Consider the following 67,673-nt stretch of genomic DNA (forward strand, 5'->3'; position numbering starts at 1 on the left):
AATTTAGTCAGGGCCTCCTTAATGGTTCTATTCATCCTCTCTACCTGTCCTGAACTTTGGGGTCGGTAAGAACAATGTAATTTCCAATCAAACCCCAATTGTCTGGCCAATCCCTGACTTACCTGGGTGACAAAGGCAGGCACATTGTCTGACCCAATTACTGTTGGTACTCCAAACCTGGGTAGAATCTCTTCCAGTATCTTCTTGGCCATCACAATCACAGTCTCTTTTTTGGTGGGAAATGCCTCAATCCATCCTGAGAAAGTGTTTATAAACACTAGGAGATATTTGTTACCATATCTGGCTGGTCTTACTTCAGTGAAATCAACCTCCCAATATGAACCAGGTCGGTCTCCCCGCAGCCTGGTTCCTTTTACCTCTTGGTGGTGACCAGCGTTTGTGAAAGCGCATGCTTTACACTCTGGTACTAGCTTGTGAGCTAGTTTCTTCAGCTTTGGAATCTTATACTGAGACTGGGCCACTATCTCCATCATCTTTTCGGGTCCCAGGTGGGTCCACTGATGAAGCCCAGATAGATAATGTAGGCTTTCTTCCTGTGATAGGGGCACTGGCTTAGCCCATGGCAGTTTAATAGGGTCAGGGACCTTGAGCCTGAGTTTGACGGCTAAAATCATGGGTCCCTGAGCATCCTTCTTTGCTTCAATGTCAGCCATCTGATTTCCTTTAGCAACGAAGTCAGTTCCTTTCTGATGGCCAGGACAATGGATTATAGCCACCTTTTTTGGAAGGTAGATTGCCTCTAAAAGGTTTAAAATCTCTTCTTTATTCTTAATGTCTTTACCTGCTGAGGTTAATAACCCTCTCTGTCGGTAGATAGCACCGTGTACATGAGCAGTAGCAAACGCATATCTACTGTCAGTATAGATGTTTACTTGTTGTCCCTCTGCCAGTTTTAGGGCTTGTGTTAGAGCCACTAGTTCTGCTTTCTGTGCTGAGGTTCCTTCTGGCAGAGCAGAGGCCCACACTGTCTTTTTCCCATCTACCACTGCTGCCCCCGATTTTCGCTTACCCTCAACCACGAAGCTGCTCCCATCAGTGAACCAGGTCTTCACCCTGGCCAGGGCTTATCAGTCAAGTCCGGTCTGCTGGATGTTTCTTACGCCAGTATTTCTTCACACTGGTGGATCACAGAGCTTTCAACCTCGGGTAGCAGGGTGGCAGGGTTTAGGATGGCTGATGGGGCGAAGGTGATACGCTCAGTCAAGAGGAGACTCTGGTAATGTGCCATTCTGGCATTTGTCATCCAGCATTTGGGAGGTTGTCTGACTATGCTCTCCAAAGCATGGGGGGCCACTATTGACAGTTTTTGGCCCAAGGTTAATTTATCAGCATCTCTCACTAGTAGAGCCATAGCTGCTATGGCCCTTAGACAGGCAGGCCAACCACTGGCTACCGGGTCTAACTTCTTCGAGAGATACGCCACTGGGCGCTTCCATGGTCCCAGAGTCTGAGTCAAGACTCCCCTAGCGACCCCCTTCCTCTCATCTATATAGAGGGTGAAAGGCTTGGTCAAGTCTGGTAAGGCCAAGGCTGGGGCTTCCAGCAGAGCCTTTTTCAAAGCATCAAAGGCTTTTTGATGTTTCTCTGTCCAGACAAACTCCCCTTGTTCTTTAGTCAAGGAGTATAATGGTGCTGCCAGGGTGGCAAAACCTGGGATCCACAGTCTGCAGAACCCAGCTGTCCCAAGAAATTCTCTTACTTGACGAGGGGTGATTGGGGTCGGGATCTGCATAACGGTCTGCTTTCTGGCTTCAGTCAGCCAGCGCTGTCCATCTTTCAGGGTGTAGCCCAGGTAGGTCACCTTGGTCCTGCACAGCTGGGCCTTTTTCATAGATGCACGATACCCCAACTTACCCAACTCAGTCAGAAGGTGTTCTGTACCTCTCTCACAGTCTCGGGCATTCTCAGCGGCAATCAGAAGGTCATCTACATAAATTAAAAGAGTCACCTGAGGATGGTTAGCCCTGAAAGGGGCTAGGTCCCGGTGGAGTGCTTCATCAAACAGGGTGGGAGAGTTTTTGAATCCTTGGGGCAGCCTTGTCCAGGTCAATTGTCCTGCTCTGCCATTCTCCGGGTCTCTCCACTGGAAGGCGAACATAGGTTGACTCTGGGGATGAAGTCTCAGGGAGAAGAACACATCTTTGAGGTCTAAAACTGAGTACCAAGTCCTGTCCGGGGGGCAAAGAACTGAGCAAATTATAGGGGTTCGGCACTGTAGGGTGAATATCTAGTACCCGTTTGTTAACTTCTCAAAGATCCTGAAGGGGTCGGTAGTCACCAGTGCCTGGTTTCTTTACTGGCAACAGGGGTGTATTCCATGAGGATTTGCAGGGGACTAGAATCCCTTGTTGTAGTCGTCTCTCAATATGGGGACGTATTCCCATCCTGGCTTCTTTGCTCATTGGATACTGTTTAACCCCGATGGGAGTAGCTCTGGCCTTGAGCTCGATGACTATCGGGGGTACATTCTTGGCCATACCCATCCCCCCAGTCTCTGCCCATGCTTCAGTGAATCGGGACCAAGGTCCCATCTCTAATTCTGATGAAGGGTGCTTCTGATTACCAGATTGAAATAGTCTATATTCATCTTCTGTTTTTAGGGAGAGGGTTAACACTGGGGATGTGGTTGAGCCCCATGGTACAGCCGGCCCCTGGGAAGTGAAACTTATCTGTGCCTTTAACTTGGTTAAGAGGTCCCTGCCCAGCAAGGGGGTAGGGCATTCATGTATCACCAGGAAAGAATGAGACACCTGTCCTTTTCCTAAGTCTACAGTTCTCAAGGTGGTCCAAGGATATGAATCCTGTCCAGTGGCTCCGATAACTATGGTTCGTTTGTCTCTCAGCTTCCCCAGGGGTTTCTTGAGCACGGAATATTCAGCTCCCATGTCGACAAGAAAATCCATGGGGGTCCCCTCCACTCTCAAGGTTACCCTAGGCTCGGGGAGGGGGGCCAAGCCTCGACCCCCCAAGTTTTCATTTTCACCAAGGGCCAGAATCTTGGGTCCTCTTCTTTTAGGACACTCTCTGGCCCAATGACCTTTTTCCTTGCAATAGGCACACTGGTCTTTGTCTAGCATTTGGCTGGCTCTTCCGGGTCTCCTTGGCTCCTGCCTCCAGTATTCACCCAGGTTCCCTTTCTGTCTAGTTTCTCTGGTTCCCTGGCGCCTGCCCTCATCTATAACTGTGGCCAGAATTCTAGTCAATTTTTTCTCCTGCCTTCTCTGTCTTTTATCCTCTTCCTCACTTCTTTCTTTCTTCTCTCTCTCTCTGCCTTTTCTTCTTCAGTCTCCCTCTTATGGCACACTTTCTCTGCCTCCTTCACTACATCCCTAATTGTATAATCCTGTAATCCTTCAATACACTGTAACTTCTTCCTAATATCTGGAGCAGATTGCCCAATGAAAGCCATAATAACAGAAGCCTTCTGTCCCTCCCAGGCAAGGTCAAAGGGAGTGTATCTGCGATATGCCTCCATGAGACGCTCTAAAAAGCCTGAAGGGGCTTCTGTGGGTCCCTGCATAACCTCTCTTACCTTGGCCAAATTAGTGGGGCATCTTGCTGCCCCCCGGAGGCCCGCCACAAGAGCCAGGTGGTAGATGGACAGTCGCTCCCTACCTGCAGCTGAGTTATGGTCCCATTGTGGTCGGTTGAGGGGAAAAGCCTCATCAATCTCTGCTGGAGCTTGCAGAAGTTGACCTGTAGCATTCCGAATATTCTTCCGAGCTTCTAAGAAAATTCTTTCTCTCTCTTCTGTTGTGAAGAGGGTTTGGAGGAGCTGCTGGCAATCATCCCAGGTGGGCTGGTGTGAGTACATCACAGACTCCACCAGCCCAGTCAGGGATGCGGGGTTTTCTGAAAAAGGAGGATGGTTAATTTTCCAGTTATACAGATCAGAGGATGAAAAAGGCCAATATTGTAGGAACTGCACAGCATTGGGCTCACTGGGGGCCAGGCCCGTGGCTCGGAGAGGCAGAGAAATGGTGGAATCCGGTGCTTCAGGGCTCAAACCTCTCCGACTCCGAGTGCCAGCCGGTGGCCCCCCTTCTCCTGCTCCCTGGGATTCTGGGCTCCGAACCAGTGCCAGGGGAGCCTGTGGTGAAGGTGGTTGCTGGTAGGGGGGAGGCGGCGGGCTGGGCCATTCAGGTGGTTCCTTGATCTCGGGATAGATTCTAGGTGGGGCTGGAGGCTCAGTTTCTGAGACTGGTTTTGGTTTTTGCCTTGGCTCTGAACTGCAGAGAGCCAGGGCTCGGGAGCCTGGCTTCTTTTTTATCCATGGTTTCACCCAAAGAGGGGGGCTCTGGACCAGGTCCTGCCAGACCACGATGTACAGCTGTTGATCAGGATGTGACCCTGGTCCTTCCTGGAAAACAATCGCTTTAACTGCAGAAATAATAGACAAGTGGAAGGTCCCTTCAGGAGGCCATCCCACATCAAAGGATGGCCATTCTGAGGTGCAAAAAGTCTGCCACGGCCCCTTCTTGATACCAACTGATAGAGTATGGGCTCTCGTCCTCATTTCTGCCCAATGGTCTAATGTCAGACTTAAAGGAGTTACCACAGACTGAGCCTGCCCCATTGTAACTAGCAACACAAAGCACAGACAAAACAGACACACACAAAGATTAACAAAAATCCGTCTCAAACGCGTAGACCAACACCAGATCAAAAAACAGATGGCCGGGAAGTCTCTTGCGTCCTCCCTTCCAGGAGGACCACCGTGCCTTCCTCGGCCTCCAAATGGGCACCCACCAGGCGTCCCTGGGGCACCCCCTCACCTAGGACGTCTCCCAGGGCAGCAGCGACCCTTGTTAGCACATCTGCTGGTCACCCATTCGCCTCCTGCTGAGACAGAAACGGTTTGCTGTCTTTTACAAGACAGAAACGACTGCCAAACCAAACCACAAGTGCACTTTCCAGAAACCAGAACAGAACAGCTCGGACAGACGGATACACAAGACAGGAAAAGAACCGCGGTGTTCCCTCACCTCCCAGTTGGGGTTCTCGTGGAGTAGGGTGGTCACAGATCCCAGACGAGCCCCCACATGAAGGCCCCCAAATTAAGACCCCCAAATTAGGGAGACCCTTACTCAAGCCTCGGGATATTGTGGCCACCCAAGAACTCTTGCAAGACACCGTACCTGGATGCAAACGGCAGAGGAAAATAGGCCAGTGGTCAAACCCCAAGCTCTCTTGAAAGAGCAAGCAAGGTTTGGCACTGAGTGATGGGTACGGGGTCTTTTAAAGAGCAAAACCACAAACCAGGGGAGTGGGGAGGGGGCGAGAGGTTGCCAAGGATACATAACATGAGAATAGTGATACATTCCAAAGAAACCCACCCTAAAAGGTTAATGGCCATGGAAATTACCCAGTACAATCATTTTCTCAAAAATGTGGTTTCACCAAGTCACTGCCCTACCTTGTCATTTATCAACTATTTATTCTCACTAGCTCCAGCTGTAAAGTCACAGCTCTGTCATTGTGTTTTTACCACCTGAATGACTTTCACTCCTTACAGCCAGTTCCTGGAACTGGCCTGGCTTGACTGGCCTGGCTTGTTTCAGAGAAAATTTTCCATGTCCCTAAAAGAACTTAAAAGGCATCTATATATGTATATATCCTATACAATTATTTTTATAATTTTTCATTCTTCAGGACCACCAGGCAGGTCTTCCTGAGTCCCATCTCCTGACCCACATGGCAAGCCTGGGGTGTGAGGAGACACATTTCAGGCAGGGCTGGAGATTGAAAGCTGGTGTGTGTGCCTCAGCTGCTGTTAATGTTTCTTGATAGATGAAGGGATGTTTTCTATCTAAGACTGCACATCTGTTTATTTCTTAACAGCTTCCTGGAAAAGCAAAACAGGTTCTCCTGATAGCGAGTAGGACAAGGATGAAATAATTCCATGCACTAACTATCAAACTTTTAGTAGCGTGATGTTGCCTGTGCCCAGCTGCCCTTGAGGGTGGGAGGTGAGGTGGCAAGGAAGTCAACAACACAGACTCCAGGAGTAAGTGAGAAACTGCAGCAAGCTCCTTAAAACCCTCTACCTGAGCTGCATTGGTCCCAAGAAAGCATGTCTTCTGAACAGCAGTTCCTGATTGGCTGGCATTGTCTGCACCAGCAATCCTTGGTCTCTCAGGCAGTCCTCAATTAGGTCCTCCTGCAGGAGATGCTTTTGTGGCTTTGCAGGCTCTGGCATTTACATAGAGGTGGCCCTGCTGTTCCTGCTACAGTGTGATATGCTACTTTTAAAAGGATCATTAACTTTCTGTGCTTACTATTTGCCCATCTCTCTGTTGCTGGTTGGGTTACTACTTGTGGCTCTGACTACCTCCATCTTGTCTCCTGCACATACCAGATTAGTTATTAAGGGAACACTGGATTCCAGACCCGTCCTTCATGGATGCTTTGCTTTTCAGTTTGTTGTTGTTGTTCAATCCGCATTGCAGCCTCACTGCAGAGTCCTCCGCGAAGCACCTTTGTAAACAATATCATGGACAAAACTGGTCAGGGGCTGTGCAGCTACTATGCTACTCTAATTGGTCAGGAGACTGTCCACCTACTCCTGTGTCCTTTTGTGGTCCAGGATGGCACCACACTAGTGAGAGCAAACCGCCTGTGCATCTATGACACCTTGTGGACTCCTAAGATGCCTCATTCAGTGAAGTGTTTGTTATGGAAGCACGGGACATCAATTTGGATCTGCAGTAAAAAGCTGGGCACAGCAGTGTGTGTGCCTGTAATCCCAAGGCTGGGGTGGGGTCAGAGACAGGAAGGCCCCTGAGGCTCACTAGTCAGCTAGTATAGCAAAGCAGTGAGTTCCTGACTCTGTAAGAGACACTGTCTCAAAAAAAAAAAAAAAAAAAAAATAGAGGAAGACACCTAATGTCAACTACTGACCTCAGCAAATATATGCATTTGCAGGTGAGCACTTAGGCGCGCACACACACACACACACACACACACACACACACACACACACGGGCATCTCTCTCTCTTCCTCTCACAGGCTCCCTTCCCCTCCCCTTCTCTTCTCTTCTCTTCTCTTCTCTTCTCTTCTCTTCTCTTCTCTTCTCTCTGTGTCTGTCTCTCTCTCTCTCTCTCTCTCTCTCTCTCTCTCTCTCTCTCCCCCAATATAATACAGAGGAGAAACACATTGAAAAGAACACTCACCTTTATCCTGATGTTTTGTAGATTCAATTAGGGGCTGAAGGGAACAAAAGGCTTAAGCAAGTATTAGAGGCAGCCTGGCTCCTGCTGTTCCCCTCAGTCCTGTCTCAGCAGTGCCACAGAACTGACCAGAGTTCAATGCATTCCCACTTTGCTTCAGACCAGAGACTTCCCTGGCCTTAGTGGAATTAAAGAACCTGCTGACAGTGAACTTCATCCCAGTCCTGGTGTGGTCTCTGGGCGAGTTCTCTACCTGAGCCTGGAGAAGGGTGGCCATGCCTACTCATCAGATGAATAGAGACAGAGTTCACTGAAGTTGAAACAAAGTAACAGCGCTTCAGCTTGGGAAAAAGAAAGAAAAGGACCCAGGAAATTATCTTTTGATAGGTAGCTAAGTATTCCCATACCTCTGGTTCAACTTTTCTACAAAGTGACTAGTGAATATCAGTAATGTAGATTTAATATTAAATTCTCTTAGTTCTTAGTTCTTGAACAGACTTCTCTCTATCTCTTTTTGTTTCCTTCACTAGTTAGTTTTTTATATTTATGCTTAATGCAATATCAGGGGAATGGACATTTATTCAAATGAAATAGATTAAAATGTATATAGATATACTAGATAGATCCTGTATTTTCTTCTTTAGGCATTGATGAAAGAATTCAAAAATTCAACCCACCCCATCTGTATATGTGGAAATTCTTCCTAGGTAAGAAATGCTTTTTTTTTTTTTTTTTTTTTTTTGACATCTTGCCATAACAATTTCACAGAGCCAGTTTGATATACTTAACCATTGCAAGCTTGCCCAGTTTGGTGTATTCCACAGTGCCTAGCTGAATTCCAAAAGTGTGTAGCAACTGTCAGAATCCTGTTTTCATGTCTTCAGCCATTCCAAGAACAAGACTTTTCTGGGAGGCAATTGACCTCACGAGTACCTTTGAAAGGATGTCTGTCCTTCTAACTCACGAAGAATAAGAGAAGTGGAGAGTTTCGTTGTGATGAATTGACACGTGGGTGAATAGGGACCCAACCCACCACATGGCAAAGTTACAGATTGTTTTAGTCAAACCCCCAAAGTGACATAAAATAAAATCATAAAAAAGATGTCTCGAAGTTATGGACGTTTTACCATGAGGCATCACCGTAGAAAAGGAGTAGGTCACATGGGTTGACAACATTTGTTCAGCAGATACATGTAGATTCTTACTATCTCATACAATCTCCAATGTCACAAGATAAGACATTTGGAGACATTCTCTGTACAAATGACATTTGGTTGTTACTGACATTGAACAACAGCCCAAACTGTCTACGATCCTGGAAGCTTTCCACTCAGCCTCCTTGCTGTGGTTTATCTTAAGAGCCCCATGTTTCAGGACTAGGCAAAAAAGGCTAAGGGGATTTGTATTCTCTCCACACAGGAGCTAATAGTGAAATAAAACAAGGGAACTTCAATAAGGAATAAGATCCAGAGTCCTGAACTTCCTGTTTACAGAGGAAAGTGTCCCACACCATCTTAGCCATAATAAAGTAAAAGGAAAATATGAATCAAATAGAAAACTGAGAAAAAGAAAAGATTACAGAAGCAAAGACCTAAAGCAATGTAATCAAATGAATGTCCTTTATTTTTATATCATCTTATTTCTCCATTGAGAAGAGGAAAGGTGGCCCATCACATCCGTCTTGAGAATTCCTCTATTTTCTTGTTTCCAGGTGGGCTTGGTCCTATTTGTTGGGCTGTTACTGTCTCTGTGTTTTTTTTTTTCTCAAAGAAAGAATGGGCTGTCTTCTCAGCCACACATTTTGTCAAAAAAGGAAATGTGCCATGTGAATTCTGGACAGATGCTAAAAAATGTCAGACAATCCATAGTTAGCACTCTTAGAATGAGTGCATATCAACTGGTAAAGCACATGTGACCAAGGCTGATGACCTTAGCGGGACATGCGCGGTCTACACAGTGGAAGGAGTGAAGCTACCTCTGCAAGTTGTCCTCTGACCGCCACATGTGCACCATGGCATAGCATTCTCTCAATAAATAAATAAATAGTCAACAAATAAAGGGAAATGGGCTACTATCAAATGGACACCTAAAATCCCAAATTATTTCCACATTTTAACATACTTTCACATGCCACAGCAGGCCCTTATTAAAATTTCATTTCTGTTACATGATGAAATTGAGATGTGAATACCATCTGCTAAACTCTGAGTGTTTAAGTGGATCACTTGAAAATTAAATTTCAAACCAAGCCAGGCAGTGGTGGCGCATGCCTTTAATCCCAGCACTTGGGAGGCAGAGGCAGGCAGATTTCTGAGTTTGAGGCCAGCCTGGTCTACAGAGTGAGTTCTAGGATACCCAGGGCTATACAGAGAAACCCTGTCTCAAATAGAAAAAGAAATCAAACCAAGTTTTTATGCAAACACCTAAAACAACTTGTAGAATTGTATGTTATAACACAAGTTGATGAGCTGTTTGTACATTTTGAATGGATAATAGTGAAATTGGCTCATTGACCTTTGGAACAATTCCATGATCTTCAGTGAGGAACCTTTACCTGTCATGACATATGTAGGTGACACATGCTCGTTTGGGCTCTTCACAGAGATGGAACCAAGTGGTCTGTTCATTGTGGTGGTCAGTTATATTTGTCAACATGACACAATCTATACCACCTGAGGAGGGTCTCCGTGAGGAATTGTTAGATTCCTGGGTGTACCTTTGAGACATTTTCTTAACAGGGGTAACTGCAGTAGGAAGACCAGCCCTGAATGTGGGCAAGGCCGTTTCCTGGACTAGGGTCTGGCCTGAACAAAAGCCAGGATGGGCTTGGCACACATGCATCTACTGATGCTTTGTTCTTCAACTGCAGACATAACGGGACCAGAAATGGGTATATGCTGTAGAGTCCCCATAATACATTAGCTGAAATTCATTGGCATGCATTCATTTGAGCATCGTGTCCCCTGGCTGGCCTGGAACTCGCTGCATAGTCCTGAGCTGGCCTCAGATTCACTCACTGCCTTCTCTGCCCCCCAAGAGCAGGTGATATGCGATTCTAGAACTTGTTTATATGTATATAACATTGTTCTCTTCAGAGACACCAGAAGAGGGCATCAGACCCCATTGCAGATGGTTGTGAGTCACCATGTGGTTGCTGGCAATTAAACTCAGGATCTCTGGACAGTCAGTGCTCTTAACCACTGAGTCATCTCTCCAGCCTGATTCTTGAACTTTTTAACACATATATCTTATGTCCCCATCATTGACCTACAAACAGTTTTACAGGTCCCGAATATGTCTGCCATCAAGAGACAATCAAGAAAAGTAAGAAAAAAGAATCGAAGAGAAAAGAAAAGAAAAGAAAAGAAAAGAAAAGAAAAGAAAAGAAAAGGAGAACCCCAGGCTGATTCACATAGCAGGTGCAAGGTTCCACCCACCACCCATGCCACCAGAAAAGAATAAGAACAATGATGAGGTAATAGAGATAAAAAAAAATAAAGACAAAGTCCCAAAGAACTTTGCAGGATAGAGACAGCAAACTAACAAGGAGGACATGACAAACATCCATGCTGTGTCGGAAGGCAGCCAGGTTTTCCTTTCCACCTGGGAAGAGGATCTGGTTGTAGAACTGGATTTGAGGTTTTGTTATCCACAATAAAAAGAATGGTACAGCCAACGAAAATCTAAGGACTAAATAAACATGGTGTGTGTGTGTGTGTGTGTGTGAGAGAGAGAGAGAGAGAGAGAGAGAGAGAGAGAGAGAGAGAGAAAACAAGAGCTAGAAAGGGAGAGCAGGAGAACAAGAAAGAGCAGGAGAACAAGAGAGTGCGAGATTGAGAGCACAAGAGTGAGAGAATGTGAAAGAGCTAGAGAGAGTTTATGTGCAGAGAGCAAGGCCCATGGGCTGTGAGGTGCCGGGCAGTTATGATGTCCACACAGGATTTGTCTCTCGAGTGTGCACTCTTTATCCACAGAAACACTTCCTGTTGTATTGTGCTGTTTGGGTGGAAATGCTACTGCAGTTTCAGTCTTTCCCGGTGAGCAGAAGCTTGCAGGCTGGGAGGATGGTCCTCGGGTCTGTTGTAAAAGTAGCTTTTATTCTCTTGTAATAGTTGCCTCCAAGGCTTGCTGCCTCTGTCTGCTACCCTAGGCCTAGTCCTGGAACTTCTAGCCTAAGTACAATCTAATCTAGGCCTAAAGTGTTTTCAGCCTCTGAGACTTACTGTGAGTAAGCTCACCCTTTCTTGTTTTTTTCTGAGCTCTGGCTCAAACTCCTCTCCAAGCTGAGTGATTCAATCTGGCTTCTCTCTCAGCCTCTGACTTTTTTCTCTTTTTGGCCTCAAACTACCTCTAGCAATCTATTCTGATCTTCTGGCTTCTTCTCATTTTCTCGCTTAGTCTGTCTTCACCTGTGTCTAGCTTGTTCTTTTTTTAACCGATGTCTGTAAAACTCACTCAATAAAACTGTCTCCTTCTTCTTTTTCTGTGTTCTTGTAAGTAGCCTCTTTTTCCTTTCTTTTCTTGTGGGAGTTAGAAATATCCTATTCTGTCAAATCTTTCTCTGATTCATCACTTTGTCTGCCACTCAATTAGACATTGCTTTCAAACATGGGTGCTTCCTTCTATAAACTAACTGTACCTTCACTGTTTAGGATTAAAGGTGTGTACTAAGAGCATATCTGTATGCCAGCCAGAGGGATTAAAGTTGTGTGCTGAGGACTGAAGCTCACTACAACTAGAGACAGTTTTTTTTTTTTTTTTTTTTCAGTAAATAACACAATCACTGGATAGTCTTTGATCATGTGGCTGACTGAGTGCCACACTTTATTGTAACTGCTCAACACAGCAAGTATCAAAATTCACAGTTCAGAGTGCAGCCTGGTGTGGCAGTACAAGCTTGGAGAAGCTAAGGTAGTAAGTTGTAAGGACCGTGAGTTTGGGGGCAACCTGGACAACAGAGCAACTCACTGGTTCTGGGCCATAAAGATCCTGCTCAAACATACAAACATACAAACAAACAAACATACAAACATACAAACAAGCAGTGGCAGCAGCAACAAACACAAACTTTTAAAAACTTGGAGTACAATTTCTAAAAAGTATACGTGGTTACCACATCATCTTAAAACTGGGAAATAGCTGTGTCAGCCATCCACAAGCCAGGGACTGTCTGTGTTATGGGTTTGCTTCTGTCATAAGGATGTGTTTTTCACAAAGTATGAAAGCCAGTAAGATGGTTATTACTCCTAAAAAGTTTTAACACGGGAGATGGCATGAATAATGATGAAATTTATGACAAATCCTTTACCTTTAAGGCCATAGAGAAAGAATCTGCCTCCACAGTGCTGGGGTTAAAGGTGTGCACAACCATTCCTAGCATATGAGAAGTAATTTAATAAAAAAGGGAATAAATGAGGAAGATGTCACATAGGTCAGGTATGTTTCTGACTTCCATCATTTTCAGCTTACTGTGAGTTTACAAGAATGGATGTAAGTTCATTATAACTTGACAACTGTCTGTAAATAAAAACATACCCACATTGGTCTGGAAGAAGGACCAGTGGTTAAGACCCCTGGCTGCTCTTCCTGAGGATCTGAGTTTGATTCCCAGCACCAACATGGTGGCTCACAGCTTTCTCTAATTTAAGTTCTAGGGGATTTAACACCCCCTTCTGAGTTCAGTGGGTACTACACACACATGGTGCACTTGCATGCATATGGACAAACATCCAAATAAATAAAAATAAAAAGAGAGAATGAACCTTTAAACAAAGGGAATGAGAGCACACTGTAAAGTCAGGGCTGCCAAGAGACGGCAGACAATTTTCAGAGCAGTTCACTGAGGGAGGAATCTTTCCTGGGAAAGGTCTGAAGCAAGTGCTGGTTGGGATAAGTTTATCTTGAATAAACTCCAATGAAAGCTGAGGCAGAATGGAGGTCTTCTATTATGAGCTAAATCAATTCTAAGGACACAAGATTTCCAAATTGGTCCCCAAAACAGGGCAGCCCAACCTCTGACCTCTGGCCCACTGTAGTAGGATGTCTTGCTGTGGGGAGAGCTGTTTATGTTACAGTTAGTCACGGGAGACAAGAGAGATGGGGGCTGTGATTTTATTCTTTGGGTAGGAACCCCGGGGTTTAAACTTAAACCATCAAATGGCCTCATCAAGATTCACCTTAGAGACCATATTTCTGCAGCAAGAGCTTTGGGAACCTCAGGAATTTAGCATAGTGTCTCAAGTTAAACTCTTTTTGATATTCTCTCAGTAAATATCGTTACTTGTGGCCAAGTAAGGAAAACAACATTTTCTGGAAAATTCATAGAATATTACACACCTATTAGAAATAGTTACTATGTCAGGGAAATACTTTTTATAGGGTTTCTTTAAATTAAAAAAAAAAATTATTTATTTTATATATGTGAGTGTCCTGTCTGTCTGTACATCTGCAGGCCAGAAGAGGGAATTGGATCTCATTATAAATGGTGTGAGTCACCATGCGGTTGCTGGGAATTAAACTCAGGGCCTCTGGAAGAAGAGCCAGTGTTTTTTAACCTCTGAGGCATCTCTCCAGCCCCACAAGAACTTTAATTACAAAGAGTTCAAGGGGTTTAAAGAAGATGCAAAGAAACATGTCAATGAAATTAAGAAAACAGAACTAAAGGAGAATAAATTCCTAAGTGATGCCAGAGAGAACACAAACCAGGCTGAAGGAAATGATGAACACAGGCCTGGGCTTGAGAATGGGACTCCATGAGGAGATAGAAACACTGTGGACTCAATCTGAGACAGACAGGGAGAGTCCAGTAACTCAGCTAGAACCCGCAAGAACCCTGATGCATAGACGATCAGGACTCAAAGTTAAAGCAAGATCTAGAGCAAATAATTAAGGAACATGGAAGAAAAAACATAAGAAAGGAAGACCCGGGAAATGAGGGAACCCATGGACAAACCAAACCTTGGAATTACAGGTCCAGGTGAGGGAGAAAAACCCCTAGTCAGTGGCACAGACCTTCAGCAGGGTCATAGAATAAAACTTGCCTAGACTAATGAGAAGCACTTACAAGAAGCACACAGAACACCAAATAGACAAGGTCAGAAATGACATGCTACAGCATGTGTACACACCTACATCACACACACACACACACACACACACACACACACACACACACACACATGAAATTAATAATAATAATAATAATAATAATAATAATAATAATAATAATAAAAAACTGGATGTCAGTTCCTAAACAATCTTTTTTGTTTTGTTTTGTTTTTGTTTTTCCAGACAAGGTTTGTCTGTGTAGCCCTGGCTGTCCTAGAACTCACTCTGTAGACCAGGCTGGCCTTGAACTCAGAAATCTGTCTGCCTCTGCCTTCCAAGTGCCAGGATTAAACGCTTGCGCCACCACTGCCTGGCTGGAAGCAGTCTCATAGCTTTTATTTTCAAGTTTACGGCACAGATCCTTGGTACCTCACCATCACAACTGAGGAAGTCTCTTGACAAACTTCTATTCAGTAGTTATTCCAAGAAACTGAGAGGGCTCACTTTATGGTACTGTCTTCCTACCAAACCAGAAAATGTAGGCTTCTGATTGATTTTAAAAGCTCTCAGTCATGGCTGGAGAGATGGCTCCATGGTAAAGAGCACTTGCTGTTCTGCCTGAGGACCTGGGCTCTATTCCCAGCCCACCACCATCTGTAACTCTAGTTCCAGGGAGTCTGGAGCCCTCTCTGGCCTCTGCAGGCACCAGGCATGGAAGTCATGCACAGACATAGACGCAGGCAGTAATGCCCATACATATAAAAGTAAGTAAAATAATCAAGAGATTTTAGTCAGGTTTGGGGTACAACCATCTCCTTCATTCCAGGACAGGTGGCCACATCTAGAAGCTAAAACTGTAGAACGGGAGTGAGGGTGGAATGTGGGGGGCCGACTTGGATGTTCCTTCTGAATCTGTGCTTGAATGTTAAAAACTTCTTGAGTACTGAAATTTTACTTCAACATTGGCCTAGGGTGCGTCCTATGCTGCACACACTGCACAGTCTGACCCAGGCTAACAGTCCACGCTTGATCACTACGCCCTCTTCTTGCTCTTTTTGAGATAGAATTCGATGTTCAGGCCTAGCACCCAAACTCCCAACCTCTTGCCTCAGCCTTTCAATTATGGGAACACTCAATTATTTCTTAATTGGCCCCTTCAGACATATAAAGAAGCTATAAATCAAATTCTATTAACAACATGGGCGCTTAACAAAACATATCCTTTGTCCTCCTGACCCGTGTTTTTCCTGTTCTGTGATATTCTGTTTTATTTTCTCCCTTTTGTTAAATAAAACAAAACAAAATTAAAAAAAAAAAAAAAAAAAACACACCACAGAAACATTTACTTTCACTTTGTCTCTTCCTGTAAGCTGGCTTCTCAGAGTCCAGCACTGATGTGAGCCTGACTTAGGGCACGATGTCTGCCCAGGTCTCCGGATCTGGCTGGACCCCAAGGTAAACCCTCAATCCGAGACCCCACTCCAACCCTGCCCCAGGGAGACTCCCCCGCCCCGCCCCCCCCCTCCGTGGCTCGCCCCTGCCCCAAGGCTCATCCCCAGTCCACAGAGCCCCCTATGGCGTCCTCCCTGCTGTGTGGCCCCTCCCCAGACCCTTGGCTCGGCCCGCCCCCTTTTCCGCCCTGCTGACTGCTACTTCCTCTCCTGCCCTCTGTTGATCTCTGTTCCCAGATCACCGCCCCTGACCACAGAGGCTTGAGCACGCAGCAGAGCAGAAGCCAGAGCCTGTTGTGCCTTCCGAAGGTCAGAGCTACAACTCCTCCTGTGCAAGGAGCAGGGCCCCTGCATTATCTGACAGCGGTGAGTGTGGGAGAGCAGGATGCAGAAGAGTGCAGTGGAGGGCCAGGAAACCCACTGCAGCTTCAATTGCAAGTGTGAAATGCAAAGTAACTTGGTCACATCATGCAGTCAGTAGAGGGTCCCTGTTTGGGGCGGGTTGCCAATGTACAACTTTTGATTTCCAAATGTATGAAGGCGAACACAGTTGGTGTTGGGCAGGCAAAAATTTTACAGAGTAGCAGATATCCCATAAAAAATGCATAAGAAATTTATTAACACTGTCATTTTAAGGGAGCTGGGGGCAGTTTATTATTTTTCTTTATACCATGATATAAAATTTGTCCAGCAATCTCTAGTTCGATATACAGATATTCATCAACTTTTTATGACTTTTTCTCAGATAGTGCCGGAAAGATTTCAACAGACAGAAAAATCAATGACCAAAATCATTAGATTGCACACCTTTTAGTAGATTGTGTATCTATAATGCTTTATAATGTTTTATTTTGTTCTGTAGTACTAGAAATGTAGTCACCCGTTTTAGTTCTAGAGAGACAGAACGATTCATAGGGACACCGCTTTACTAAGCATCCTGTGTGCGGCCTATGCATTTACACATGACATCTCCTTATGGTGTCAACCCAACCTAGTGTGTCCTCTTGGATCAATGTTCATTAAGATGCAAACACATGCAGAACCTATTTCTGCACATACTATGGCTGAACATCCGTGAAGCATTTGAAAAGAGGAGAAATATCATAAGTGGAAATAAAATGCCATCTAGAGTGGAGGGCTGTGTGAGAGCCATGGATGTGAGGAAATTAGAAGGGAAAATTTGAGGGACCCTCAAAGCTGAAAGTTGCATTTTCAGGTGATTGATTTGTTTTTATTTTATGTGTCTGAATGTTTTGCTTGCATGTATGTAGGTGCACTGCTTGCATGACTGCAGTCCACAGAGGCCAGAGAGGGCACTGGCTCCTCTGGAACTGGCGTTGTAGATGTTGTCAGTCCCTGCATTATGTAGGTGCCGGGAACAGGAGCAGTGTGTGCTCTTGATTGCTGAGCCATTTCTCCAGCCCCTGAGGTTGCAGTACTGTGAGCATAACAAGAAGGGCTTGCTCAGCCCCACAGCTCAAGAATAAGGGAAACGCACTGCTCTTCAGAGAGGCTCTCACCAGTTTGCTTTTGAGGGAACCTTTTTATGCATGTGTCAATTTGGCATGTAGAGGAGACCCCAAGGAAGACTGTGCTTGAACCATGTCATAGTGTCAGCAGGAGCGCCCATGCGGGGAACTGTGGCTGCCACTTTCCTTACCCTGTGAGGTACAGACACCCTTGATGAGCAGGTCTCATTTAAAGATATGCTGAGAGTTCATATGTGATTATGTGCTTCTCGTGTTCTGTAAGTATTTGGTAAACACTTACCTTATAGCCATATTACATATATTTTGGGGGCACCATGTGACATTCAGTACATGAGGACGAGGATCAGTTCAGCACAATTTTCCTGTCACTGCAGACATTTTGTTGACTCTTTTTGATTTAAGTTTGGTCGTAGTTGAAACTGTTTGAAGTAGGAAGTCTTAGAATCAGCTCTTGAGGAAATTAATTAGAATTAAGGTGGATTACGAAAGTTAAAAAACTTGAAAAGCCTACTTTGTGTCACATACATCACACAAGCATACTCATACACGCATACATATATACACACACATGCATATATACACTGACATACACATATACACACATGCACACAGATACATACACATATACATATGCACACATACAAACACACACATATACACACACCTACACACTCTCATACATGCATACACACACATATATACCCATACACACATATGCTACATATGTATATACATACTCACACACACACATAAAATTATACCACATACACACATATACACATACATACACACATACAAACATATACACATACAGATACACTGATACAAATATCCACACACTTGCATGCACACTCACACACACACATACATACATAGTCACACATATACACACACATACATACAAACACACACACATACACAGATATATACATATACAGATACATACACGCATACATATACATACAGACATATATACACACATACACACACACACACACACACACACACACACACACACGAGCTACATTGAGACATTGGAAGCTAAAATTTCTTCTCCAAAAGATTTTTTTTGCTCACATCGCTTTAGGATGTGAACCAATAATTGATAGTTGAGATGACTGTGGCTTCACAGTTTTTCTCTTCAGGGCTGGCTATATTATTCCAGAATTAACATTAGACAAGTCACTGACTTACAGTGCACAGATTGTGGCTTTGGGTACACTCAGATGGTGCAAGAATGTTTGCATCACTTAAACCCGGAGATGATTTCCGCAGCTTCTCTTGCTCTTTTTAGTGTGTTGGAGAGGGAAGGAACATTGTGTGTGGAGGGAGATGATAAGATAACTTGTAAAGTCAGTTCTTTTCTTTCAACTTGTTGAGGCTCAATCTCTCCTGTGTTTCTGCCAGGCTGGGTACTAATTGGTCCATCATCTTCCAGGTAAATTGTGAAATGCTGTGCAGTTCCAGAGGCCCCTGAGCTAGAATTGAGTTTGAATGCCCTCTCCCCAGGACTAGCTTGTATGGTACTAGAAGGTACCATGCAATGCACTTGACAGGGAGAAGAAAGCAATCACGTGGGTGGGGGAGGGGATAGGGAGAGACCTAGGTGGTAGAGGGGACAGACAGGGGAAAGGAGGAATGTGACTAGTTATTTTTTTGGGGGGGGGGGGGAATCAGGAATGAAGCCCTGAGGGCCAACAGAAAGAATGGAAGCAGGCAACCTCAGGAGGTATGAAGTGGGAGAACCCTCTAGAATGTACCAGAGACCTGGGAGGGTAGACACTCAGGACTCAGAGGGAGGGACCTTAGATGAAATGCCCAACAGTGGGGGAAGGGAACTTGTAGAGTCCACCACCATCCAGTGGAGGGATGGGATTGTCATTCCACAGTCAAAACTCTGACCCCTCATTGTTCCTGTCTAAGAGAAGTGCAGGAAAAAAATGGAGAAGAGCCTGAGGGAAAAGAGCTCCAGTGACAGGCCCAATTGGGATGCAGCTCAAGGGGAGGCTCCAGGGCCTGGCAGTACTGATGCTATCCTGTGCTTACAGACAGGAGCCTAGCATGGCTGCCCTCTGAGAGGCCCAACAAGCAGCTGAAAGAGCCAGATGCAGATACTTACATCCAACCAATGGACAGAAACTGGGATTTCTGAGGTTGAATTAGGGAAAGGCTGGAAGAAGCTGAGGACAAGGGTGGCTTTGAGCATTTTATTAGAATCAAATCTTGAAATACTGACTGAAGACATAGAAAACCTATGTCCCCTGTTTGATGTCTGCCCATGGGATGGATTCCATGTTGGGCCAGTCACTGGACCATCTTTCCTTCCATCTCTGCTCCATTTTTGTCCCTGCAGTTCTTTTAGACAGCAAAACTTCTGGGTTAGAAATTTTGAAGGTGGGCTGGGAACTCAGTCCCTCCACTTGGGGCCCTGTCTATCTACTGGAGGTGGTCTCTTCAGGTTGCATCTTCCCACTGTTGGGCATTTTGGCTCAGGCCACACCTGTTGAGTCTCTCACCACCCAGGTCTCTGGGCATAATTTTTTTCTATTTTCCTCTCTGAGAGCAATAAATCACCACCTTGTCTTTGAAGCACTGGTAGTTTATATTTCAGTTTATTTAGTCTGCTGGGGATGCTTTCTCCTGAATTTTAAGAATTTCTCTGCAAAGTTCCAAAATTTCCATTCTTAAAAACTGTATTTATTGCTCAGCTCCTGTACTGTTTGGCTTATTTCCTTCAGTTGTCTATGTCTCTGACGTTGCTGTCCACTTTCAGTTTGACTCTTCAATGATTTGTTCAACATTTTACCTAATTAAATAATTTTTATCAGTTGCTGACCCAGTATGATCTCCTGAGGAAGTTGTGTTACCTTGTTTCTACACATTCTTGTGTTTCTTCACTGTGCATTTGTGGGAGTGTATAAGTTTTACATAGTAATGTAAGGATTTGTAAATTAAGCTTCCTTCTACTGACTGCTTAATTCCCAGCATTGGTCAAAGTGGAGAAAAGAAGCCACAGTAACAATACCAGAGCCAGGTTATAATAATAATAATAATACAACAACAATAATCATAACGGGCAAAATGAAAGTAACGGGCAAAACTAATTTAGAATAAAACACGAAGTTAGAAACTGATAAAGGTAAAAAATAGTAAAGAGAAAAGGAAAAGGAGAGGAAGAGAAAAGAACAAGAGATTGAAAATAATCTAGTTACAAAAGTTTAAAATGTGTAAAGAAAATAGATACATTGCAGGCCTGTGATCCTAACCCTGAAAGTTGAGGGAGGAGGATCAAACCTTTGAGGCAAGTCTGAGCCGTACAGGGAGAACCTGTCTTAAAGGTAACACCGGCAAGATTAAGGAAACACTAGACTGGGGTTTTTAAAAGCATTAAAACATTTAAAAATATTTAAACTAATGTAACATCAACGTAACACATAAAATTGTTACTATCTGGAAGGCAGGGAATTAGAAGAGCCTCTCTCTTGTTGCTCTCAGAGAATTTGCTAGGTCTGGGGCATCAGGTCATAGTTGGTATGTCTCCTTGCTCTCTGTTGCCACCTTACAGGTTAGTGCTGTGCACAGTACTCAGGTGCTGCACACAGTACTCAGGTGCTGTAATAACAGAGCATCATTCACATTGCTGACTTTCCTCCTTTGTGAATTTCTTTCCTTCTGCCCAGAGGATTCTGTGGCCTGTAGTCTATGTAGACACTTCAGTTTATGGGGTTTGTCTAAACAAAGTGGGGGCCTCCCAGATGCTTTGGGGGAAGTGGAGATGGCAAACAGAACTTGGCGTTCTGCAATGAGGAAGAGGAGTCCTGGGACCCGAGCTCTCTGTCTGCCTAAGATTTTCAGGTCCTATCCAGCAGCAAGCTCCATGCAGTGAGGAGGAAGCTGTGGAATCTGAGTAATCTTTGCAACTAGGGCTGGGAGATCGCAGCCCCTGTCTGCTGCACAAGCATGCAGTATGAGGCAGTTTCCGAACCCAGGGGTCTGCCAGCCACCTGCTCAGACCTCTCAGGCTCAGCAGTCATCCACAGAAGCCATGTCATTCCTGGTGGCAGGAGGCAGTGCTGCTTGTCCTCATTCCTCCACAGCCTGAACCATGAGTGTGTCTGTCGGTCACCCCCACTTCTGCTACTGTCCCTCATGGCTGCCTACAAACCAGTGTATCCAGGGCACCATGACTTCTGCTGGATGGTTTTGCATCCCCACCACAGTCAAACTCAGAACTTAGAAGCTCCTGGTTCTAGATGTCTGAGAAATGGAGAGTGTAGAACTCAGGCTGTGCCCATCTCTGTGTTTCTTTGTATTATGTAGAACAGTAAGTATCAGAGTAAGCCTTGCCACGAGGGACTCCAGTTTATAAAGCACTGGTTTGCTCTGTTTTGGAAGCAAATGCTGAAGCAAAATGACTTAGTACCTTATGTGTGCAAGTATCTAGCACAGTGAAAAATAGATTGTTAAGTAACTTATACAAATATACAATGCCTATGAACACATTAAGCCCAGAACACCTAGACACATGGATGTTTGAAGACCTTGTCAGAGAAACCAAGCTTGTATGTCTGTCCAGAGCCATGAGCACTGCAATGCCCTCTCTTGGGTCCCCACTGAGCCGTCAGCAGGCCACCTGAGATGTGCATCACCACATACAAAGGCAACAAACTTTCAGGTCCATCCTCAGGATTTCTGCTGACCATGATCACCCCTCCTTGAAATGTCCCACTTGAGCTCCCATAGGTTCAGACCCCTTAGGCCTGGTGTCAGCTCTGCTCTGAAGCAGTCTGCACCTTACTGACACTGTGCCTTGAACCAACTGTATATTTTGGCTGCCCTGTTACAGAATAGGTCAATTGGGATGTGTGTCTGTTTTTGTTTTTTGTTTTTTTGCCTTCCACAAGTTCACACATATGCTAGCATACGTGAACATCACACACACACAGACACACACACAGACACACACACAGACACACACACAGACACACACAGACACACACACAGACACACACACACACAGAGAGAGAGAGAGAGAGAGAGAGAGAGAGAGAGAGAGAGAGAGAGAGAGAGAGAGAGAGAGAAGTCTTAGTGGTGGTCATTGGTTGTCACGGCCTGAGCTGCCCCCATGCTTGGGGGTCAAAATGTCTTTGACTACTCTATCAGTATTGGAACCCGCACTGCGAAAAGCCTTGAGAACTAAATTGTTAGAGCCCGCACTACCCCAAGCTGTTCCAGTTTGCGGGTCGGGGTTCAGCAAGAGAGAGAGTGAGGATGGACGCGAAGAATGGAGACCAGACAGAGTATGATTCAATCCCGTTTATTCTGCAGTCTCTCTTCCTAGTTTAAGTCCCAAGTCCTGAGTTCCTAGTCCCTAGTTCCTAATCCCTAGTGCCTCCAAGTTCTAAGTTTCCAAGTCTCTAGTGTCTAATGTCTAATTCCAAGTTCTGCCTCCAAGTGCCCAATACTTAATAATCATTTCTTCTGTCTGCCTCTCACCTTTTATATGTCTCACTTCTAAGCCATGCCTTTAAGTCATGCCTTTAAGTCATGCCCTTAGGTCTTGTCTTTAAATCTGATCTCTAAGTCACACCCTTAAGTCTCACACACCCAAGGGAAAATTCTTGGTATCTAAAACAAGATGTTATCAGAGTGTGCTCAGCTGTTGTAGGCTATTGTAATCAAGTCTCTTGTCAGGGTATACGGCTCAAGATGGCTGCAAGGATGATAGCCACCTTCTGTCAGCTCCCCACAATTGGTGGTAATGTATTTTGCCTCTGAACTTGTACTATATCATAATATTCTTTTGAAGTAAGTAAAATCTGCCCTCTCATATGTCTCTTTCTTTCTTAATTATAGATAGCATTTATCTTCAGCTCAATATGCTCATTTATTTCTTAGGAATATGTTGTCTAAGGGGTCTGTGTACTCAGTCATGTCTGTTTCTCATCTGGGTCCTCAGGTAATCACAGAGATATGGACCGTTCATCAGGAAGGAGTCTACCTATGAAAGCCCAGTGTAAAACCATCCATGAGTGTGATGATCTGTGTTATGACTGTGCTTGTGTGGACCTTCAACTTGCTCTTGCTTTTCCTTCCACAGGAAGGAAGAATATCTCGAGATGGCCTCCAATAACGACCCCACTGTAATCCCAATGATAGACAGACATCATTGTGACCTTGCTGAAACAAACACCAGTGACCTGAAAACACTGACTGGAGAGGCTGTGTTAAGTTTTCACAACATCAGCTACCGAGAAACAGTGCAGCATGGCTTTCTACGTTGGAAAAAGACTTTGATAGAAATGCTATCGAACATCAAGTATGTCCATGAGCTAAAGACAACAGTGTATGGAATAACGTTCTCAAGAAACACAGACCTTCCTTTATAAATCAGCTGTGTGTGTGTATGTTTGCACATATGTGTGTGTATAAATGTATCTGTGTGCATGTGTGTGTATGTATGTGTATGTACATGTTTATGTGTTTTTGTGTATGTGTGTGGTGTATAAGCACACACGTGCACACACACATGCATGTCTGCAGATGTGTGGATGCTATGACACACATGAGGCACAAGGCTCTCAGAGGACAACCTTAAGCATTAGTCTTTACCTTTCCCTTGTTGGAAATGGAGTATCAGATTTTTCTCTTCTGTGTATGGCAGGATAGTAGCTTGCAAGCTTCTGGGGATTTTTCTGTCTTTGTCTCCTCTCTCCACTGGCTTTGGAGATGCTCAGTACTGCACTCAATTTTATGTAAGTTCTGGGAGTTTATTTAGGTTCTTACCTATCAAGTGCTTCCCCACCAATCCAGCCTTACCATGTTCTGCCTACAGATAGGATCAGGACCACAGTGAATTTAATGAGGTGGAGACCAAAGAACAATAGAATGGATGAATGACACAAAAAGTTTGCTCTTTGGAAATACAAACAAGTTTGACAAAGCCTTAGACACCATACCAAAAAAGAACACGATAAATGATTTTAATTCCATAAAATTAGGAATGAGAAAGTAATATCAAAGACATACTGTTAAAATCAAGGGACGATAAAGGAATATTGAAATTTAAATCCTAGAAATTTAAAAATCTAAAAGTGTTGTGTACATTTCTGTGCACACAGCCCTCCTGACACTGAACTGAAAGTCTGACCGGGTCAGTCACAGGTGATGAAATGGGAACAATGAGCAAAGTCCCGACAGCAGATAGTCAGGGCCTGATGTATCTGCTCAAAGTTCATTGACAGCTAAAAAGAGCAAAAGCAATGTGGAAACACAGTGTTCCGCAGAGAGAGCAGCCCATAACAAATCCTAAGGAGAGCAAACATATCAAGGTTTCCCCCACTCAGTCTGAACACTCTCTTTCTCCCAAGGCCAACCCTACACTGCTATTGGGCACTGGTCATTTCTGTTCCTCTATCTCCAACTTCTACCATTTCTTATGAAGAAGGACATGGACAGGGCAAAGGGCTGGCACATTATCTGAATGTGAAATGATGAAAGGGAAGGTAACTAAGCTTCTATAAGAATGTGCTCCTTCCAGTCTGAATGTTCACTACTCTGAAGCATTCAGTCAGTTTTCTGAGACTGATTCGTGTGTGCACTATATCTGTACATCAATAAGGAATATCCATGTTCTGCATGGTGTACTTCAATTCTAAACTGAGCGTAGTGTATTCTAATTTAAGTATCGAAGAAGGAAACCATCATTTTGTGGGATGTATATTTTTGTTTTCTATTTTGATTCAGGTTGTTTTTCTTGAGTGTTGATCCTGGCAAAGCTTTCTTATCCTCTGGAATTCTTTCTAATCTCTGGATTTCTACTGAAGGTGTCTTGATTTTGGTTCTAATCCATTTTAGTAGCAATGACAGAGATTCTGGTACCCTATGAATTATTGGTTTCTCATGTAGAGGTTCACTTAGTAGCAAGCAGGGTTATGAAGACACTGATCATCACACATTAGTGGGAAGCTGCATGTGACACATAAAGGCTGTGTGTACAGTGGAGTCTTAATGAGAACTGACTATCACTTCAAGGAACACTAAACTTAGATGAATTGCTTTTCAAAAAAGACAAATGGTTTAAATATTAAACAAAAGAATTTTGTGATATATGAGGCACTTTTCTGATGAGTCCTTATTAGCAGTTGACATATTTCATAAATAATAGGTCTCTATTAATATTTTCCTGTGAGTTTGTCCTTATTTTTTGTCTACTACTGCAGCCAACTTCAAGGACCATTCTCAATGTAGACCACAAGCTAATTTAACTTCTTTAAAATAGAAAAATAAACCAGTATGATTTTGTGTTTGCAGTGGGATCATGAAACCTGGCCTCAATGCCATTATGGGACCTCAAGATGGGAGCAGATCTTTGTGAGTATAACAGAAAGCATACATAAGCCCTTTGCATCCAGTTCATGTGTTTTAAAACCAATCACCTTTATGGCTGTTATTTAAGTGTTGTTATTACAGCTATTCTGGTCCTCTGTGCTGGGGATGATGTGCAGGAGGGATGTGTTCTAATATTCCACAAAGTACAGAAAGTCTTTCTGGGTCCCCTTTATGAATAGGAAGTGGCAAAGTGATTGTCATATGGTGTTGATACATACTATTCTTATTTAATGAAGTAGGTAGATAGTATTGTAATAATAATAATAATAATAATAATAATAATAATAAGTTGTTGATGTTGGTGGTGTTGGTGGTATTTTCTGAGGCTGAGAAAGCATCAATAGGCCTAATTCTCAAAATACAGCAGAACATTAACAGGATTGGGTCCCTGAGGTCAGATAGCAGGGAATGGTAGTCATGTGGATCATGTCCTATATTCAAAATTCTGGGCTGTCTTACAGCACACAACGAACATAAAGACATGTGTGTGTGTGTGTGTGTGTGTGTGTATGCACACACACTTGTGTGTGTACATGAGTGTGTGTGATTTTAGTTCAACTGTTGACTTGTTCAATACATTATGTTTCTGTATTATTTAATATGCAAATTTTTTGTTTTGAGAAGTTAAAGGATGATAGTTTTCATTGAAGGGAGAAAATAAACTCCACAATACAATTAACCTTTTGTAGGTTCTTAGATGTCTTAGCTGCAAGGAGAGATCCATGTGGATTATCAGGAGATATTCTGATAAATGGTAAACCTCGACCTGCTAATTTCAAATGTACATCTGGTTATGTACCACAAGTAAGTGTTGGTCGGTTGCAATTTTAAACCTCTTCCGCTTGGGTATGGGCAGGTGCTCAGCTTATTGACTTGTGTCTTTCCAGTTAAGTATATGACACACTCATAGACCCCACTTTTTCTGTGCTAACACTTCATAGTGACTCATTACCCTGAGTCTGACATCTGTGGCACAGTATTAGCAATTGCAGCTGTGACTTAAGTCTAAAGGACCACTCTGTCCACCTCTGTCCTTCCTTCATCTGTCTCCACTCCTTAGAATATGTCTTCTTCAAATAATTACAGGCAGCAGTCACCAAAATTCCTATCCTCTGTCTGAAGGCAAATGGGAGTCGGGGGAAGAAAACATTTGGATCAGGCTCTGAGTTTGGGATTAGTGAAATTGAAAGTTTATTTTAAGTGGAGCATTACACTGAGTGTGTTGTTTGTGTGGACTAGGTTACATTCGTTTGAGTCTCAGTGATAACTGTATCTAATTAAAACTCCATCTGCCCTTAAGAATGATGTGGTGTTGGGCACAGTGACTGTGAGAGAGAATCTAGAGTTCTCAGCCGCTCTTCGTCTTCCAATGACCATAACAAGAGATGAAAAAAGAAGACGGATTGATGAGGTGCTGGAGCTTCTGCATCTGGATAAAGAAGAACAAAAGAGCAAGGTAATGTGAGGGAAATCTTGAAAGGCTCAGAGAGAGAGAAAGAGAGAGAGAGAGAGAGAGAGAGAGAGAGAGAGACAGAGAGAGAGACAGAGAGAGACAGAGAGAGAGAGAGATCAGTGTGTGGGTGACCTGACCCTCTACATGCTGTTTTCTGTAGTTCCTGTGGTCAAAGGTGGCTGCTTTCTCTGTTAATGACTAAGTGACTGGATACTTTATGTTAAGGTGGAAATTTACTGTGAAGCCATCTTAACAATGGTTGATCCTGGAAATGGAAAGTGATCCAGCAGGGAAAAGTGCTCCTCACGTGGCCATTTCCATGTCTTCTTCACATGACCCTTAGAATTGAGAATTTGATAAGTTTTTGTTTTCTGTTTCTCTTCCCTTCCTCCAGAGCAGTGGTTCTCATCCTTCCTAAAGCTGCGACCTTCAATACAGTTCCTCATTCCTGGTGATCCAGGAGCACACAATTATTTTGTTGGTACCTCATGACTGTAATTTTGCTACTGTTGTGAACTCTAATGCAGATATCTGATATGTGACCCCTAAGGGGGCCACGGCCCACAGGTTGAGAAGCCCTGATCCAGAAGACTTTGTTTCCTTGTTTCAAATGTATTTCTGGAACTGGCCATGCTGGGAGACTGAGGACCCAGGCTCTATGCTTCACCCTACCTTAACTTTTCTTCCAGGATTGCACTTGGTCTTAGCATCTTTTCTAACTTGTTTAGTGCTTGTTAATTTTGTAGCCTCTTGTTTTGTGTTTTTATCGCATCCTGTCTGGGATGGTTAGTTTCGACTGTCAACATGATGTAATCTAGAATCACTTGGAATCCTCTAGAAAATGAGGAGTACTATAGTTGTATGGCCTGTGGACATTTCTGTAGGTCATTGTCTTCATTAAGTTCATCCATGAGGAAAGACGCAGCCACTGCAGGCTGCCCTGTTCTTTGGGCTTGAGTTCTGGGTGGCAGAAGAATGGAGAAGGTGAGCTGAGCACTGGCAGGCAAGCGTGCATTCTCTCTGTGCTCCGGACTGCACGTAACCAGCTGCATCAGGTTCCGGCTTACTGCCCTGCAATGATTGACTGTACTTCTGAACTGTGCTCTGAAGTAAACCTTTAGCTCCATGTGTACTTCTCATCAGAAGGTTTCTCAGCAACTGGATGGAAAATTAGGATATTCTTTTACCCTTGCTCCCTGATTCCCTATCTCCTAACAACATTTACTCCCAGGTCTTTGGTCAAGAGCAAAAGCAAGTGGACCAACTGTCTCCTGTGGAAGCTCATGCAGGACCAGGAAGGGCAATGGATGAGTGGTGAGCTTCACAGCTGACCATGTGATGGATAACATGTTTCTTACTGGCATATTAAAAGGAATATTACATTCTTAATCCTTTTTGGGGTGGGGGACAGGGTTTCTCTGTATAGTCCTGGCTGTTCTGGAACTCACTCTATAGACCAGGTTGGCCTCTAACTCAGGAATCCACCTGCCTCTGCCTCTCAAGTGCTGGGATTAAATCCTTCATTTAAAATAGGACATTTACTTACCTTAACAGTTTCATTCTTAGCTATCAAAATGAACAAAACCATCACATCCTCAGCCTTGTCAGATCTATAATCCTTCACAGTCCCCAAATGTTCTTTATTACTTCATTGCTAATAGAACATGATCAGGCACTTTATTACATTCTCTGAGTTTTTAAATATCAGTAGCTTCCCTCTTCTTGGGTCCCCACAAACCTCCTGCCTCTCCCCATGACATTGATCCATTGAGAAGATGATATGTAGATGTTTGGTGAATGGACATTTGGTACCGTGGATGAAAACAGCTTAACAGAATGTAATTCTCATGTTTTAACTCCTGTTCTGGCCCTTTCTTAGAACAATGAGGAAGAGGATGCCACTGGCTGTGGATTCCAGGATGCTTCTAATCAGTCTTATAGGAGATGCTTGGCTTGGTGGGAAGAATATCACAAAGGCTGACATTCACCACTTTTTCTTTCTTCCTGAGTGGTAGAAATTTGTTTGCTTTGGTCCCTTTTATAACTTGGTTTGATATTTACAATGAGGTGTTTTATTTTGATGCATTTTAAACAACAAGTAGTCATTGCCATAAGTTGCTTACTTGGTTTTGTTTAGTAACAACACATAAAGATATTTATTAACTCCTTGAAGGTCATGAAGTATAAAAGATTTCAAGAATTTTAACAATATAACTTTTTAATGGTAACTTTGAAAAAATGTGTGTGTTACTATGTGTGTTTGTGTGTAGATGTGAGTGTATGTATGTGTGAGTGTATGTGTATGTGATTGGGTGTGTGGATTTGTGTATGAGTGTTATGTTTGTGAGTATGTGTGTATGTGTGTTTATGTAAGTGTGTGTGTGAATCTCTGACTGAGTCCCATTGCACACACAGGAAGGTCATAGGTCACTGTTTTCAGGGGTTCATTCCCACCCTGTATATGGGCAGGGTCTGTCTTCTGCTGATGTTTTCCCTGCATGGCTTATGCTCCTGTCTTCTCACTGTAATTACATTCTGATGGGATATGTGGATGCATGCCACTGCATGTAGCTTTATATGTGAGTTTCAGAGATTGAACCCAGGCTTCAGGCTTGAATTGCTGTTCCCCGATAAACATCTTCAGCTGACATAAGACTTCAATATAAGAAGTGTAGAGGAAGCATGCAGTTACCATAGCAGTGCAGTTGTTGTATAGTCAGCTCAGTAGTACACTTGTCAGTACCAGCCTTTGGGCTTCTGAGTCAGTAGTATTTTATCACACACTTGCTAAAGCTATTTATCCCCCGGAGCATTTTAAAAGAGCATTAGGTAGTGTCTTACTCCTGAGAACTTGATGACATTTCATTCATCAAAGTAAGGACACATGTGTACCTATAAGTTCTAAACTATCAACATGAATAATTCCTTTGTATCTTCAGCCTTTTCATGTCCACATTCTTCCACAAACCTCAACATTCTTTGTTGTATGTTATCAGTAGGGCTTGATCATGGTTTTGCTTATCATGATTAAGGAGTTCAAGCTTCAGAATCGTTCCCTATTTCTGTGTCCCCTCAACCTTCTTGTGATCTCTCACCTTACACATTGACACTGGCTGGTAAAAAGATGGTTCCAGTTTGATCTGAAGAATGTCCCAACTTTTGGATTTATCTACAAGGGTGAGACATGAATTTTTAGATGCTGTTCAGAGTAAATGATGTCAATTCACAGAATCTTAAGGAAGTTGAAAATGTCCTAAGAAGGCAATGTGAACTTTCCACTTAGGAATTTTTGCTAAAAGCAATGTGCATGTGCATGTATGTGTGTGTGTGTGTGTGTGTGTGTGTGTGTGTGTGTGTGTGTTGGGGTATTGTTAAATGATTACTAAATTACTAGGGATATTTTATCTTCTCCTCTTCCCTCTTCCTCATTTCTTTCAGCAGTGATCTCAGTTTGCATGTGACAATTCATCCTCTAGAATATGTGACTTGATAGTGTTATTAACATGGCTTCATGTTAAGTCTGACCTGAGTCTCATTCTACTCTCTTGTTAGAAGAGAAACCTTATTCTCCTAGGTGCCCATATTTTGGCTCTTTGGAATAATGATTTAACACAGTCTTTTATTGCTGGAACAAGCTAGTTCACCAAATGGCAGTGACTATGTTCTTGTTGACAACAGTGGTCATTGGTGTTTTAGCCTAGATCCAAAGAACTCAAGAAAAAGACCAGGATAGCAATGGAGCTGGTCACTGAGCATCCCATTTTGTTCTTGGATGATCCCACCACTGGCTTAGACTTGAAAACTACAACTGATATCATCTCAGTCCTGAGAAGGTATGTGCTAAAAGGACATTATATTTTTATTAACTTAATATTCAGTCGCTTCTGTGCATTTTTGGTGCAGGACATTCAGAAGTAGGCAACAAAACTCTTGTTTATTAGAGGGAAACTTCAACCAACAGAGAAGAGGCATCAAGAACATAGCGTAGAGCATAGGATGGGTGGCTGTGGAGAAGGTGGAACACTGCTTTAAATAGCATATCCCTAAACTTGCAAGCATGTGACAAGTGAGCTGGGTCTGAGTGGAGAGATCTAAACACAGTGACAGCTGAGGCAAAGCATGTTTGATGTGTCTGGAACATTCAAAAGACAGGGGGCTGCCCCAGTGTGCTGAGGGGAAGGAAGATTCTTGCTAGTGCACTGTTAGGGTCACCCCAGACTAAATTTGTGATCTGTCATTTAAGAGAGGTTCAGTGCATAATCATCAAAGCAGGAGCATGGCAGCATCCATGCAGGCATGGTGCAGGAGGAGCTGAGAGTTCTACATCTTCATCTGAAGGCTGCTAGCAGAATAAAGATGTCTAGGCAGCTAGGATGAGGTCTTAACGCCCACACCTACAGCAGCACACCTGCTCCAACAGGGCCACACCTACTCTAACAGGGTCACACCTTCTAATAGTGCCATTCCCTGGGCTAAGCATATACAAACCATCACACTGATCCAATTCATTGTCTCAGATGAATTGGATGTCTACACTGCCTGGGGATCAGCAATGTCATTAAAACTCTGATGGACTGTGAACACCAGATATTCCATACATTAAGCAGTTGTAGACTTTTAAATAGAAGCATAGAGCACGGTTTGTCCCTTGGAGGCATAACACAAGTGAGATGAGGTATTTGTAAGGAAAATTCAACCTGAAATGGGAACAAAGAGTATAACTTCAGGAATGAAATATTGTGTGGAGAATTCAAGGTTCCAGTGTCCAGAGACTTAGCATGTCTCCCTCTCTGAACTTAGGGTATCCAAGAAGGGTCGGACAATCATCTTCTCCATTGATCAGCCTCAGTACTCCATCTTCAGTGTTTTTGATAGCCTCACCTTAGTGGCTTCAGGAAAACTCATGTTTCATGGACCTGCACAGGATGCTTTGGGGTACTTCCAATCTGCAGGTATGGTTGCCTGTTGTTATGAGATCCTTCATTCACAGGATCTGCAAAGAGAAACAGGGGATATCAGGGATGCTGTTTGACTCTTGTGCAGACTTACTATGTGTAGGTTTCTCCTCTTTAAATACTGTTGGTTAATTTGGAGGCAGGATTTTTGTTAGTTTAACAGTATGGCTTCTTGTTCATGTCTCTTTTTTGGCCTCAGGGCCCACTATCCATCATTTGAATAGCTCGAGAAAGGCCTTACATCATAGTGTTCTTGCTCATGTAGCTGATGATGGTTTTCAGGTTTCCCTTAGTGTGTGAGTTGACTCTGAGGTGTTGCAGAGATGTTACTTACTTATGGGTATGTTTGCATTTTGGGTTCAGTCCTTGCTTAGTGATATTAGAGACTTTAGTCTGACTTCATATTTTTGGTCTGCTGGTGTTTTTCATAGTTTATGGTGAGATTTTTTCAAAAATTCATGCAGTCAGTTTTATCATTTAGAAGTATGGATGCAATTATGAAGGAGTCCAAGTATAGGCTTAACTATTTAGTTTCTAGCAATCCTTATTTGTTATTAATTAATCATTGTCATTTAAAATGTGCAAACTTAGTGAGTCTATGGAGCCCAATAAAAATTTAGGCTGAGTTCAAATGTTTGTCTCAAGGAAGAGTTTGCATGTGTATGTACATCATACACATAAACATATATACTCTCTATATATTAGACAGGAAAGAGAGATTGCCAAAATAGTTTATGAGTACACCACACACACACACACACACACACACACACACACACACACACACACTAAATAGTGGAGGAAAATCATAAGAAGAGGAAGAAGTTATACTGTGTCTTTTCTCCCCTCCCCCACTCTCTGACAGAGTGTCCTCAGGTTTGTGTTCTTGGGCTGTATTCTTTGTAGGTTACAAGTATGAGAACCACGACAACCCTGCAGACTTCTTCCTGGACATCATTAATGGAGGTTTCTCTAATATATTAGGCACAAAGGAAGACGGCCATGATGGTATGTGTGTCTTCTAAAGTCAGACATTTTTGCCTAAGTGACTTCATTTAAACACCACAATGTGGTTCATTAGAATATGGCTTTTTATGTTAATTAAGTGTCCTAAAATTAGCTGGTAGACTTTGTTGCTGGTCAGTGCTGGGTGATTTTGATTTAATTTATAAAAGAATATTTATATGATATTGTCAGCAGTAAAAATTTCTGTTAGAAAGTAAATGTGCTCCTTGATCTGCATATTATCCTTGTACTGTTTTAGAGAAGGTTTGCTTAAGTAGCCAGGCTGGCCTTGCATCTGTGCTCTTTCTGCCTCACCTAACAAGTACAGGCATTGCAGGGTTATGTCATCTTATCACAGAAAATCACCTGAGAGGAAGAAATCTCTGTTAAGAAAATTCCCCCATAAGATTGGGCTGTAGACAAGTCTGTAGAGTATTTTTGTAATTAGTGATTAGTGGGGGAGGGCCTGACCCTGTGAACTGGCCCTGGTGGCATTGGCGCAGGTGAGTCAACCCTAGGGCAAGAGTGGAAAGGGGTCTCTGCCCCTCACCTGGGCAGTGCAGGAGATCTTGACAGGGTTAAGAAAGCACAGGAGAGCCTGCCCTGAGGGTTCCAGAGCAGGGGAGCTGCCTTTGCCCCCTCTGGCTGCAGCACTCTACAGAGTGGGCCCTGTACCTCCCCTGGGCACTACAATAGAGCTGACTCTGGTGGCATGAGGGCTGGTGAGCTGGTTTTATGGGCATGAGAGCAGGAGAACTGGACATGTCCTTTGCTGACTGCAGCACTGGGTGAGCTAGCTGGGGCAGTGCTAGAGAGGTCACCCTGGTGATGAAGATACTGGAGAGCTGGTGGGCTGTGCAGCTCAGTTACCACCGAGGCCCAAACCCAGGGCTCTGAGTTAGACCACCCCATATTCTACACCCTCATTAATATGCTGGAGCTTGTGAAAAGACTGGTCCTATAGATCCAAAGATACAGGACCTCCATGACCCAGGGCAACAACAGGATATCTGAGAGAAGTCTTCATAAGAATCCAGTATTGATAGTGCAGCAGAAGCCAGAGGTTTCAAAACAGACCAATGACTCATTGCAATAAACAATTGCAAAAGGGTATTCTGTGTGACAAACTGTGACACACTATAAGTTAAAGAAAGAAATTTGACATTTTTTACATTTGAATGTACATTGGCATGTTGTAGAAAGCAGGGACCAGACCTTTATATTAAGAAATGTAGAACCATATGAGAAATAACTCTTTGTTAAGAATTAGGGTCCAGAAGGGAAAAGGTATCCAGTTTGCTGATTCTATAGGATAATAACAATAGTCAGATCAGTTGGTGCATTTGTCAGGGTTTTCTAGAGTCACAGAACTTATGGAATGTTTCTATATACTAAGGGAATTTATTATAATGACTTATAGACCGTAGTCCAACTACCCCATCAACGGGCAACTGTGAATGGGAAGTCTAGTAGTTGTTCAGTCCCATGAGGCTAGTTGTTTGAGCTGGTCTTCTGTAGAAGTAGGTTCCTACAGATGTGCTGAAAGGTAAGTGCTAGCAGTTGAAGAAGAGGGAAGCTTCCTTCTTCCATTGTCCTTATGTGGGTCTCCAGCAGAAGGTGTGGCCCACATTAAGGTGTGTACCACCACTCCTGGGTCTAAAACTTGCTTTGTCACAGACTGACCTTGAACTCAGAGATCTCCTTGCCTTAGTCTCCAGAGATTAAAGGCTTGTACTATCTTGCCTGGCCCTAAACTTTTTAAGGCCACTATGCATCAAGATCTCCATATCAAGATCCAGGTCAGAAACCTGTGTCTTCCAGCCTCAAGATCTGGATCAGAGGTGTGCCCTCCATTTCTGGATTGTAGTTCATTGTAGATGTTGTCAAGTTGACAACCAGGAATAGCCATCACAGTTAGGGATGCTCTTTTAATATGTAAAAGAGTTACACAGTATCAGTTGTTTTATTCTCAAATTTTTGTGAGATGAGGATGTAAGTCAGTCAGGAGAATGCTTGCCTAGCAAGCACAAAGCCTTGAGTTTTGTTCCTAGCCCCAAATAACTGGGTGTTATGGTGGATGCCAGTAATCACAGCACTTGAGACACGGAATCAGGTGGACCAGGAGAAGTTTGAGGTCACCCTTGGCTACATAGCAATTTTGAGGAAAGTCTAGGATACATAAGACTGTCTCAAAGAAAAATCAGCACATAACACATGTGAAAAGTCAACATATGACACATTCAAAAATTCAACTTGCTATTCAATAGAAAAATCAGTTATTTTCTGCTGTTTCTTGTCTTTATCCACTTTCATCACAAAGTTGACAAATATGAAGAGCTTTGTAAGAGACAACATCAAGTCACAGGTGAATTGGCCAAGATGTATACCCAGTCCACATTATACAGGGAAACAAGAACCAAACTGGATCAACTCTTGAGGGAACAGAAGCTGGAGAGGGTCTCAGCTGTGGAGACCACATGTATCACCCCTTTGTGGCATCAGCTTTGGTGGATTACACGTCGATCATTCAAAAATTTCAAGGGTTTTCCATGGGTCACTGTGATTCAGGTAACCTGATGAATTATTTTAAATGTACTGTGAAAAACTCAAGTGGGGACAATTTATGTCTGTGTCAGTGACTTCTGGGTCACACTTGCCTTCTGCTACTGTCTGTGTATTTGAGTTCTCTCTGTATTTGCTGTGCAGAATTTTTCCCTGCAGCAAGTAGAACATGATTAACTTCATACTTACAGAAAAGGTTTTTAGTGGTTGTATTTACTTAGGGGGACTGTAATGACTAATCCAGTAGGAAATTTAATTCAACAGTTGCATAAAGTAATGAGAGGCACATGAGGGAGTTCTTTAATTCACCTGCACATCCTCAAGTTCAAGTACAGGCATGAATAAAGTGAGCACAAAGGATTTTTCCTGATGCAAATTCCATGTGGGTAGACGGATAGTACCTGCACAAATAGATAAAATTTGTAGCATGTCAGGTGAAAGAACAGACTTTGGAGAAAGTTTAAGCGGAGAAGGAGTGGAGATGGCTGGAGAAAGGGAGGGAAAGAAGGGATGATCTGTAGCTGAAATCAGGCTGTGAGGAAACAATGCCATTCCACATCTCTGATGGGAGCCTGTGCCTCTACTGCCTGAGTGATGATTCCTGCTGTGGAGTAAGGTTTCCCTATTTAGGGGCAGTAGCTATTCAAAGAGAATAGTTCATACACAGTGCACCCAGACTTAACCCAGCTCCTCCCTGTCAGCTAACTGGGAACTGGGTGGTGGTTACTCTCTACTTTTCTTTAAATGTCTCTGTAACAATGGCCATTCTTCTGTAACAATGGTAATTCTACTTTAAATTTTCTGTTATTCTAACATAAATGTCACAGAAATGTAGTTGTCCCAGCTCACTTGGGTCAAAACATATTCATTGATATTTTTATTTGGTGATGATGTTGATGATTCTGCTGCGTTATCTATTGGTCTCAGGGTCTTAGCTATTAGAGGGCAAGTACTCTGCTTTGATTTACATACCCATTCCTGTGCGATCGTTATAGTCAGTTTACCTGGTTATACTGTGGGTTGTTACTTCATTATCAGGTGTAATGGTAGATATTTGAAAAGGTAGTGCAGCGTGGAGAGGCTAGCTCTGGACCATCACTGTGTTCCCCACTAGCTTCCACACTAGTGAGTGGCCACACTAGCCTGGCTCCACGAGATGGCATGGCTGGTTCCTCCACCAGTCAGCTTTGTGGACCCCATTGCTATCTTGGCTCATGGGCTAACTCTGCCAACCCCATGCAGTACATATAACAATTCCCATACCCAGTATAAATGAGACTCTTAATTCTTAGAGATTATCCAGTGGATTTACATATTAGCAAATGCACACTACACAAGATGCCCACGCAATTAGAATTGTTACCCAATATCTAACCTTTTGATATGTTTAATTACTGCTAGAGACCCAAGTGTCTTCCTCCATCTTGCTTCTTTTCCTCCTTCTCCTCCTCTTTTCTTCCTCTTTTCTCCTCCCACCTCCTCGCTCTGCCTACCTCCTCTACTGCCCAATCACAAAGCTCCACTGCAAATACAATGGGCAGGAAAATATCCTGCCACAATCAGACATGTGGTTTTTCTTGGATACAGAAATACAGCCAGTTGTCTGCTGTGATGAAACCCTGCCTAGTCTTAACATGTGTACAGCCATTTTCATGTTTCAAGGTTGCTGCCTTCTCTGTGTGTATGTATGTTATCATTTGAATTATACTGTCAGTTGCTTCAAACACATTCCAAGTCTTTACACTTGGAATTTTATGTCATATAAGGGTATTTTTATGTCATATCTCGTTGGGGAAAAAAGGATCTGATATGATTTGGAAACAAGTGAGCAGTTACATTCATCACATTGTGGCATTCATTGTTGAACAGTGAGGCAATGGTATGACATAAGAAGACTGTGTGTGCCAGGCGATGGTGGCGCACGCCTTTAATTCCAGCATTTGGGAGGCAGAGGCAGGCGGATTTCTGAGTTCAAGGCCAGCCTGGTCTACAGAGTGAGTTCCAGGACAGCCAGGGCTACACAGAGAAACCCTGTCTCAAAAAAACAAAACAAAACAACAAAAAAGAACACTGTGTGTGTATGTGTGTGAGTGAGTGTGTGAGTGTGTATGTGAGTGTGTCTAATTGTATGTGAGTGTGAGTGTGTATGATGACTGTGTATGTATAAGTTAGTGTGGTGTGTGAGTGTGCACATGTTATCAAGGGTTATTTAGGAGTAAAATTTAAATTCATATTTATTAATTTTTTGTGCATGGCGTTTTAGTCTGCATGTATAACTGTGCATCACTGGCATGCCAATGGAGTTAAGAAGGCAACAGATCTTCTGGAACTGGAGTTTCAGGTGGTTGTCATAGGTCTTTGAGGTGCTGGGAACTGAACCCTACTCCTCTGCAAGAGCAGCAAATGTTCTTAGCTGCTGGGCCCAGGGATTTGGTTTTTAATTTAAGTTATCATGTTATATGAAAAACTATTTTTCTTTAGATTATAATTTCATGTTTTTTAAAAGTAACCAGATGAATAATAGAATAAATATCTCAAATGAGTCACAGCATCATGTCACCCTAGTCCTTAGCTAAGTGAAGCCAGTTTTAAAGCCATTTAACTCTAAGACCGAAAGCTGTGCAGCCTCCTTGTGAGCTGTCTGCACAGAGTAGATGGGGAGCTAAGGGTCTGGAGGAGTTGGGTGAGACTTGTTGGGCACAGGCCCCTCTGCTGAGGTGATGGAGCAGCATTGACAGAGATGGTGGACGAGGGGAGCACTGGGTGCTGCAGAGCTAGCTGTGTGGATACATGCTGGCAGCAGTAATGCTCTCTGTTGCACAGGCACAGATGTCCCAGAGGTTGCAGAGGTGAGGACAAGCTCACCCCCTCTCAGCACACAAATGCACTGTTAGGAACTGTGTCATGAGTGGATTTTAATTTTGTTATTGGACCTTCACTGGCCATTCTTCCTGGGGTACAAAGAGAAATCTTAGCTTTTCCAGGGTCTGTACTGTTAGGGCCTCAGACTGCAGGGCCTTCATTTTTAATTTAACATGCTAGCAATCTATAAACATGTGTGTTTTATATTTTCCCAGGATTCTGGTCAAAATACGATGTTCATGTCATTGTGGAGATATGATTAGGAAACCACATATCTTAAAATAATGGACAATGTGTTGAGCACTTTTTACTCCTAATGGAAATTTTTCCTTTTTTTTTTTTTTTTCCATTTTCTATTCAATAGGCTGTTATCACAGTCATACTGGCAACAGCTGTAGGCATCACTTTCCGTGTCTTAAAAAATGATTGTATTGAAGTCCAGATGAGGTAAGTGAACTTGGGTCCTGATTTTGATACAGTGCTGTCATTTTGTTCAGGCTTACAGAAATCCATTCAGGCTTGGAATTCATAATGAGTAAGCATTTATTTTGTGGTCGAATGTGTTCTACATTGAAAGCTGAGTGGAAGAGCTCACTTTTCACGTGTTTATGTGTAGATAGTATGATACTATAGATACCACACAGTTCACATTTTTGTATTCTCATCTTATATATTACATCCTTTACCATATTTCTCCTCCCCTTCCCCAGTTTCTCCCCCTCTCCCCTCTCTCCAAAATGCAACCCCCATCTCGTCTCCTAAGAAAAGAGCAGCCCTCCTAGTGACACCAACCAAACATGGAATAAAAAGCTTCAAGAAGTCTAGGTACATACCCCCATATTAAGGGTAGATAAGGTAACCCAGAAGGAGGAAATGATTTTAACAGGTTTTGGTGTATGTGCCTCTAACCACAATCTAAATGTAAAGACAATGTTTCAACTTTCTACATGGAGTCCCATAGCTCTGAGAAAAGACTCCCCCACTCCATACTGAACACTCTCAATTCCTGGCAACCACCACTCTACTCTCTGCCTTTGAATATGACTAATGTTGGACCCTGAATTGGAGTCATAAAGTGTTTGTGGTTTGTTGTTGGTTTGATTAGATTCTTGTCTGCTCTGGCTGACTTGATTCCATTAGTATAATATATGCACATTTCAGGGTGCATAAAATTGTGCCAGGTGTGGGGTTTCTTTGGGCTCTGGGAGGCAGAATAATTGTCCATTGTGTGCTCATGCTGTTGCTTCTCATTCATCTGAGCCTGGAAATGCAGTTTGCTCTCACCTTTGGCTACTATGACTGATGCTGCTGAGTGTGCAATACATGTGTTTGAGTCCTGGAATGTTGTCCTTAAGATAGAGGGCTAGAGTTGACATACTGTAATACCATTGTGTTATTTGAGGCAATGCTATCCTGTCTCCAGTCACTGTACTATTTAATATTCTTATCAGCAGAACACGGTGGCTCAAGAATGTCCACATTCTCACCCAAACATATTTGTTCTTGCTTTGAACAAGGTACCTTAGAAGAAAATGAACCAGTACCCATTGGATGCTTTATGAATTCTTTATAAAATCTGTTTTTCCATTTTAAATTAGAATATTTTCTTTTCATTGCAAAATTATGTATTTATTTACTTAGTGGGTTTATGTGGTGGGTATGTATGTCCTACAGCATGAATGTGGAGGACAGAGGACAATTTACAAGAGCTGATCTTCCACCACATGGGTTTCAGGGATGGCTTGCAGGTCATCAAGCTTGTCATAGTCATCATCTGCCAAACCATCTCGCTGGCCTTTGATTCTTCCTTGCTATTAAGTTATAGTTATTTTTGTTTCTCAAATATGACCTCTTTACCAGATACATGATGCACATACATTTCTCTTCTTCTCTGTGCTGCCTTTTTATTCTATTGATATGAATGGTTTTAGCTTACAATTTCATTCTCCATTTGTTGCTTAGGGGCCAATTTTCTTGAATATATTTGGTTTGTTTGAACGTGAGTATTGGGTAGCAGGATGTGATTCAGTTATTCTGACTCCTCATGTAGATGTCACTTTTGTGGTCATTGTCTAGTTTGAGTTATAATGTGGCCTTAAAGATATCTGTTCATGTTAAACTATAACATGTTCCAAACAGTTTCTCAGCAGCATCACCACTGTCAGAACTCTCACTAAAATTTATGTATGGCAAATGCTTTGCTCAAAACTGTGTTCCGTGCTACACATCCACAGAGCAGAGCACCTCACACTATCGAGAGAGGTTTGACAACTAAAGAAACTTCAGGAAGCTTCTCTCTCTCTCTCTCTCTCTCTCTCTCTCTCTCTCTCTCTCTCTCTCTGTTTGTCTCTCTCTCTGTGTGTATGATGGTGTAAGCATGTGTATGTGAGGTGTGTGTGAGTGTGTGTGTGAGTGTGTGTTTGTGCATGTGTGTGCATGATGGAAAGTGTGTGTGATCATGTGTATGTAAGATGTGTGTCAATGTGTGAGTGTTTATGCATATGTGAGAATGTTTGTGAGAGTGCGTGTATGTGAATATGTATAAATATGTGAGAAAGACTGTGTGTTAATGTTCATGAGTGTGTATTTGGGTGTAAGTATGAAGTGTTGTATGTTTTATCTACATTCTTGTGTGGGCTTCATCCATGTTTATGTAGGTGTGTACACATGTACATGTGGGTCAACATGCATATGTCTCCATGTTGAGGCTGGCATTTGAGGCTAGGTTTTTATTGATGATTCTCCACTGTCTCTTCCAAGACAGGTTTCTCACTCAACCTAGAGCTCAGTGATTGGCTGGCTGACCAATGAGCTCTAAGATCCACCTCTGTATCCTTCATCTGTGTAGTACAGGTATGAAGTATGTGCCTGGCTTTCACATTGGTTCTGGCTCTAAACTCAAGTCCTCATGGTTGCATGGCTGACACTTTGCTGAACAGGCCACCTGCCCAGCCCCACAAATCTGTTTGATGTGTGGAAAAAACAATCATTTTGAAAGAAATAAGAATAAAAACAGTTCTTCTGTGAGTTTCCTCCTGTGTGGATTGGCCATCAGTCTGCACAGAGACAATTGTTACAGCTGTTCCCAGGCATCATCTCTGAAGTCTGAACATTTCCCAATCATGCTAGAACTTGTCTTGTGCCTGTGTAGAGGGCACATCTCAATCCAGTACAGCTTAGGTCACAGGAAAGAAGGTGTAGACACTGTCACAGGAAGCATTCAGAAATGAACCCTGAAAACCCTGAAGTGGAAATGTTCTTGGAAAATGCAAACATAAAGAAGAGCTTTATTAGCTGTTTCTACATTGGCTTTTAGAAAATGTGAGATACTCTTTGTATTTTTCACTTCCTCTCTTACAGTGAATGTTTTAGAAGAAATTGAACTGTGTGAAAATGGCCTCTGTGTATAGTTTATTTCATGCTTTCTGAGTAGTGCTTGTTTCTTTTTGTTGGTGGGCTTGCCAGTTGTCTACTTTGCACACGTGAGGGTCATGTGGGTAAATGAACAATTGAGAAAAAGGCCTCTGTCAGATTGGCTGTAGGCCAGATGATTGATGTGGCTGAGGCTAGCCCACTGGGAGCAGTGCAACCCCTGAGCAGGTGGTTCTGAGTTGTATAAGAAAGCAGTCTGGGCAAGCCACGGGTAGCAAGGCAGTAGGAGCATTCCTCCATGGCCTCAGCTTCCATTCCTGTCCCTGAGTTCCTGCCTTGAATTTCTGTTCTGACTTCCCTCAGGGATGGAACATTACTTGAGATATGTAAGGCAAATAAACCCCATTCTCCCAAGGTTGTTTGGTTTTAGTGTTTACCACAGCAACAGAAACCTGAACAGGACAGATAGAAACACTTCCTCAACATCATCTATTAAATTATTTTCAGGGTCAATATTAGCATTTGAACCATCAATAATGTTCAGAAGGACAGAAGTTACTTCTCATGTTTGGACCCAGCATTGCCTTTGCACTTTATCCAAGCTGTGTAACTGGGACCTGGATTTGAATTTTGTGACATATGACCCCTTTGGCTCAATATCCTCATAGGGTTGAGATAGCAACAGAATAGGAAGGAATTGGAATTAAAAGAAATAATTAGACTCAGAAATTTATCCTGTGCATATGTCTTAGTTAGGGTTTTACTGCTGTGAACAGACACCAAGAATAAGGCAGCTCTTATAAGAACAACATTTAACTGTGGCTGGCTTACAGGTTCAGAGGTTCAGTCCATTATTATCGAGGCAGGAACATAACAGCATCTAGGCAGGCATGAAGCAGGAGGAGCTGAGAGTTCTACATCTTCATCTGAAGGCTGCTGGAAGAATACTCTCTTCCGGGCAGCTAGGGCTAGGATATTAAAGCTCACACCCACAGTGCACACCTACTCCAACAGAGCCAAGCTGCCACTCCTTGGCCCAAGCATATACAAACCATCACAGCACACTAACAAACATATCTGAAATAACTTCCAAAATGCATCTGTAGTCTGACGCTCATTGGAGCATTGCACACAGTGACCATGTTAAGGAAGCTAAGTGTCTGCCAACAGATAACTGGCAAAGAAACTGAGAACTGTAATGTGCTTCTCTTGAAAATGGGAATTTCAACAATAAAGAATAGAATTGAAGATTTAAAGAGCATCATGAAAAAAACTGTGTGTAGTATTAAGAAGCTGTTGTACATTTATGATTTAATAAAATAATTCTAAAGGAAAAAAAAAGAATATTGTGCAAGTAAAAGACTCCAAGGACAGAGAGGCAAACACAAGTTTCACTTACTTGTGGTTTGTACAGCGATTCACTTCCAGGCAGCATGGCTGACGATAGCGGCTGCCAGATGGTGTTCATTGAAGAGACACATGTGGGCTAAGAGTATAAAATTTATTAACCTGGAGAAGTAACATTCTCTTCTACTGAAATAACTTGTATGGCACATTCAATTCAGCAAATACAATACACACTTCCAGGTTTCTGAGCATATATTTCAAATGAGGAACCATAAGACTGATATAGACATGGGTATCACTTCAGTTAGTTTGAGTAAATTATTTCACAAAAGTTTTCATGAATTATATTTCCTTTATACCTTATACATTTAACTATAATTTGTTAATCTATAACTAAAATATTTTAAAAGTCATTTCAGTAAGTAGATGTGGCATATAGTGAACTGTAGCCAGGGCCACAGGGTTCCCTTTGTCAGTTCTTGGTTTTGTCAATGAAAATGAAAACGCAGATGGGAACTGGAGGACAATTTATTGAGTGATAGGGAGGGGGAGGGGAAGGAGGAGAGAGAGAGAGAGGGAGAAGTAGAGAGGGAGGGAGAGGGAGAGGGAGAAGGAGGGAAGATACCTGCCACCTGAGATCAGATGTGTGGGGGAAGGGAAGAGTGGAGAGGGAAGGTGTGCACTTACCAGAATAGAGGTAAAACAGGTGAGCCTTGACATGCAGGGTTGGCTCCTCAGGAGAGGAGGGAGAACCCAGGCCCACCTTTCTGTGTTCTGTCACGGGCTACCCAAAGGTATGGCCAAAGTTGTAAGCTGACAGGCCCAGCATTGTCCTGTAGCCCAGGCTAGCCTCACTCTGCAGCAGTCTTCTTGCCTCTGCATCCCAAGTTCTGGAAGACCTGGAGGCCAGTCTTCCTACTCTTCTCAGAGTCTCAATCCCATTCTGTCTTTTACAACATGTTAGTTTAATTTGGTTGTTGGTAAAAAGAATGGAATTCTTTACATAGAAGAAAACTTGTCTCCAGTAAGGTCCCTCATCTGATCTGGATATCCATCCACTATGTACCTATATAAGGAGAGTCACTGATTCCTGACTGTCATATGTGCCACGATGTTAGGATCCAAATCATGGCTTTTGTCTTAGGCAAACCTAACACACACGCCCAGGAAATACATTACTGCAGGGGCTTTTAACTGCTTCCTGCTTACTATTCCTTGTCACATGGACACAAATTATTTCTTCATAAATAATCATGACTGAATGTATCTGTTTAAGCTCTTGGAAACCATGCAAGAAGATGATTGTCCTATTTTAGGAATAATCATCTTTAAAGATGACTCTATGGGCAATGCCTGTGGTAAGCTATTGCGTGGGGATTACTTCCACTAGTTCATGTTTTCATTCTTACTCATCTATGGAAGCAAAGTGTCTAACTGGATGTGAAAAACCCTTCGAGTTTTATTTATCTTTCTTTATCTCTATATCAGGAATGATACTTACCAATTTTGTTAGTTAAACTGAAGTGATGGGTGGTTGGGTTGCCATGATTAAATACTGCAAGCATAGTGAATTTCAAACTAAATGTGTCTCCACACACTGCAGTGTAAAAGTCTATGGGGAGAGTTCTGTCATAGGCTCTTCCTGTCTGGGTACCTTCTCTCAGGGCCCTGTCATGGCAGAGGCTACATTGCTGAGTCTTCCCCTAATGAGGACACAGACCACATTGTGGGACTCCACTCTCATTGTTTCGTGTAAAGCTAATTAACCCTTAAAGACACACTAAAAGGTCATTGTATTAGGGACCATTATCAAATTGTTGATTTTTTAGAGGACACACAACAATCCATAGATACTGCTGTGGAGACAGAGTGGGTGAATGCCTCATGGGACTCACACTTTCTGAGGGTTCTTTTTAAAACTCAGAACAGTTTTACATTTTCCTTTCTTTTAAAAAATATTTAATTTTTTACATGTATGAGTGTTTTCATGCATATATATCTGTGTATCATGCGTTTGCCTTGTTGCCCGTGATGATCACATGAAGGTATCAGCTCCTGTCTTCGCTAAGGTCACTATTACTGCATCGAAACACCATGACCTAAAGCCAAGTTGGAGAGGAAAGGGTTTGATTGCCTTTTATTTCCATATTGTAGTTCATCACTGAAGTAAGTCAAGATACTCTCCCACACAGGGCAGGAATATGAATCAGAAGCTGATGCAGAGATCATGGAAGGTGCTGTTTCCTGGCTTATTCTCCATGGATTGCTCAGCCTGCTTTCCTGTAGAACCTAGGACCACAGCCCAAGAATGGCACCAGTCACAATGGACTGGGTTCTCCAATATCAATAGCTAATTAGGAAAATGCTGTACAGGCTTGCCTGCAACTGGATCTTTTGGAAGCATTTCTCAGTTAAAGTTCTCCTCTCAGATAATTCTAGCTTGTGTCAAACTGACATAAAACTAGCTGGCACAGGATCCTCTGCAACTCTAATGACAGATGGTTATGATGTACCAAGTGGGTGTTGACAACCAAACCTGGGTCTTTTGCAAGGACATTTTACTGTGGAGTCATCTCTCCAGACTCTCTCTCTCTCTCTCTCTCTCTCTCTCTCTCTCTCTCTCTCTCTCCCCATTCATCAATTATCTATCTATCTATCTATCTATCTATCGCTACCCATTTATCAATTATCTATCTATCCATCCATCATCTACCCATTCATCAATCTATCTATCTATCTATCTATCTATCTATCTATCTATCTATCTATCTATATCTACCCATTCATCAATTATCTATCTATCTATCTATCTATCTATCTATCTATCTATCTATCTATATCTACCCATTCATCAATTATCTATCTATCTATCTATCTATCTATCTATCTATCTATCTATCTATATCTACCCATTCATCAATTATCTATCTATCTATCTATCCATCCATCATCTACCCATTCATCAATTATCTATCTATCAATCATCTATCCATCATCTACCCATTCATCAATTATCTATCTATCTATCTATCTATCTATCTATCTATCTATCTATCGTCTACCCATTCATCAATTATCTATCATCTATCTATCTATCTATCTATCTATCTATCTATCTATCTATCTATTGTCTACCCATTCATCAATTATCTATCATCTATCTATCTATCTATCTATCTATCTATCTATCTATCTATCTATCTAAAAGCAAGGTCTGTGCAATGTCATTTAAACTATGGAGCAAGCTGTGTTGGGATGAATCCATGCTAATGTTGAATTTGCTTCCATTCTCTTCTGACAGAGCCGGCCTTCTTTACCTGCTCACGGTCTTCCAGTGTATCACAAGTGTATCTGCAGGGGAGCTCTTTGTGATTGACAGGGTTCTCTTTCTGTGAGTAGACCCTGCTGCACCAGGCATCCGCAACTGGTGATCAAAACCATTACATTCATAGTTGGACCTAGAGCTTTTTCTTATGAGTTACCAGTATTTTTCCTTGTTTGTTTTAGTTGAAAAATTAACAAATTATGAAATTTTGTTTATCACATGGTACCATATGTTTTGAAGTATGATTAGAAATTACTAATATTAACTGAAGAAATGTGTGGGAATTCAAGAGCAGAGATATCTGCAGCTCAGTGGAAGTTTCAAAGTTGGGGTGTGGTCACCAGATCTCAGTGCTGTAGACAAAGCAGCAATAGGGGGATGGAAGTTATAGTTCCTTCATGAACCCCTAAAATAATGTCAGGGCTTTTACAGAGGTTGAGTGGAGTGGGTTTAGTAGCAAATTGGAGCTGGAGAGGTAAAGCTGCACAGGAATGAGCGTGTGCAGCTTCCTTTGGATGAAGGGCTGGAAAGAGCCAGAGAGATGCTTTATAGTGAGCAGCTGTCTGATCTCATGTGCTTTTCAAATGTGGAAGAAGACTTCCCTGGTGGCCTATGCTTAGGTTTCATGGTTTCAAAGCAGGGCAAGATTTGCCTAAAAATGTGTGCCGAGAAAAAAAAATCATCAGAGATGAGCTGAGGGCATAGCTCAGTTAGTAGAGTGTTTGCTTAGCAAGCAAGAAACCCTGGGGTAGATTCACAGGACCATGTAAGCCTCAGCAGGGAGATATTCCTGTAATGCCAGCACTTGGGGGTGGGGCAGGAGGATGGACATTTTAGCTACATATGGAGTTTGAGGCCAGCCTGCACTAATGGTCCTTTCTCATAAACCAAACCAAACCAAACCAAACCAAACCAAACCAAACCAAATCAAATCAAATCAGAGATGCAATGAAGACACTGGCATGGTAAGATCTTGGAGTTTGGGATGGCTTAGGGCCAGGGGCCAGGAAGAGGAAGGACTAGGTTGTGGTAACTGGTAATAATTCATAGTTGTAAAGTGAGATTATTGAAGGAAGAAGTCTACCCTAAAGTGAGCGATGCAGAAGAGAAGCAGGTAGTGGCTGCAGCATGACCTCACAGGGCCAGTGTTACCTTCTTCCTATGAAGGGGATGAGAGGAGTCTCCATCACCACTGTCTGAAGTGAGGTACTGAGAGCTGAGGTACCTCAGGAACCAGCCTCAGAGGAGCAGAGTCTCTGTGAAGAGTGGGGACTTTGGACTGTTTCCCTGCAGGGGCTGTTCTGTGGCCTAGTGGACAAAACAGGGGATTTCTCTGATGGGAGTCACAGTGAAAAGGCCATAAGAATGGTGGCCTAGGAATTCTGGTTCTAATATGGGGAGGTGTATGGAAGTCAGCCTGGAGCACAGGGACACTGTCCTCATAGGCTCCGTGTGGTATCAGAAGTCAGGGTAGCCAGCATCTCACCTCTGGACTAACCTAAGAATGTATAACAAGGACTTTTGTTTCTGTAGACATGAGCACACCAGTGGATACTACAGCGTGTCATCTTATTTCTTTGGGAAATTGCTGGCTGAGCTAATACCCAGGAGGCTATTGCCAAGTACTATATTTACTCTGATAACATACTTCTTCACAGGTAAGTAACAAAACCAGAGATGTTTTTAGTGTTGGGGAGGATGTTTTGGTTTGTACAACTGTGGTAAGCCGTAAAGTAAAAAAGTATGTCTTCTCTGTGTGTGATCTAAAACAGGTGATTATGTGAGTACAGTCTCCAAAACCCCTTAACAAAAGAACTCCAAAAGCTGTTTACAGAGGAGGAACAAACAGTTCTCAAGCTTGAGGCAGAGCTAATGGAGCAAGAACATTTATTATTAGATATCTCTCCATATGTATTTAAAAAGATTTTTTTATTTTGTGTTTGCCTCCCCCAACTCTCTCTCTCTCTCTCTCTCTCTCTCTCTCTCTCTCTCTCTCTCTCTCTCTCTCTCTCTCTCTCTCTCTCTCTGTGTGTGTGTACTAACTTAACCCAGTGCCTGGGAGGCCAGAAGAGGATGCCAGATCCCTAGAACTGGAGTTGCAGGAGAATGTGAGCAACCATGTGGGTGCTGGCAAGTGAATCCAGGGTTTCCTCAAGAATAGCACATGCTATTCTTCACTGAGAATCACTGAGACATGTTTTTAGCTGTGCCATATATTTTTCTTGGTTTATTTTTTTTTGCATACGAGTCTTTATGTAAGTAAAATATTGGAAAGTGGATTATATGGCATACATATGTATATGTGTAAAAAGAATAAATGTATACAGTGTCTTATGGTACTAGCTTGCAAAGAGAGAAGACACTGAATTGGGGGTTTGTTGAAAGGAAATAATATAGATAGTTATTTAGAATATGTGTAGATTTTTGTATTTTATGGTTAGGCTTCATCCTAGACTCTCTAGAATTTCCAAATTTTTAACACACACACACACACACACACACACACACACACACACACAGTTCCAAAATGAGTATGGATAAAGCTTAGAATTCATTTAATAAGAGATTTATTAACTAAAATCGGTCATTTAGGTCATGGCATGGCTTATGGGTAGATGTTCTTGTCATGTAAACCTGACAGCCTAAATTTGATCCTCAGAATCCAAAATAAAAGAGAAAATCACTCCAGAAAGTCATCCTTCTCCATGATACATGAACCCCATGACAAATGTACACAGTGACACATGCACACCATGACACATGTACACAGTGACACATGTACACCATGACACATGCACATACTGACATATATACACTATGATACATATATACTATGATACATGCACACTGTGAGACATACATACCAGGACACATGCAAATGATGATATATGCACACCATAGCACATGCAGATCATAACACATTCACTCCCTGTCACATGCACATCACAACACATGCACACCATGCCACATGCACACCATGCCACATGTATACCATGACCAGTGCACACCATGACAAATACACACCATGGCACATGCACACCATGACAGATGCCCACCATGGCACATACACACCATGACACGAGCACAGCATCACACACACACACACACACACACTGACACACAATGACACATGCATACCATGGCAAATGAATACCATGATACGTGCACACCATTGCATATACACAGCATTAGACAGGGTCCCCATGTTTAGTTGCCAGCACACACATTATTGGTTAGCTTTCAACTGCTTGAAACTATGTCTGTAGAAGATCTGATGCTCTCTTCTGGCCTCCATAGGGAAACTGCACACATGTGGCATACTTTCACACAGACTAATGTAAATACATGTTTAAAAATAGAATAAAAAAAAAAACCCTGTCTAGCAACTCTCTATGGTCACATGGAAGGAAATGAAGAAATGGGAGATCCAGAGTAGTTGACTGGCTTTAAAATGGTTACAAGTCCCTGTGATTATTAAAGTATTATTTGAAAAATGTACAATTCTCTTGATTCAGAAAGTTGGACTAATTCAGTTTTTTTCTCTAAGGAATAAAAACTAGTCTGAAATGTGTCTTCGCTATGATATGTACTGTCATGATGCTGGCTTATTCTGCCAGCTCTCTGCCACTGTCTATAGGAGCTGGGGAGAATGCAGTGGCAGTGCCAACACTGCTTGTCACCATCTACTTTGTGTTCATGCTGGTGAGTGTGTTTTTCTAAGAGAAATATTTCTTCTCTTCCTTCATGTAACCTGCTTGATAAATCAGTACTTGGGACATGAGGCCATATGCTAAAGTAGTGGAGAAGGAGCTGCCTTTCTTCCTCTTCTGTGACTATTGCTCTAATGTCAGCACTAGGATGTAGTTAGCAGGACATTTCTAGTGGGTTCTTAAAAGACTTATCTTGGAATCATATTAGAAACCATAATAAACTGTCATTTAGGAAAATGCTGTGTTTGGCTGATTCCCCCACAAAGGGAACAGATTGCTGCCTCACTTTCATGCTGGTGTGAGAGACTTACTGTCATTTTAGTCACCGCAGAGATGACTTGGTTTACTCTTTTCTCTGCAGTTGTGGGTCTTTGTCAATCACGAACTACTGATGTTGTGGGTCTCTGTCTGTCACCATCACCTGCAAAAACAAGCTTCTCTGAATTAATGTCTGAGATGTACTAATCTATGGGTATAATAGTAACTCATTAGAAGCCAGTTTAATACCATATCCATTTAGAAGAATAATAGCAGATTCTCCCCTGATATTTATGACCTCACTAGCCACAGCGTCACACATGTTTTGTATCTTGTAGAGCAGATCATAATACAATAGAAAAATGAGTGCTTGGTTACTGCCATTGTATTAGTCTGTCCAGTGTCCCCCTTTGCCTCCTATTCAACTAAGGGATAGAAAAGAAGAAAAGGGGCAGGTGAAATGGTCACTGTCCTTGAGCATACATGTAATGTCACCACATGTGTCCTGGAACCCCTTCCCCCAGGTTTCAGCACTTTTAGCTCACTGCCCACAGTTTATAGCACCCAATCAAAATGTTAAGTCACCACACACAGGAGACAAAGTGATGAAACAGTCTGTCCATTAATTACATCAGGTCTTGGACTCACAGTACTCTGCATAGCCTGGTGGCCTGCCCATCAACAAGTGTCTATAAAGGAAGCCTTAGCGTTTTGGTTCTCAGAGCTAAAAGTCTGTAACATACTTGGGCGCTCCTGTTGGGAGCACACCACCAGGAGTTGTTTGGTGCATTTCTCTCTATGGAATCCTGACAAATGCAGCTCAACTACTCAACATAAGGCAGACCAATGTGTGCCTGTTGTTAGCAAAGACTCCTCCATCATGTGTCCTTCACGTGCTTGCTTTAGCAGAACATCCTCTGTCCTGTAACCTCCCTTTAGCAAATTATTCCTTCAGGAGTCTGCCTTAGTTCTCCACCTGTGTTCACTTCAGGAAAACACTCCCTCGTGTGTTTGCCCCAGCAAAACACTTTCCAATGCAACTGACTTTCCAAAGAACCCTTACATTTCCACTTCACCCCTAACATGTTTCAGATGTGAGCAAACAAGGGCACCCTGTACTGAAGCTGACAGGCTTCTTAGTGAGATAGTGAAACTCACTGGTAGATTTCAACAGCAACATCAAAGACCAACTTTAAACTACTGTATTCTTGTTATTGGTTTAAAAGATTTCGTTTTACTCTTCTTCTGTATCCTGATGATAAAGAAATAGTTGCTTTTTGAATGTAGACTGTAAACAGTCAAACACCCATGTCCCATGGAATTCTTTAAAAGTTAATTTAAAATGTAGTAATGTAAAAGTGATGCTCAGAATGTTGGAGCACACCTTTAATCCCAGCTCTTGGGAAGCAGAGGCAGGAAAATCTTTGTGAGTCTGAGGCCAGCCTGGCCTACAGAATGAGTTTCAGGGCAGCAGTGGCTAAATGTAGAGACCCAGTTTCAAAATAAAATAAAATAAAATAAAAAGAAGAAAGAAGGGGGAGGAGGAAGTGGTAAAGATAGATTTCTTTAAAGAACAATTTGTGTATGAAAATAAAACTAAACATTTCCCGAGCAGAAAGAAAAACTAGAAAGTTTATGTAGGTTGAAAGTGGTCAAGTAACTTATTTACAATATATAAGCAATAAACCTTAGACATGATAGACAGGATATTACAGTTTGTAAGTGAATGGTCAGTACAATGATGTCAAAACTTTACTCAACAGAGTCAATATAAGTGTTACCTACTCATGGTGACAGTTGTAAACACTGGCTTCTAAAGCTTTATGTAAACAATTTCAATTATCATAAATACAAAACAAAAATACGTGTAATCAATGTAATTACCTGTGGTTTTGCTACCTTTGTTTGACTAAACAACTTGATAAAAAAAAATCAAATTCATTTTAAAATGTCTGAGCTTTATCCGTATGTTGCACAGAGTTAAAGGGACAAGACTGGGAGAGCTGTCCTATTTCCAACAAAGCTTGAAAGCTATAGCAAAGAGGACATGATGTTCAGAGAGGACATGTAGTATTTTGTCTTCCTAGGTCAGACAAGATGTGCAGATGCAGGACAATGAGACCCCTCTGGTAAATGGTCTGTTTCAGAGAGGCTATGGAATATTGAGAAACTAAACTCTAACCATCCCACATCTTATAAGAAATCCACTGGGGACTCCAGGCTATGAGTGATGCAGAGGTTATGATTTCGATGGTTGGGTTTTTTGTTCATTGTCAACTTGAAAGAAGGTCTGGTCATTTTGAAGAGGAAACATTGTCAAAAGGTGGTGGGGCTTGCCCAGGCCAGCCTGGTTTACAGAGTAAGATCCAGGACAACCAGGGCTATACAGAGAAGAGAGAGAGAGAGAGAGAGAGAGAGAGAGAGAGAGAGAGAGAGAGAGAGAGAGAGAGAACACCAGCCTTAGTATCTTAGTTGAGAAAATGATTCTATCAGATTCACTTATAGACAAACCTTTGAAAGTAGTTTCTCGATTAATTGATGTGGGAGGCCCAGCCCACTGTAGAAATTACCATTCTTAGAAGGTCATCCTGGGTTGTATAAGAAAGAAGCCATGGGTGGGTGCCAGTGGTCAGCATCCTTCGTGGTCTCTGCTTCAGCTCCTCCCTTCAGATTCCTTCCTCCCTTGAGTCTCTATCTTGGATGCTCTTAATGATAGAATATTGTCAGGATGGTTAGTTAAATAAACTCCCCCTTTTCCATGGACTTTTGTTCATAATGACTTTTTTTTTTACAACAATAGAAACCAAACTGAGGTAGGAGTCTACACAGGTATCTGCCATACATGTGTGTTAATGATGTATAATTTTCCAAAACAGAAAAAGGGTGTCGAGAGAATTACAAACCCAGATGTGAGATCTGAACTGAAACCCTGTGGAGGTATCCAGATGGACTGCCACAGATACAAGGAAACAAATCAACAGACAAACATAACTATATTCTGATAGGATATGCCACCTCTTCCAATGACACAGGCCTCCTCCCCTCCACCTCCGCTGCTGGTAGCATGAAGGATCTTAGAGTCACTCAGGACTAAATAGATTTAATAAAGGTTAAAATAGCTCTCAGGGAGAGGGGTCCTCTCTCCACATGAATGTTAAATGGCCTCCTGCATCTCAGCAGTTCTACAGGCCTTCCCCCCAGGGAAACTTAAATTGGTCTCTCATAAATAATGTCCTGGATCTCTCCTCCCCAAGCTCCCTCTTACATTACAGTTTCACTCAGACTCCTCTGCTAAAAATTACCAACCCATCATTTCCTGCTTGGGGACTAAACACTGATAAACAAAACAAAACAGAAAACAAACTGAAGCCAACCTGGTAGGGCCCCTTCCTGAGAAGTGAACTGAAACCACTGTTCACAAGGTTCCGAAGGAGGACACATCACCCATTACAGTGCTTAGCGAAATGGATGGTCTCACCACAGTATAATTTAAAATTTTATAATTTAAATTTAAATTTATAATTTAAAATTTTCATTTATGATTTTTTTAAAATGATAATAAAAGTTTGATTGTATAACTAAAGCAGCTTTTCTACTAAGAGTTCAGTTATGAGTATCTAGTCTTAGACTTAATTTAAAAAAAAAAAAACCAGAAAGCTTTCGTGGGACGAATTCATGTGTCCCAAGTTTTCCCGTTTGAATCATGCAGGCAGCTTTTAAAGTTAATTCTCAAGAGCATCCTAACAATACCTCCTTCCCTAAAGGACAGTGTTACTAGAGTTCACTAGGTTTTTACTTTTGCTAGATGTGCTTATAAAACTAGGTGTAGAGAAGCAAATATGTGGGTGCACGGTGCACTCAAGGCATGCTTGCTAAGCTTGTGAGGCAGGAAATCACTGGGTTGATGAATCCTTTGATTTGAATGGGACAGTGATCCTACAGAGTGAACAGGAAGCTAGCCTCTTTATAAGAGGACACATGGGGTGATAAAGCTTGCCAGAGTCAGATGCTCTTGTTCCCAGATGTCCACACAATCCTCCAGAAACACTCCTATCAGTGGAGAAGATGAATTATTCATCATATAAGGGGATGTATTTTCTCACCAAAGGGTTGTGATCCTTCCAGTGAGTGGTGATCCCTCCAATGGGTTGTAATTCCTCTAGTGGGTAGTGATCCTCCAGTGGGTGGTGATCCCTCCAGTGAGTATCTTCAGCAGTCTTGCTGATGTTATTCAAGATTGTTCTGGCTATTCTGGGTCTTTTGTGTTTCCATGTGAAATTTGAGGTTTTTTTTTTTTCAATTTCTCTGATTTATATTGGAATTTTGATGGGGACTGCACTGTATCTTATGATTGCTTTTGGTAGGATATATATTTCATAATATTTATCCTATGGAATATAAGCATAGGAGGTCTTTCTGTCCTTTAGTATCTTCTTCAATTTATTTTCAGTTTTTTAAATTTTATATTGTAGAAATATTTCACTTGGTTGGATTTATTCCAGGATATTTACTCACTTCCCCATTTTTGAAGTTATTGTGAATGAAATTTTTCCCTCATTTCTTTCCCATTATGCTTATAATTTGTATTTAGAAAAGCCTCTGACTTTTGGATGTGTTGTCATGGTGTTTTATCACAGCAACAGGAAAGTAACTAAGACAAATGGTCATTGTATAAATTTTCTATATGTGACATTAAACACTAGTTCTGAAGCTGAATCTTCAGAAATTTTCTTAAGGCTGTATTTTAATTGAATCCCAAATTGCTCCTCGTCATGGTTAGAGAGTCAACACTTTCAACAAGTCTTATTGGTCCTTGGAAGTAGAAGTAGGTATATGACATTCAGTGTTTATCCTAGTGAGGATTTCTACAACTGTGAGAAAACATTGTACCCCAAATATCTTAGGGAAGAAAGGCTTTATTGAGCTCATACTTCAACTTGTTCATCAGCAAAGGAGGTCAGGGCAGAAACACATGCTTGGCAGGATCATGGAGGCAGGAGCTGATATAGAGGCAATGGAGGGGTGCTGCCTCTGGGATTGCTTCCTATGGCTTGCTCAGCCTGTTTACTTATAGAAACCAGGACCACAGCCTAGGGATGGTATCACCTACAATGGGCTGGGCCATGCCCTATTAATCACTAATAAATAATGTCTCACTGACTTGACTACAGATGATTTTATAGAGGCATTTTCTTAATTGATGTTCCCTCAATTCCAGTGAATTTAGTTTGTTTCGTGTTGACATAAACTGAGCTAGGAAAGCATTCTTCCGGTCTGCTTCCTAAATGGCACTAGTTTTATTAGAATAGTAACTACAGTTGGCCTGTTATATTGTCAAGAGATTCAACCAATCATATATCAACAATGTATAAAACCAATAACGTTTCTGCTCTAAATATCTCTATTCCCTGAATTATACAATATAAACTCTGTAGCTACATAAAGTACATAAAATAAGGAACCTGGAATGATTGTAAGTATGTAGCCTAGATGTATTTAAAGCTTAAAGGATGTGTATAGATTGAATGCCATCTTAAAGATAACATAAACATCTATGCACTTTGGCTTCTGCAGAGTGGGGTGACAGGTCTTTCTTTTAAAAACCACAAAGAACCTTGGCTTTGCCAAGAGTGAAGATTTTAGTTTAGAGTTAACTGAAAGAATGTTTTGAAAGACCTGGTCTGAGGGCCAAAGCATAAATGGTCAGAAGGATGTAGGGGTCTTGAAGAGGGAGGAACTTGTCTAGAATTTTTAGTCACAGGACTGGTACTAACTTGTGGTTTTGCTCTTTGTAGTTTTTTTCAGGTCTGTCACTATATTCTGGAAGCTTCCTGCCTAAGCTCTCATGGATTCAGTACTTTAACATTCCTCATTATGGATTTAAGGTAAGCTCTCCTCTCTGTCGCTGTACTTGAGTACTCCAGTTGTAGTAACTGAAATGAATCCCGCCCAGACCCTTTCGCCAGCTATAATCTCTAAGCAGCTCCTTCCCAGGAATGTCCTTCCAGGAGCAAAAGATGAACAATTTCCTGTTAGTTTTGCTTAGCCTGTGGTCAGTAAATTGCCTGTGCTTTACACTTGTTGTGTGTTATTTGAGAGAATTGAAGGGGGAGAGAAAGCTCAGAGCAAACAGGAAAGGTAGTTGATATGAAGAAAACTGAATGAACCACAGTGTTTCTGCCCAATGAAGAATTGATGACAGGATCAGAGACTATGATGAGTAGTTCATAGCACGAAATTAAAAGAAACAGAAACTATGTAGTACCCACAGACATACTGGCTTCACAAGCTTTCTCTGCTGCGAAGTGTATCTTAATATAATTTTCCTCCTATAATTACAGCTGGTTTTGATGAAAACAAGTAAGAAAATACTGTTACTACAACTCAATAGTATTGTTTTAATTATAGCTTTTATGGGGTTGTAAAATAAGAGTGCAAAGGAGGAGAATTCATGGGGTAATTTAGTTAGAGATTTCACATTTTAGTCAATGGGAAACATCATTATTTCAATCATAAGCCTCTGGATTCTGAGGCAGTCCAGGTGGGGACACTGGTGTGCTGAGCTGACTATGAACTTGGTAGGGCTTTTTTAAAAAACATAACATTTTGCAAATAGGGGTGAAGATTGAACTTGAAAATATAGCTGTGTTTATTGTTTGGAAACTTATGGAAATATAAGGCTACTGTCTTTTCCCTGTTCCTGCTTGTGTTACAGGCTTTGCTGCACAATGAATTCCTGGGACAAAACTTCTGTCCAGAACACAACACAGAAGTCAGTAGATGCCCTAATTATGTAATGTAAGCTTGACTTCAGTATCATAATGGGGTATAGAATGTTAGTAGACTTAGAGGGACCTGCCCTTCCAGGGTTAACACTCTATCCTTTGCCTATTCCCTGGAGTGAATCCATGTGCACCAGAGGACATAGGAATGGGTTTCAACCCTACTTCTCCATGTTGTAGATAATGTGCAGAAAGGTTTCTTTAGGGCATCATGGAAAAGAGTTTTGGTGTTTTGATTGTGGATTTGAGTTGCTTGTTTCAGAACATATGTGTTTGACATGGGCTGCTCTGATAGGTTAGCAAAGTCAAATAGTTTCTAAATGTATAGAGTATGGTACCTATGAGCTGACCCTGATAATAGGCAGCAAGGCAAAGAATTTTGATTTCTTTGATTCAAGAAATCAAAGGCTCTGTTTGTGTGTGTGTGTGTGTGTGTGTGTGTGTGTGTGTGTGTGTGTAAAATGTCCCATCAGAGAATATGCCCTGCAGTCTAAATCACCAGCCTGGGAGCACAAAGGGAGGCACCCATGACTTCATCTCTATACTTAGGGGAGGATGGCCTTGTCTGGCATGGGTGGGAGAGGAGATTCCTGGTCCCATGAAGGCTGAACACTGAGCGGGGAGGAATTTGAGGGTGGGGAGGGTGTAGGTGGGGAAGGTGGGGGCACACCCTTGTGGAGGCGGGAGGGGGGATGGGATGGGGGTTCCTGGGTGGTGGGGGGAATGGGGTGAGGGGATAAAATCTGAAATGTATTTTAAATAAATAATATCTATCTATCTATCTATCTATCTATCTATCTATCTATCTATTGCCCTGCAATGGAAGAAACAAATATTTCAGCATATTGAGAAAAATCTCCTTTTTGTCTAATACTATTAAAATTCCAACACAGAATTTTGATACAGTTAAACTGTTTTGTTTTAAAGTTAGAATACCTTAATTTTATGATTGTTCTCATGATTTGATTTTGATATAAAAATGAGAGAAGAATATTCTCATATCTTTCATAGATATTCAAAATAATAATAAATAATAGCAATTCAAATTTGTGTTTTGAATTGCTGATAATAATACCTGTTTGCAGAGAGATCGTATTGTTCCCATCTTCTCTCCTATGGTGCGGCCTAGCCTCTTCCCAATACAACCTTCCTACCAGTTTCTGATCAGAAGGACATGGATGGGAAAGGGAAAGTAGAGGAGGCTATTCACAGACTTCCTCCTCATAGGTTTGTCCTCTCAAGAGGAAGAAATCTGCTCTTTCAGAAGATTTGTGATCTGTTACATCCTAACAGATACAAGAGAACAGAGAGTCACAGGGATGGAGAGACACAGGCAGTAATTGTAGCTGAGGCAGAATTCTTAGCAGCAGCTCCTGTCCTAACCTGTGTCAGGCCCACTCATGCTGCTGTGCTTTCACTGCTCCCACAGGCTCAGTATGTGACCTCTGCTGCTGGAGATGCCCTGTAGCTAAGCAGCTGTGGTTGTCACTTCAGTCTTAGTACAGGAGAAGACAGCAATTCACTGACTCCTGGATGAAACTCTTGACCTCCTCTGATCCCAGGTCTAGAATTCTATGCTTCTGTTCTTGTACATGACTGTCTCCTGTGCTAGTAAAATGCTGACAAAACTTTTATCTCTTGGAATATCTGTGTCCCTAGAAAGCTGGGGTTTTCTGCTTCGGGAGTAGCAATACTTGATCCATGCATTTGCCCTTTGAAGAGAGCAGCATTATAGATTTAGAAAGGAATGACATCATGAAATCTACAGAGTTGCATCATAGTGTGACTCTAAACTCACCATGGTTATGCTTTTAAGTAGACATGGCAGCTACACTTCTCTGGATAGTATTTGAAATTAACTAAGGTGCCTGACTCAAGTAGTTTCAGTTGATTGGCATAATACATAACATACTTATAAGCACATCATGACTATTGTTATTTAAATAAAAGGGAAAATTTTAATGGTATGGTGAAATTATAAGTTTTTAAGAGAAGCAACAGTACATATACTGAATAAACTTTGACCTTACCTTTGTATGTGTTGAATTACAGATGTACTGGTGAAGAATTCTTGATGATCCAGGGCATTGATCTCTCATCATGGGGCTTCTGGGAGAATCACCTGGCTTTAGTTTGTATAATGATTATACTCTTAACAATTACCTATGTGCAGCTATTACAGGTTAAGATATTAGAAGTTCTTAGATCCTGGGGAAGAAATTTTCTGCAGTTGTTTAAATAGATGTGATTCCAAACTATCTTCTGAATGTTTATAATTATACTCATGGACAAATGCTACAGCCAGAATGACGCAGAAAGGATCCTACTGTAAACTGTGGTGAATGCAGAAACTCATGGATGCTCACAGAATAAGGATAAGGGACACTCAAGTACTTAACCACAAACAGGACACCTATAGCATCCCCTCTATAGCTTAGGCCATTGTGAACTATGAGTAGAAGAGTGCAGGAGCCAGAAGATGAGAAGAAGGAATGGAAATGCAATATTGTGGTCATGTACAGCCAAGGAAACCATGGTCTATATCCTGACTCTACAGCTACCAGCACAAGTCTGAATCCCTCATCAGCAAAGCAAGGAACAGAGGGAAACTGAATGGGCCAGTCCGCCATTCTGCTGAACATTTGGCTACTGGCAGATCATGGGAGAAAAGCAGTCATGATTTCACATGTATACTCACATTGAGCTGACAGGACTCAAGTGGAAAGTCTGAAACCCAAGATCACACAGACAGCCATGTTTAAACTCTTTGGGTCACAAGACAAACCCAAAGTTGTGAATGTGAGAAAGAGAACTGTAAAGAGGAGTATTTGAAGGGAGTGTAAGGGAGATGAGAGAGGTGGGACAGAGGGGAGTGGCTGAAATGCATTATATAGAGAATTGTATATTTTTTAAAATAAAAATTATAAATATGAAACAAAAACTTTATGTAAAGTATCTAATGAAGATTCCCCCCCTTCTCTTATTCTTCTTGTTCTGGTGTGTGCACTCTAGCGCAAAGTACACTGTAGCTGTCTTCAGACACCCATATGAGGGCATCAGATCTCATTATGGATGGTAGTGAACCACCACATGGTTGCTGGGATTTGAACTTATGACCTCCTGAAGAGCAGTTGATGCTGTTAACCTCTGAGCCATCTCTCCAGCCCTCTAATGCAGTTTTTTGTTTGTTTTGTTTCTTTTTCTTTTTTTTTTTTTTGGTATTTGGTATCTCATACTGTAAATAAGCAATGATTTTTTTGAAAAATAATTACAAAATAACAACAAAACAAATTATAGAGTCCAAGCCCTAAATTTATGTTCTTAAGTATTGCATGCTAGTTCATCTCATCCATAATAATCGTGAAAGACAATCAAAAAAGTTTCTCCTGGAAAAGGAGAATTTGTCCTAGAAACTCTTACATTCATTGGTATCAGTTTCTTCATCTTTATAGTGAGAGTATAAACTATCATCCTCAAAATGTAATAGCCAATGAATCTGTTATTGGTGGTGGGAAGATCAGCTTTAAGCCCATTCTCAGCTAGATGCTATGTTTGAGGCTAACCTGGGCTACAAAAGACACTATGTCAAAACAAAAACAAAGAAAAACCCATATATAATGAGTGACTCTAAAAATATCCTCAATCAGCTCATTAAGTAAGTAGGATATATGAAAAGTATCTCAGAGTTTCTATTGATTCAACAAAACACCATGACCAAAAAGCAAGTTGGGGAGGGAAAGGTTTGTTGAGATTATGTTGCTGGTAATGTTTAAAATGGAGGCGGCACCCGATCTGACTTGTGTTACAGAGCCACCATGTTCCCAAGTAGACAAGGCCTGAGGTCATGAGCAGGGCATGTTCTTGCTGCTGCCACGGCTCAGGCCACCAACTCAGGCTGGCCACAACACTGGCCCTGGCACCCATGAGACACCAGCTTGGGAGATGGCTCTGCCAATCTTTCATGCTGTCTCCACAAGGCTGGGCTTAGCTCAGACCATCCACCATTCATGCAGTACCCAGTAGAAATGAGACTCTAATGTTTAAAGACTATCCAAAGGCTTTATATATTTGGTAATGCTTAATAATAAGATGCTCACACAATTAGAGGTATAACCGAATACCCAACCTAGATATATCAACTACCTTTGACTGCTAGAGACACTCACAGGTCTGCTGCCATGTTTCCCCCCCACCCCCATCCTCTCCCACTAGCTCCTCCTCTTCCTTCTCCTCTTTCTCTTCCTACTCCTCCCACCTTAGCTCCTCCCAACGTGCAAGGAAAATATGTCACTCCAAGATTATACTTAAGCATTGCTCTGTTCATCACACAAGGAACTCAGGACAGGATCTTGTTTCTTCCTGTTCCTGTTCCTGTTCCTGTTGTTCCTGTTGTTCCTGTTGTTCCTGTTCCTGTTCCTGTTCCTGTTCCTGTTCCTGTTCCTGTTCCTGTTCCTGTTCCTGTTCCTGTTCCTGTTCCTGTTCCTGTTCCTCCTCCTCCTCCTCCTCCTCCTCCTCCTCCTCCTCCTCCTCCTCCTCCTCCTCCTCCTCCTCCTCCTCCTCCTCCTCCTCCTCCTCCTCCTCCTCTTCTTCTTCTTCTTCTTCTTCTTCTTCTTCTTCTTCTTCTTCTTCTTCTTCTTCTTTTTTGGTTTTTCGAGACAGGGTTTCTTTGTGTAGCCCTGGCTGTCCTGGAACTCACTCTGTAGACCAGGATAGCCTCAAACTCATAAATCCGCCCACCTCTACCTCCCAAGTTCTGGGATTAAAGGCATGCACCACCACTGCCCAACTATCTTTTCTTAACTTACTGGGATAGGGTCTTATGCCCTCAGGACAAACTTGCCTGAAATCTATGTTCTTCTGACGGCATCCTACCCGCTGGAGTTAAAGCAGAAAACCATTACATTCGGCTGCACGTTCAAATAATTTTATGTATATAGAAATTTTATGAAGATTGTCATTGTGGTTTTCATATGCTTGACAGAGGGAGGTGTGGCCTTGTTGAAGTGGAGTGCATCACTGTTGGGGTGGGCTTTGACTCGCTGATCAGGGCAGAAGAGCTAGATTTCTCCAAGCAGATTTGAGATCAAGATGTAGAAATGTCAACTCCTCCTGAGAGTCTGTATGGATGCTACCATGCTCCTACTAACTGAGAATGGACTGAACCTGTGGACATGTAAGCCAGCCCCAATTAAATGTCGTCCTCTATAAGTGTTCTTGGTTATAGTGCCTCTTCACAGCTACAAAACCTAAACTAAGACAATATATGTATTTATGACACTAGTCTCTCTCTTGTACTCAATCATTATCCAGGCTGATAGGCCAGTGATTTCCAAGAGTCTGCACTGTGTCAGCATTACAGTTACAGTGTGACTACCTGCATGCTGGTGTTGAGTAGGTGCACATATATATACATGAAAGACTTTACTGAGTTTTGTCTCTCTACTCAGCTGTCCTCATCTGTTTTTGGGGGGTAATGGCCAGACCAGGTGTAAGAACCAAACCCCAGGAAAGCAACTCTGAAACAGACCCTCCTAACAGCCTCAGCATTAAACTCAGAAGAAACAGAAGTGATCACTGTGTGTCAGGTCCTGACTCTGTGGCCTTCTGATGTCCTGATGCTGTCATTCACTTCCAGAATTCAGCACCACACAGTGAAAAAATGAAGTAATAACCTTGAGAGCTTTTATCATTGAGCCTGTGCAGGAAGCAGAAGACACACTCTAGAAACTCTACAGTGAGTGCTTCTGTTTCAAGAGTTTCCTGCCTGCTCTTATTTCCTCTCACTCCTCACTAGCATCAGTAGAAAAGCTCACTAAGAATGCAGTAGATTCTCATTCACATTTTATAATAAAGACTATTTTATAAAATGAGATATTTTTACTCAGAGCTTTTAAGTACAAGGATTGGGAATATACAACTGTTATTGTGGAGTTGAGCTTAATTCTCATACTTATGAGGAAATATAGGTACTATAAAATGTCTTTATTTTGTCTGGGAATTTATTGCAAGGTATCCATGAAAGACATGGGTAGATGATGCTGACATGACATTTAGTCTACACTTTGAGTCCCCTGTGTCTCCTTATACTTTTCCCTCTCTCTTTGTTTTAAAAGTAATGTTTAATGATAAACTTTATGGCTTTGGGGAAAACAAGAACATGGCAAAGCATATAGCAACAGAAGTGAAGAAGTATGTTCAGGACAGAATTTAATGAAGTGGAAACAGAAAAATATATACAATGACAAGATTAAACAATAAATTGAAGAGGTCCTTGTTTGAAGAGATAAACCAGATCAATGAACTCTTGGCAAAATAACCAAAAAGGATACAGTAATAAAATTAAAGACAAAGAGGAGAAATTACAACAGATACCAATAAAGTTCAGAAATTCTTAATGGTATATCTTATAAACTTTTATTCGAAATTCCAAGTAGAAGATAGAAGCAGTCTTACTTTGTAGCTGAGGCTACAACTTCCTATGTATCACAGGCTTTCCTTCAACTTGGAAACCTTGGTCCTCAGGCTATGATTCCTGAGATTAGAGGAGTGTATTAGTACTACTTCCTATTCTGTAAATTCTTGTTCTTTGACTATTTGTGTTTATTGTCTTGCTTGCTCCTTGATTATTTGCATCTATTGTATTACTAGTTCCTTAACCTAGAACTGACCTTAATACATGCATGTAATTAAAATGTTATAAAAGCAAAATGGCAGAGGTGGGGATGGGTCACAGGGTTTCTAGGGAGGGAGAATGGGTAAGGGGGATAACATCTTGAATGTAAAAAAAATTAGACAAAAAATAAAATGAATGAATTTAAAAAAGAAAGAAAAAAAATCAGAGGGCTGAAGAGATATCTCAGTGGTTAAGAGCACTAACTGCCCTTCCAGGGTTCCTGAGTTTAAATCCCAGCAACCACATGGTGGCTCACAACCATCTGTAATGAGATCTGATGCCTTTTTCTGGTCTGAAGACAGCTACATTATACTTATGTATAATATATGAATAAATCTTCGGGCTGGAGTGAGCAGGGCTGGAGCAAGGGGGTTAGGAAAGAGACAGGAGGAATCAGAGTTTCCCAAATACAAATGTGTCACATTGTAAATGTACCTCTTGCTGTCTATTAGATTTCCTATACTGTGTCTGTGTGTCTGCATTCATGTGCATATTGTGGAGCTAACCATAGTATTATCCCCACTTTCTGACTGAACCTTAGGAAGACATTGAAGCTTTCTGACTCAGCTAGAATGTTGGCCACCAAGCCTCAGGGATACTCCTGCCTCCCTCTTCTGATTATCAGGCTTTTCTCTGGGTGCTAGGATCTAAACTCATGACCTCATACCTAAATAGTCAGTCCGGGCACTATCCCAACCTCCCCTTTCTTTGTGTGTATTTGGACTCCAATAAAAGGTAACTTCAACAAAAGTTTCTAAAATTTTTGTTCTTTGAGCATGTCAAGAATTTCATAGTATTATGGATTTTAATCATATTCAGTTGCACTCAGCTTCCAGTGCTGCCTTCTAAAAAGATTCCCCTCAGAGTCCACTCCCAACTACAACTTCCCCCTCCTTTTCCTTCTCTCTCCTTACTTCCACCCTCCCCATCACCATTCTTCTCCTCCTTATTCAATAACCCAAAGAGGACTCCCGTAAGCACTGTCCATACACTCCTCAGTGTGAAACCCTCCCCTGGGTACTCAACACACCAAGGATCACTGCCCTGAAGAAAACTGACGTTCACTCCCCTGGCAGTCATCAACTATCAATACCTCCTCAGCTAGGGGTGGGGTGTAATGGGTAGGGTGGTCCACGGGCAGAGGCAAGTTGTATGTTCTTCCCTAATCCATGCTAGAATGTTAAAACTGTTTGAGTAGTGAAACTTACTCTTCAACTTTTAACTTTACCTGGTCTATGGTACATCCAATGCTGTAGAAACAGCACAGGTTAACAGTCCATGCTTAATCATACTTCCTTCTTCTTGTTGTTTTGGAGATAAGAGATAGTATTTTAGCCAAGGCACACAAATCTAATTCCCATTCTTAGCTTCTCAGCTACAAAGATTACTATCATGAATACTGAATTGTTTCTCACATGTGAAAAAAAGACTAGTGAAAATCAAGTATGTCCATGAGCTAAAGATAGAAATGTATTGTTCTCTTTATAAGTGTTTTCTTTATAAATAATCTGTGTGTACATGTACTGAAAGACCCCTGAGAAAGGAGACCTCCACTCAAGTCTTGGGATATCATGGCCACCCAATAACTCGCAAGACACTGATCTTGATGCAAACAGCAAGAGGCTTTATTTCAGAATCAGCCAAATGAGGTCAACTCCAAGTGCAGAATGTGAGGGACATTTAAAGGAAAAAACCAGAAACCAAGTGGAGAGAGGGGGATTATCAGTGAAAGTACCAGCCCATCATTTAGTCAGTCATGTGGGGAACACCCTGTACATGCTTTTCTCAGAAATTCAATCTTGCTCGACTATCTACTTTGTGGTTAGCCAGTTCGAACCTAGAGCTTGTGAATAGGCTGACCTGTATTCTTGGTTCCACCTTTCTGTGGTCTGCTAAGTTCCTGGAACATAGCTGGCCTGGCTCCATTCTACCTGTTGGGGGGGGGGTGGTTTTGAAAATCTCCATTACTTTCATTCCCCACTTTCTCTTGTCTTAGAATCCATGTCATCATATTCATTATTATCTTGCTCCCATAACCCTTGATATTGTTGTCTCAGCATTAAAATTTGTACAGCACTTACCCGTTCTCTAACAAAAGTAACTAACTATTTAAAACACAGGGCCCTATAGTCAGCAGTAAAAGCGGAATCAGGAGTGGTCCCATAAGGGGCTAGATCAGCATAGTCATCCAAGGTGACCTGCTAAACCAGCCCTCGAACCATCCTTGTTGTGCCTCTCAGTCTCTCTGTCTTTTATCTAGTCTTTCCCTAAGTTTGCTCATGGAGTCTCTTATTATTCCAGAATTATCAACATAGAAACAGCATTCCTCTTAGAGCTTAACATAATCCTTTGGCTTTTAAAAACAGGAGGTCCAAGCCTCTTCTATTCTGTAAAACTACCTTTGAGAGTAAAGTCAAGGATTCTTCAAGCTGGCTAAGAGACTGTTCTAAAGCTCTTAAATCTTCATCTATTGTTTGTTGGGCCTTGGACAAGGTAACTCCATTTAACCTGCTCCCTTCAGGGACATAGAGAGCATGATTAACAAGTCTCCACCTCCAAAGATTCAAATATTAATGAGCTATCTAAAGGCCAGGGGCGTAGCTAATTAAGTATTTACTCCCCTCTTCCCCCTCCCTATAAAAGGCCAGGAGAGACTGGCTTTTGGGGGACACACATCCAGATCCATCCACCATGCCAATAAACCGGTTTTGGAAAACCAGACTCTACGTGTCGCCTGGGCCTTCCTATGCCTGCCGCCAGATTTCCAGCCTTTAGAACCCTGATATTGCAGCTGCCAGCCCACAGCAGTTGGCAGTGTGAAAAGCATGCCCTGGACCCGCTGCTGGACCGCTGGGACCCCTCCGCCGGACTCCCTCTCCCCCTTGAGATTTCTTCCCCACAATTGTTACTCTTAATTGATGAAAGTACTGGAGTGCTTGTACCAAGACAGCCATTCTAGTGCCTATGCCAGCTGCCACTCCTAGACTTAAGATAACTGCCAAAGTCAGGGAGATAAGCTCTCTCTTAATTCTCCATGGGCGTAAATCAAACTCATCAACAAAGGAATCTGAGGGATGATAGAGTACTCTAGGCACAAGCTGTATTAACACACAATAATCTTTGATATCATTAAAGACACTAGTGACAACACAGGGAGTCAACCCTGTGCTGCAGGCTCACCATTTGTCTATACCAGGGTACAAATATCTGGTATCAGAGGTCTCTGGAGACTTCAAAGTCTCATTGCAGAGGTGTTTATAAGCAGCAGGGGGGTTTCCCAAACAAGTTCTTCTCCCTGATACCTCAGTTAGGGTCAGTCTGCTCTTCTCATGCCATGAGTAGGCCTCATGGCTGGTGGTGTTATTAAAAGTACCTGACATGGCAATACAATCATAGTAAGGGGGCTCAGAAGTTAAACAGAGCCAACAAGAATCTGTCATGTTGGGGTTGAATCCATTTAGTACTTGAAAGGCTCCTTGGATCAAATTTAATAGTCTTTGTCCTGTAGAAGACGGAGTCAAGAGGGGTAGAGTACAGTCCTGTTACCAGGCTCCGAGTGGTGGCTTTCGAAGGAGTCTGAATCTCTTTTGGTGATGGTGCAGTTGCAGGGGCTTGAGGGAATTGTTCAGGGAGTACTTTATTAGGGCCCACAGGCTGTGCAGGAGGGCTTTCAATTTTTAACTGGATCTTAAACAAAACCCCCAAGTCTGTTTCTGGTAAGTACCAGCACAAGCCCCACATACCTCCCTGGATCCATTGTTGGTGTTTGCCTGTCTCCTTTCCTTAAGATATAACAGAA

General features: G+C 42.2%; 1 protein-coding gene across 2 annotated transcripts; it reads left to right on the top strand.

Moving 5' to 3' along the window:
- Positions 1–15,605: 15,605 nt before the first annotated feature.
- Positions 15,606–59,858, top strand: LOC117712670 (ATP-binding cassette sub-family G member 3-like). 2 transcript variants are annotated; one of them, XM_076937859.1, is made up of 18 exons: positions 15,606–15,693; positions 15,927–16,055; positions 23,280–23,498; positions 25,493–25,552; positions 26,260–26,374; positions 26,871–27,026; positions 30,720–30,856; positions 31,824–31,975; positions 32,885–32,986; positions 35,304–35,551; positions 38,772–38,854; positions 46,428–46,517; positions 47,985–48,109; positions 49,999–50,153; positions 56,215–56,304; positions 57,135–57,217; positions 58,631–58,763; positions 59,254–59,382. In XM_076937859.1, the coding sequence occupies exons 3-17, from the start codon at positions 23,299–23,301 to the stop codon at positions 58,641–58,643; spliced, it is 1,809 nt and encodes a 602-aa protein (XP_076793974.1). In that variant the 5' UTR covers positions 15,606–15,693; positions 15,927–16,055; positions 23,280–23,298; the 3' UTR covers positions 58,644–58,763; positions 59,254–59,382. The 2 variants fall into 2 exon arrangements, with proteins under 2 accessions (XP_076793974.1, XP_034364650.1); XM_034508759.2 differs by lacking the exon at positions 58,631–58,763 and having other exon boundaries at positions 59,254–59,858.
- The last annotated feature ends 7,815 nt before the right edge of the window (positions 59,859–67,673 follow it).

The sequence above is a fragment of the Arvicanthis niloticus genome, chromosome 7 (genome assembly GCF_011762505.2).
Source record: "Arvicanthis niloticus isolate mArvNil1 chromosome 7, mArvNil1.pat.X, whole genome shotgun sequence".
NCBI lineage: Eukaryota > Metazoa > Chordata > Mammalia > Rodentia > Muridae > Arvicanthis > Arvicanthis niloticus.

Excerpts from the sequence above, each read along its gene's own strand:
- LOC117712670 (XM_034508759.2), top strand. The coding sequence starts at position 23,299 with ATGGCCTCCAATAACGACCCCACTGTAATCCCAATGATAGACAGACAT. Across the intron at positions 46,518-47,984 it reads ATTGACAGGGTTCTCTTTCT|ACATGAGCACACCAGTGGAT; the intron begins GTGAGTAGACCC and ends TTGTTTCTGTAG. Across the intron at positions 48,110-49,998 it reads GATAACATACTTCTTCACAG|GAATAAAAACTAGTCTGAAA; the intron begins GTAAGTAACAAA and ends TTTTTCTCTAAG.